The sequence below is a fragment of the Ursus maritimus genome, unplaced genomic scaffold, assembly GCF_017311325.1.
Source record: "Ursus maritimus isolate PB19 unplaced genomic scaffold, ASM1731132v1 scaffold_26, whole genome shotgun sequence".
In the NCBI taxonomy this organism is placed as follows: Eukaryota; Metazoa; Chordata; class Mammalia; order Carnivora; family Ursidae; genus Ursus; species Ursus maritimus.
This window is the reverse complement of record NW_024425119.1, coordinates 9,310,992-9,383,080: the sequence shown is the minus strand read 5'-3', so window position 1 is coordinate 9,383,080 and position 72,089 is coordinate 9,310,992. Positions and strand designations below refer to the sequence as shown.

Below are 72,089 nucleotides of genomic sequence, written 5' to 3'. Positions count from 1 at the left end.
TAGCCCATGGTTTTGGAATGTTGTGGAAACCAATGAGGTTTCCTTACTTCCAACAGAGGCAAAATTAAAAGTGGTCCTTATGTCCAAAATTTATTAGATGCTTTGCTCCTACCAGCAGCTCTAGATATTATTACAGTCCCTGGGCATTCTAAGTCTTATGACTCTGGGAGCCATAAGGAACCACTTTGCTGATACCACCACAAAAACCATACCTCTTACGGGATTCAAAGACTAGAAAATCACTTTCCCTGGTGATGACCTTAGAGGATTAAGGGAAATACAAAAATTGGTCTTTGAATAGGAAAAACAAAACTAGATGTCTAAAGGATTATGAAGAAAAGAAACTTTGATTCGACCCCAATAAAAAACCGGTCCTGCTAGAAAGGTCTAAAATTTCCATTATTAACTACTACACATGAATTAAATAATTAATCAACTAACATTCATGAATCAATATTGGTGGTGAAATGTTGGCAAGGCTGCAAAAAGTGCTTATCTTGCTTGTTTCGTGTGTCCTAAATTTAACCCAGGGAAACTTATCTGTACTTCTCCTGGACATTTTAATTTACCCAATGTACTATTCAAGGTTTGGCAAATGGATTTCACACAATTGCTCCTGTCTTAGGGATATAAGTATGTTCCAGTAATGGTTTGCATGTTTTCACATTGAACTGAAGTTTTCCCATGTAGGCAAGTTACTGCCCCTTCTGTAGCTAACATCTTATTAGAAAAGATTATTCCCACTTGAGGATCACCCTGCCCCCCTCCAAACTTCATAGTGATCATGGAACCCGCTTCAGTGTTCAAATACTTTGATGAGTCTGTACCGTCTGGCTAATTCTGCAACACCGCCATTGTGCTTACCATCCTCAGTCTTCAGGATCGTCCAAATATACAAACGCAATTATTAAAACTCGGTTAGCTAAATTAGTTGAAACTCTCCAAATACCCTGGCCAAAAGTTTGCCATTGGTTCTTCTATATCTACTTCCTTCTGGATGCATAAACTTTTGCATTTTTTAAAAGAGTTTATTTATTTACGTGAGAAAGAGAGCTAGAGAGAGAAAGCATGAGAGGGAGAAGGGGCAAAGGGAGAGAATATCCAAGCAGGCTCTACTGAGCACAGAGCCAGACGCAGGGCTCGATCTCACGACGCAGGAGATCAGGACCTGAGCAGAAACCAAGTGTGGGAAGCTTGACCGACTGAGCCACCCAAACTTTTGCTTTTTGAAATAATTACAGAATAGCTAATGCGCTTAGACCTCCCCCATACTTATTTTTACCCACAAACCAATAAAGGGGGATATACTTCAGTTTTGCAAAGGCCTGATCAACTACTTAGTAAATAAGCATGCTCTGACAGAACAGTCTTCCCACAGCGCATTCCCAGGACATGAAGACAAACTCACATCTTACGCCTGGAAACTTTGTCTGTTGGAAAGACGTCTCCAAAAACACTCTCCAGGCTCACTGGCAAGGCCTGTCCCAGGTGTTACTAACTGGTCTCTGTGCAGCCAGACTTCAAGGAATAGAGTCCTGGATTCATGAGTCGCATCTCAAGAAAGCCCCAAAACCTGAATGGACTTGTACCCAACTGGTGACCAGAAACTGAAGATCTCTGGGCACTGAAGCAGACAGCATCTAAAATAGACAACTCACCCAAGATATACAGACTAGGCCTGCGTAACTTTACCTTTTTTAAAAATTACCCTATGTTTAGTTGAATCATGTCATTCAGGCCTTCAATTCATCTTTCTCTAGTTTTTCTATCTTCTTTACTTAAGCTTTAACACATCGTTTTATCCCCACCTTACAGAAACTCTCTGATTCTGCCACCTTATTGCTTACTGGCTTTGTGCCACAGCCGACAATGCTCATGGTGAACCTGAATTGTGGCCTGGCTGCTGTCTTTAGAAGGCTAGTGAAACCTATCTAGCAAAGATAAAGGATTTTCCTGTGGTACCTTTGAATCCATACACATCGTTTTCTGAGATTTTCTAGAAGACTGGTGCCAAATATCATGGTTTTCCATTGGGAATGCCTTACTCATAAAGGGTCACTCAGGTCTGGACTTGTATCCAAAATCTTTGTTTTGAAAACCCATGATGAAAATGGAAAAACTCTAGGATTTCTCCCACTACATAGTTGAAACTATATTATTTTATATGACCTAAAGAACATGAGAGAACCTTAATTTGACTCGCTTTTTCCCTGGATATCTTTTTCCCTAGATATCCAGACCACCACCAAAATCTGACTTATACTAGATCAGCTCACTTGTTACTTCAGTCTACAGAAAATTTAAGATGTTCTCATAACCATTCCTATAACGCTAGTAAACCAGATTTCATGTGTTCCACATAAATGATTATATTTCTGATCATGATACCCCTCTTTCATTTCAGGAAAAAGAATCTGGGCAAAGAAACCTACTATGCTTTATCCTTACAATACATTGCGTATTTCTTTTTTTTTTAAGATTTTATTTATCATTTACTTGAGAGAGAGTGATCAAGAGAGAAAGAGAATGAGCGAGAAGAGACAGCGAGCACAAGAAAGGGAAGGGGCAGAGGGAGAGGGAGAAGCAGGCTTCCCATCAAGGAGGGAGCCCAAAGGAGGCCTTGATCCCATGACTCTGAAATCATGACCTGAACCAAAGGCAGACACTTGACCAACTGAGCCACTCAGGTGCCCTGGGTATTTCTTTTCATGTGAAAAAAAAAAAAAGAAGTGTATATTCTATGCTTTCCCTTAATTGGAAGGGACACTGTGGGATTATTGCCCTCACCCCTGATGCCAAAATTAAGAAACACAATATAATATAATATAATATAATATAATATAATATAATATAATATAATATAATATAATATAATATAATATAATATATGGAAATATAATATAATATAATATAATATAATATAATATAATATATATTATAATAATATAATATATACTATTATAATATAATATAATAAATATAATAATATAATATAATATAATATAATATAATAATATAATATAATATAATATAATATAATTTTGAGTGGCTGTGTACGAATAACTCTATAGTAAATAGAAAGGTTTCGGGACATGTTTTCTCCAGAGACGTTTCAGCTTGGATTGCAGTAGCAGACCTTGAAAAAGCAGTCTGCAATCTTTCGGAGTCATGTCTACCACTTTCAGTGCTTCTGTCTGAGCTTTTGAACACCCACAAGCCCAAATAGATAGCCTTCCAGGAATCGTGCTACAAAACTACAGAGCCCTAAACCTGCGTACTGCTTAGCAGGGGGGCACCTGTGCCCTACTTGGAAAAGAATGTTGTTTTTATGTCAGTAATTTGAGAAAAATAACACAGGAACTAAAAATAACGAAAGACAAGATCAAGCTGCTGCAGAAGTTAGCCAGACTCCTGGAACTTGGGACAGTCTTGATCTATTAAACATAAGCAATGGGGGAAATTGTCTGAGAAGTATGTTTTAATCAATAGTGACCATTGGGCTTTTGGTCATCGGATGAATTGTTTAATTAAACTTCTATTGTTCTGTGTTAGTAAGCAAATGTCTTCTTCCCAAATGTAGGTACAACATAAAATAATTTTCCTTTCAAAGGCTTTTCCTGAAACTCAAGTGACCATGGAAACTAAACCATCCCTCTTAGAAGGATATAACCGAGATTCTTCATTTTCGACCCTCTTGTTCAAATCAGGCCAGTGCCATTCCATACCATGTCCCTCCTTTGTGGGACAAGACACATGAGGATGGTCCCCCAGCTTCATGAAAAAAGACACCTGCGGATGACCCTTCTCAGCTCCATGAAACATACAGTATAATCTAGAAAGAACTACACCTTTGACAAAAATTAACAACACCTGAATGACAGAATTGACCAGCATTGTTTTCTTGAAAGATCTTGATCAAAGGGGAAAAGGTGGAAAAAAGGGGGGTAGGTGAAAGAATTCCAATCTAAAATGGAAAATCTCAGGCAAAGTCAACAGGGGAAAAGGGAGGAAAAACGTAAGGACTGAGAAAGAGACTTATTACCCATAAATGCCTGATTGACAGAAAACTGATAATGTTGGAATTTTTTTAAATGATATTGAATTGGTCAGGGGTTCCCTCACATGAACCTTGGGGAAAGTTTTGTCTATAGTTTACAGAGACATGAAGAATGACCAGGTCAGGTTGATCTCACAAAAAGCTGAACTGAGCTTTATATGTACGATTAGACTGGTTTTGTCAGCTCAGGGAATTTTCAAAGCTGGTCTCTGTGTTTGATTTTAACAGTCTCTAAGTGACCTCTCCCCTCTTCACTTTCCCTCCCCATAAATACAGCATGTCCCAAACCCTCAACACACCCACCTAGAGCTTGCTAGAGTTTATATGCCCCTAATTGCAATTCCTTTGCTGTTCCCAAATCAAGTCATCTTTTTTGGACAATTTTGAGCTTGCCCCAGTTTAGCTCTTTATGCTCTTGACAACTTTTTCCTCCTTTTTACTACTTTATCTTTTTCTCATATATGACTTTTTTTCTTTAGCATACATTTATTTTTATCTTTTTCAGTTTTCATTTTTAACTTATTATTTTTTTCAAGATTGATTGATTGACTGATTGATTTGAGAGAGAAAGAGAAAACTCCCTGCAGAGGGAGAGGGAGAAAAACTCCCAAGCAGACTCCCTGCGGGGCTCGATCTCAGGACCCTGAGACCACAACCTGAGCTGAAACCCAGAGGCAGACACTCAACCAACGGTGCCACCCAGGAGCCCCAACTTGCTCACTATTTTAATAATTTATTACACTATTTTATTTTTTTTTAAAGATTGTTTATTTATTTGATAGAGAGAGACAGCCAGCGAGAGAGGGAATACAAGCAGGGGGAGTGGGAGAGGAAGAAGCAGGCTCTTAGTGGAGGAGCCTGATATGGGGCTCGAACCCAGAACGCTGGGATCACGCCCTGAGCCAAAGGCAGATGCTTAACCACTGCGCTACCCAGGCGCCCCTATTACACTATTTAAACCATGTCTTTTATTTACTTCACCTTTTCATGGAATTACTTATGTTTTGCATTAGAAAGCATTATTCCAAAGGTATAACTGTTGTAGTTTCTGGACTTTTCTCTCAGTCTTGAGGAAGTTCTAATTTCCTTGAGAGCTGCTATGTTATCTCACTTGTAGCTTCCTCTTTCTCAATCTCAATGCTAAAAATTTGAAATGAGTAATTCTAAAGATATATAGCCCAAAATCTCCACCACCATCCCACAATACTTGCACAGCAGTAGACACTCCATAGATAGTCTAATTCTTCCAAGAGAACAAATGAAATATAAAATACATAATATCTAACATACATAATATCTGACTAAATACATAATAACTAACTCAGTGATGATTAAGTCCTGAAGAGGTATTACTGAATAATAGGAGAGAGAGATTGCAATTTACAAAGGAATCTTAAATATACAATTACCTGTAATTCTCTGTAATTACCAGTTACATGAAATCTTAAATATAAACTCCAGATCTATTTGTTTATAGTAATCAGCTTGCCTCCAATAGCCTCTCGAGGATTATTCTCCCCTGATTCTTGTAATAAATTTGTCAATTGATTTGCCAACAGATAATTAAGAGAAATTTCCATTATTTCTGTTACTCCATATTTTTAGCAAATAGAATACCTTCTTTCTGCTTCTGATTTGATGGAAATAATAATAATAATAATAATGATAATGGTGGATTGATTACTTGGGCAAGATATTCAATGAATCGCATAAGAAACTCTTCTGGAATTTATTTCAAACTTAAAACTTTGCGACATTGTATTGTCTCAAAATCCTGAGTCCAGGAGTGCCTGGGTGGCTCAGTAGATTACACGTCTGCCTGCAGCTCCAGGCCATGATCCAGGTCCTGTGATGGAGCCCTGTGTCAGGCTCCCTGCTCAGTAGGGATTCTGCTTCTCCGTCTCCTTCTGCCCCTTCCGGCCGCTCATGCTCCCTCTCTCTCTCCCTTTCTCTCTCTCAAATAAATAAGTAAAATCTTTAAAACAAAAATCTTGAGTCCAATAAATCCCCACAAGAATCTGTGAAAAATTGGGGCTCTTGGGTGTTTCACTAGGTGGTTCAGTAGGTGGTTCACTAGGTTCAATCTGACTCTTTTTTTTTTTTTTAAGATTTTATTTGTTTATTTGACAGAGAGAGAGAGACAGCCAGCTAGAGAGGGAACACAAGCAGGGGAAGTGGGAGAGAAAGAAGCAGGCTCCCAGTGGAGGAGCCTGATGCGGGGCTTGATCCCAGAACTCCGGGATCACGCCCTGAGCCAAAGGCAAACGCTTAACAACTGAGCCATCCAGGCGCCCCCAATCTGACTCTTGATTTCGGTTCAGTCATGATCTCAGGGTCGTGAGATTGAGCCCGCGTGGAGCTGTGTGCTAACTGTGGAGCCTGCTTAAGATTTTCTCTCTCCCTCTCTTTCTGCCCCTTACCCACCTCTTCCCCTCTCTCTCTCTCTCTCTCTAAAATAAAAAGAATCTGTGAAAAATCTGAAAATCCTGTACCCTACTTGGGAGCCCCTGAGGAAACCTGGTGTGTGTAGAAAATGGAGGGTGGAGAGGGGACGATCTTCCATCCAGCTGTCCCTGCCCTGTCTCCTGACATGAAGAACTTCAGCAGCCTTGCCTTTCTCGAGTCTTAGATCAAAAGTTAGGCAGCAATTACTCTGTCCCTGGATTTTGCTTGCCCGAAGGAGGGGCACTTGCCCTGACATAATTGCCCCACTGTTGAATCCAGGCCAGTAGTCAGAGGAGGCACATAGGGCCATGCCTAACTCCTTTTTCTCCCAACATCTCTTCCTCTTTCCTCTAGCTTGGAGCTCTTTTATGAGATCTGGGGAACTAAAGGACCCCTCTTAGATTTTCAACATAGAGCATCATTCCTTCAAAACAATAAACATTTTTTTCTGAGTAGTTCCTTAAAAATGTATGCTTCTTGTCTTCTTAGAAAATTGCAGAATAGCAGGGCGCCTGGATGGCTCAGTCATTAAGCGTCTGCCTTCGGCTCAGGGCATGACCCCAGGGTCCTGGGATCAAGCCCACATCAGGCTCCCTGCTCTGCTGGAACCTGCTTCTTCCTCTCCCACTCCCCCTGCTTGTGTTCCCTCTCTCGCTGGCTGTCTCTCTCTCTCTGTCAAATAAATAAATAAAATCTTAAAAAAAAAAAAAGAAAATTGCAGAATAGCGTCTCTCAGACTCACATTTTCATTTGACAAAAATCAGGGCTCAGAGATAGTTATGTCACACCTAATTATTGCTATACACTGTCATTTTATCACAAAATCAATCATGACAGCATACACCCAGTTACCACTGGAACTGACCTTAGACTTCTGACTCTCCGGTCATTCACTTGGTATGGCATAAACTACATGGACTCAAATGGAGTTTTATCTTTATTTTAATAACACCTCAAAAATATAATTATGTAGAAATATTCTACCATCAGAAACAATAATAAACTAGAAGATTATGAAAGAGAATGGCATTTCTATCTTTCTTACATTTAGCTAATATCTTAACCATTTAAAACATGTTTCCATGTACTAGCTGTGTATTTTTACCCATGTCATTAACAAAAAGGAAAGAAAGTCTTATGTTCTGATGATAAAAGTTATGTAACTGAATCTTGTAGATGACTTCTTGCAGAAAGACTAACTTGACAATCCATCAGGTAAATCTTAACCCATTCTCCTTGAAATGTTTGGTCAATGTTAAATATATACAATCCAATTTATTCCTTTATAATTTTTATATACTTTATGAGTGAGAAAAGGCATCATGTTTCATGGGCACATGATTCTTCATTCATTTACTCAACAATGATTGAATGTTTACTGGATATAAGTTCTCATTCATAAGGAACAGTGACCAACAAAACAAAATCAATTTTTATTCTAGTGAGAGGTGCCAGACAATAACCAATAAATACAATAAGTAAGACATGATATAATATGGCAGAAAATGGTGGGCATTATGCTGACCACAACACTTAAAATTGTAGTCTACCTCCCTATCTTGCACTCCTACGGATCTCCCTTGCTCCTCTAGTAACTGCAAGCCTTAAATAATTGTTTGTTGAATAAATGAATGAAGAATAATGTGCCCATGAGACATGACACTTCCTTCTCATTGAGAAGACGACAGATGAGCAAAGGTATAAGATGAGGAAGTTAGCTATGTCAACTACCAAGAAAAGAGAAATACAGCAGAAGGGAACAAAAAACACAAAGTCTTTAAGATAGGAAGGTTTCTAGATCCTGGAGGAAAGCAAGTTCAGTATGGCTAAACCTGGAGGAGCAGCAGGTTGGGGCTGTGGAGACAGGAGATCACAGGAATGTGGGGGAGGGTTGTACAGGCATGGAAAATGTCATTCTCCTGAACAAAATTTCCAATGAAGGCTCAGAGGAAGAAAACTGAGCTGCATAAAACATTATTTTGCTAGTGGGGCAGTTTTTAATGATGTCCATGAAGAAAATATGACTGCAGTCTAAATAAGGAATCACAGCTCAGTTGACAAAGCCACTGCCCTGATCTCTGAATCGGCATGGTGATATTAAACACGAGTCTTTTTAATAAGACCCCCCCCGGAAAAAACCCACATTCCTTCTATTCTTTTTATCATTTGTCTTGCTTCTCAAAATCTGTGCCTAGACTGGGTGTTATATGTGAGTGATGAATCACTAAATTCTACTCCTGAAACCAGTATTACACTATATGTTAACCAACTTGAATTAAAAAAAGAAAAATCTGTGCCTGGAAATCCTTGATGGATGAAAATGTGTCCTTTAAGCTCCAACTTTTCCAGCCTGCTCTCTACTAGACCAAGCATTCACAGGAAGAAAAAATATATACTGAAAATCAGCAAGTTATTACACAGGATAAATTATTGCAGCCAGGATTCTTGCTTCTTTATTCATTAAAAACATTGCTATGAATGGCCCATGTGTATTAGTATGAGTTTCAATTTTATTTCACACTTATGCTTCTAACTCTACGCCCCACACACATACACTAGCGTGGCAAGGACCTTCATTCTCACCCACTCACAGTTGCTCAATACTCTGTAAACACATCTTTCTTTGGAAATAACATTGGTTTAGAAATATGTCCAAAGGTAATGATGTCTTTCGTAGAGCTTTTTTTAATAGCTTAAGAATTTTTAAAAAATTATTTGTTGTATAATTAACACATCAACGTTATCAATGATACAAAGTCAACTCTTTTCATGTTTACTTACTCTCCTCTAATCCTTCTTTGTGTAAATATTTAATGCTATTATTAGAGCCATAACTTAGCTTTTGTTCTTTTTTTCATTTAGCAGTAAATAACAGTAATAATTTACATATGTTAATTAATGTAATCCAATTATGCAGGAATTATTATTATTATTAAGCCAATTTTACAGGTGGGGAAGCAGAAGCACTGAGAGGTTGTGTGATTTGCCCAAAATGGCACAATAAGTAAGGAGCCTGGGATTTTATCCGAGGCAGTTTGCCACTTGAGTCTATTCTGTTAACCTCTGTGTTGTCCAAACTTAAGTCCAGTTAAAATATTCCCAGGGGCCCCCGGGTGGCTCAGTCAGTTAAGTGTCCGACTCTTGATTTCCACTCGGGTCATGATCTCAGGGTCATGAGACTGAGCCCTGCATGGGGCTCTGTGCTCAGCGCGAAGTCTGCTTGTTTCCCTTCCTCTACTCCTCCCCCTGCTCGCTCTCTCTCTCAAATAAATAAATACATAAGATTTTTTTTTTTTAGATTTTATTTATTTATTCGAGAGAGAGAGAGCATGAGCAGGGGGGAGGAGCAGAGGGAGAGGGAGAAGCAGACTCCCCGCTGAGCAGGTAGGCTGCTGCAGGGCTCCACCCCAGGACCCCAGGATCATGACCTGAGCCAAAGGCAGATGCTTAACTGACTGAGCCCCAGGCGCCCCAAATAAAATCTTAAAAAAAAAATATATTCCCACACTGTATTTCAGATTTCTTCTTTTCCAAATACTTTTCTTGGTTCTATGAACATTATTATAGCCAGGAAATGATATCAAATTATTTTATTACTTCATTCCACAAATATTTATTGAGTGTCTATTAAACTGATGACTGGACTTTCATTACTATATTTTCATTCGTGTGAGTTTAGTGGCTACCTACTATTAAAAATTGGAATGCTGTGACATTGATCTCTGATTTTGACATTTGGCTAAAATCTGCCATTCAGGTTCAGTTGTGGCCTCAACCTATTTCGACATCATTTCTGGATCCCTGAAATTGTGTATAATCAATAATCCTATGATCTTTGTAGGTAATAATTATATAAAATCACTATCATAATGTTGTTAATACAATCAAGGCATAATTTGTGGATCTATTTTAATATATGAATATTCACTTATACTTGTATGTATCTTAGATTTATCTTGGAGTGGAAAACTTCTTGTCAGTCTATTCCAAAAAAACAGTTCAAAAAAATTGATATTTGCGGGACACCTGGGTGGCTCAGTTGGTTAAGCATCTGCCTTCGGCTCAGGTCATGATCTCAGGGTCCTGGGATCGAGTCTCGAATCGGGCCTCTTGCTCAGTGGAGAGCCAGATTCTCCCTCTGCCTGCAGCTCCCTCTGCTTGTGCTCTCTCTTCCTCTCTCTCTCTCTCTCAAATAAATAAATAAATAAAAGCTTTAAAAAAGTTGATATTTGCAAAAACTCCCTTACGACATCAAACCCATTATTGGCCTTATTCATCCATCTGTCCTAAACATTTTCCAGGAATAAAAAAAATATGACATTATAAATGGGTGATTTGGGCTCATTTTTAAATTTTCTGTACTCATACATATTGTAGGGGTGAGTGGCAGAAATAATGACAACTTTCATTTAAAGCCCCTCCTCTTTTCTCCAGCCCTTGCCAATGTCTATTGCCCCTGAGAGTTCCGCAAGAATGAAGCAGAGAGCGTGGAAAGACATACTGAAGCCGAATTGTCCTCCTGGGGGTGTGTGGGTGGCTCGGTCCTTAAGCGCCTGCCTTCGGCTCAGGGCGAGATGCCGGAATCCTGGAATCCAGCCCCGCATCAGGCTTCTCTGCTGGGAGCCTGCTTCTTCCTCTCCCACTCCCCCTGCTTGTGTTCCTTCTCTCGCTGGCAAGACTCTACCTTACCTTGGAATTTAGAAGTCAAACAATTATCATAGGGATGTATATTTATGGGTTTATTAAAATAAAAAATGAAGCATTACTAGTCCTATCAGATATGTTTCATCTCATCAATTATTTTGACAATGAGAACTGGCTTTGCAAAATTAGGTTAATGGTGAACATTTTCTAGAAGCTAAAGATATGTCATGGTTTAGAAAGTAAGTTAAAGAAGTTTATGAGGATTTTTTTATACAAAACTGTAATTGAGTTAATAACATTTTAATTTCCCAAAATTTCTTAAGTATCTTAGTTGTCTCTAAGTAAGAAAGTAACAATCAGTAACCATTTATAGTGCTGATAAGTCTTTTTTGTGTACTTCCTAGAAACTGAGAATGAGATTGAATCTAATGACTGAGCTCCAAACTCTTTTGCAATTGACCTAGTTTCCAGTGCTTTGCTTTCAACAAACTCAAGGAGGCTATTTTTTTTTCAGCTGAGAATTATAATTATATAACTACAATTATATTTAATGATGATTATAATGTGACCTTTGGCTTATAACTGAGATGCCTAAATACTTAAATGATATTGTTCTAATAGAAGCTTTCTCGTTTTGCTCTCTTTATGTGAACAAGATTTCTTGGTGCTTACACCTATATGATAGGAAACAACAAGAATATTCTAGAATAGAAATAGAATAGAATAGAAAAAATAGGAGGTAAATAGATAGTGGAAACTTGCCTCAATAGAGCAATAAGTAATATTCATTCAAGGATACAAAATCTGACTGTGGAAACCAGTTGGATGAAATGTACAATTTATTTCATTAAGAAATTATTTTCAAACTAAATTTTATCTCTTGTGTTTCCTATTTATTCAGATTATAGTAGATGTGTATGGTCTTGATAAGTAATATACCGACAACACTTGTAATGATAATTCAATCCAGAAAAACTGCATTACTACTCTGAGCCTTATAGGTACAAAACCTTTTTTTAATGATTTGATTATCTTTAGTTACAGAAATGAATGATAAGGTGTTCATTAAAATCTATTGAAGAATAAAATACCAGGATAAAACGACGTGGGGAATTAGAATGGAAATACAAGATCCAGAAGAAGCAAGAATCATGTAAAATTTCCAACTAGCAACAAAAGGATCCAACAATGGATGATGGTACACAATAAATGACGAACGGTATGCACATTGCATTGGATGTGTTTAAAAAGTGATATTACAGTTTCATTTTTAAAATAGTAGTATTTATAATACACTTTTTTATCATCTTGCACATGATGAAAAAATTTAAGCTAAGGAAGTGTGAGGAGTTACATGTTTAATAAAATTCTTTTAGGGAATATAAGAAAAAGGATGGAAGACCAAAGAATATAAAGTCTTAGTTGAGAATGCTGGAAAAAGTATCATTTATGCCATATCATATATATTTTAAATGAACCTAATAAAATTTGCAATTAAAAATCAAAATGATAAGTTTTGATCACACTCAATTTATTCTTCTGTTCCCAAAGTTCAAGCTACAGTGCTGATTTTTGCTTCATCCACATATGGATTTTTATTTTTAGTCATTAGGCATTTGGCCAAAATATAGGTTTGTTGCACATCTAATAAGTTTAATTATGCCTGGGAAAAGTAATATAGGACCTCTTATAAGTCATGTATTACTTATTATAAGTTAATTTATCCCACATTAAGCGGGTGGAGAGTAAGTGCATTGCTTAGGGCAGTGCAGGAGTGGAGAGAGAGCACTGGGAGCTCAGTAGAGGAGAAAAGAACGTAAAGATTCTAGTGAGGGAAGGACCCAAAATCAAACACAAGCGTTTTATATTCATTCAGCAAACATTTGCCAACTGCTAAGGACCACGACAATGCTTTATTATAGCTTATTCTGTTTGACTTGGCTCTACGTCACCCACAGTTTATTATCCTCCTTGGAATTTAGATATCTTACGTACCTATAGTTTCACAGTTCACAAGGGTGGCTCCGTACATTATCGTCACTTCTCACTCTCTCAGATCATTTACAAAAATGTAGTCAAAAGGGCGCCTGGGTGGCTCAGCCAGTTAAGCGTGGGACTCTTCATTTCACTCAGGTCATGATCTCAGGGTCCTGAGATTGAGTCCCGCCTCCAGCTCCGCGCTGGGTGTGGAGCCTGCTTCAAATTCTCTTTCTCCCTCTGCCCCTCCCCTCACTCGTGCTCTCTCTCTTTCACTCTCAAATAAACAGATCTAAAAAAAAAATGTGTGTCAAAAACAAAAATCTACTTCATTTATGGAGATGCTTGTTTCTCCTCACATGCTATTTTAGAGTTTAAACCGGTTCTCTATTTAAAATATACACACTTCATATTCTGGGGTCCTAGTTAAATTAATGTAACAGCGTGGATCTTTCTTATTTCACAATTCCATGAAAATAGATTCTAACACCCCAATCTCCCTCGGAAAGCAAATAGGATGATGAATCACTATTGATAACATTTTAAAAAAGATTTTATTTATTTATTTGACAGAGAGAGTGAGAGAGAGCGCACAGGCAGGCGGAGTGGCCAGCAAAGGGAGAGGGAGAAGCAGACTCCCCGCTGAGCAGGGAGCCCAATGTGGGACTCAATCCCAGGACCCCAAGATCATGACCTGAGCCAAAGGCAGACGCTTAACCAACTGAGCCACCCAGGCGCCCTGATAAAATATTTTTATATTGCTCAAAGTAGAATTAAATAAGAACGTTCATCAAATAAAAGTCGTTTCCTTAGGGAACAATTAATTGGCTTTTATTCTAGATGTTCAATGAACTAAGAAATAATAAGTATGTATTACCTGGGTAGTATCCAAATGAATTATCTTTTTCTTTATGAACAAACAAACAAAGAGAGCTATAAGATGCAAACATTAAGCTGTTAAACAAGGGAGAGATTGTCTTCAGATTTATTTTGCTTCAAATCCTTAATTTCACTCTTTGTTTCATTAAAGAACCATGTAGGATGAAGCTGAGGGGAATAGGTGATGTTCCCTAGACTACCAAGAACCGATTTGGGATATGTATTTATATTAATAGCTCATTAAAAAACGAAAATGAAAGTCAAGAATATTAATTGACTTCATCAAGTCATATAATTTATTTTGTTTCTTCTTAAAAATACTTAAGGTACTGATTAATAATCAGAACCAGCGTAACCTAAAAGTGCTATTTTTCAAAGGCTTAGAAAATTTGAGAAAGTGTATCAAAGAATACTGATGGTCATAGACATAAGCTGGGATTGATTTTTTTATACTGAAAGTAGTTAATATGTTACAAAAATAAATGTTTAGCAGTTTACTTTCACTGCCCATCAGATAAAATAAAAACCAGTGATTCTGGAACAAGAACAGAGTTCAAGGAATCAAGGGCTCAAATTCCTATTATTTCCTCTTTCTCTCCACACCATGAGGGGAAATCAACTGCCCAATCCAGTCCTGATTCTGTTTTTCCTGCTTCTTCCCAGAGATGCTTCTACTACTCCAAAACCGTAAGCAACATTTCCAGAAAATTCGATTGTCTTTCTCTTTCTTTTTGTGTTATCTGCTTCTTGATATGTGTCTCTTACTTATTTTCTGATTTCCTGTGACATTATCTGCTATTGAAGGGGTTTGGAAAGGTCAGTAAATTGTTATGGCTCATGTGGAAAGAGGCATAATCCAATTCTAGCAAACACAAAGACATAAGGCAGTAACATTTATGAAACATTCGCCAAATAAGAATACAGAATTACACAACATTCATTAAATAATAATATAGAATTTCTGCCAAAAAAAAAAAAAGGATACATTCCTTATTGTCTCATGAAAAGGGCTGCAGTGTCTCGTCCACTGAAATGACTCAGTGGCCGTATTTTCCCCAGTGAGGGATCACCAGGATGGATGCATGACTTTCAGACAAGCCAGGCTTTGTGTGTCAGATCACTCAATTCTTCAGCAAACCTGTAGAGGCTGGCATTAGATCTTGAGAATATACAGATTAACAAAACGTGGGTCCTGCCCTCAATACCTCACAGTATAGAAAATAGGAGGAGATCGTGCACAGAGAAAGGAATCCAGTGCAAAACCAGAAATGAACGTTGCAGGATTCTTTTCTTTTCTTTTTTTTTAATTTTTCCCATGGCTTTTATTTGTGATTCATTAGAGAAAGTTGTTACACTTGGTATTGTAACTTTAGTAACATGAATACAGTTTCTAACTGGATTGTAGGAAATAGGCAGTTTTGCAGTTTCAGTTAATGTATCACTTCCATGTATCATAAAACATACTAGGGGGCCAAGATGTTCCTTTTGAATGAGATTTTTATAATCCACAATGCTGGGGAGATCTTAAAGTTATCTTAAAGGAGATCTTAAAGGTATCTTAAAGGAGATCTTAAAGGTATCTTAAAGGAGATCTTAAAGGTAAAAAGATCTTAAAGATCTTTTATAATCCACAACGTTGGGGAGATCGTAAAGCCTTTAAAATCTTTTTTTTTTAATCTCTTAAGAATTTTTATTTTGTTATGTTAGTGAGTGTTGCAGGATTCTGTGAGAATGCCCACAGAGATAACCTATCTCTTCCTGGAACCTTTAAGGGATCCAAGAGAAGGGGCATCACCTATGTCTGCAGAGAGAAAGTTGTTTTGTGATAAGTCTTATGAAATAAATGGAATGTATCCAGATAGACAAAGACACTTCAGAAAGAGAGAAAGGCCTGGGCAACCAGAGCATTGCAAAGTGCAGCACATTTGAGTGATTGTAAATGATGGACCAAGAGCAACAGGAAGGGGGTATTTTCTTCTGGGTGGACATGGTAATATATTTGGTGATTAGCCTTGCATGGCTTGTCTTGTCTTCCAGCATCGGAGAGTGAAAGAGAGGAAAGAACTGAAATTGCTTCTGAAATAATACTGCAAAGCAATTCAATTCCTCCTTATCTATTAATTGTTATCTCTTTAGTGTCCTGAAATAAGGAAATTCATGTCATCCACATGAAACCCAAGACCACATGTACACAGGTTCTTAACACTGTCAGTGATAATCAATTGCTTAATCATATTTCGTTGTTGCTAAAAAACATTTTTCAACTTTATAGACATATAATTGACAAAATTACAAAATATACCATTTGATGGTTCCGTGTGTGTGTGTGTGTGTGTGTGTGTGTGTGTGTGTATACATATACATAATGGAGGGATTCCTCCCATTTGGGCGAATTAACATATCCATCTCTTGCATATTTACTCCTCTACTTCTTCTTTTTCTCCTTCTTATCCTCCTCCTCCTCCTTCTTCTTTTTCTTCTTCCTCCTCTTCTTCTTCTTTTCTTCTTCTTCTTCTTCTTCCTCTTCTTCTTCTTCTTCTTCTTCTTCTTCTTCTTCTTCTTCTTCTTCTTCTTCTTCTTCTTTTCTTCTTCTTCTTCTTCTTCTTCTTCTTCTTCTTCTTCTTCTTCTTCTTCTTCTTCTTCTTCTTCTTCTTCTTCCTCTTCTTCTTCTTCTTCTTCTTCTTCTTCTTCTTCTCCTTCTCCTTCTCCTTCTTCTTCTTCTCCTTCTTCTTTTTGTGAGAACATTTAAATTCTACTTCCAGCAAATTTCATTTATACAATGCAGAATTATCAACTACAATCACCATGTCATACATTATATCCCCAGACTTCATTCATCTTACTATAACTGAAAGTTTGTACACTTTTACCAACCTCTCCCGATTTCCTTCAACACCCCTCCACCCCAGCCCCTGGCAGCCACTTTTCTATTCTCTGTTTCTATGAATTTGACTTTTTTAAAAAGAGTCTACATATAAGTGACAGCATTCAATATTATCTTTCTCTAGCATATTTCACTTATGATGACCTCAAAGCCCATCCATGTTTTGCAAATGATAAGATTTCCTTTTGTTAAGGCTGAACAATATCTCATTATATATAATCTCAATTTGTTGATCCCTTTCTAAATTTGAGAATAATTTCCTTTTTTAAAAAGACCTTATTTATTTGAGAGAGAGAGGGAGAGAGAGAGAGAGAGAGTTTGAGCGATGGAGAGGGGGGAGAGAGAAAGGGAGAAGCAGACTCTCCGCTGAGCAGGGAGCCCAATGTGGGGCTCAATTCCAAGACCCTGGGATCATGACTTGAGCCAAAGGCAGACACTTAACTGACTAAGCCACCCAGGCAACCCTGAAAATAATTTCTATTCAAAATACATAATGACTCATGGATTGCTTATCCATAGCTTATGAATAGCTTTTCAAATATTGTGATTGGAAATTTCTGAGTTTCGAAGATCTTTTTGGATTGGCTTTTGAAGAATACATTCCTCTACCCTATTACTGAAATCTGGCTCTGTTCTATGATTGGTGATTACAGAAAAAATGATCTAGAAAACAGCCACGATAATGCTGTCTTTTTAACTTTTCCATGATTGATCCAGACCTCTTCTCCACAGGCAGTATCTGGTGTTGGTCCCATCCCAGCTGTACGCTGGGGTTCCTGAGAAGGCTTGTGTCATGCTTAATCACCTGAATGAGACGGTGACACTGAACATTATTCTGGAGTATGGAATGCAGGCCAGAACCCTCCTTGCAGACCTGGTGACAGAGAAGAACTCCTTCTACTGCAGCCCGTTCACTGTCAGTATGACTCCTCGGGATAGGGGAGCTCGATAGAGGAAGAGCATATTAGCTGATGCCTTGTGTCCTGACCCCTGACAATAAAAAAGCATAATGAAAAAACTGAGAAGTACAAAGTGACTTTCAAATTAGATTCTAAAAATGAAAGTTCTACTGAATATGCTTTCATAATATTTACAAACAATTCCAGCGCAATATGCAAAATGTAGTAGTAGTTATAGGAAAGATTTCATTTGCTCTTAAACTTGTAAGGGAAATAAAGTTCATGCCATTACCCATAAAAACACTGAAACTCATAAATTTGAGTGACTTATTTAAGATCTCACAAGTGGTTGTTGGTTAATGTCTTGTCCTTGTAACCTTTTATTATGTAAGGAATTAAATAATTAATCATACTGGCTAACTACCAATGATAACACATAATGTTGATGTTGACCATCGGAAAATAACATTCGATAATTATTTTAATACCATCATATTACTGTGGAAATGAGAGTATATTATTGCCTTCACCCTCATGACTGTTTGAAGAACTAGTTCCTTTTATTGCAGTGACATCTTCCCTTTAAATCAACGAAGCATTACCATGGTGATACATTAAGCATAAGAATCTATAAATCCAGGGACCTAATTCTTGACTTGTTCCTAACTTGTTCTCTGGGACTAACCAAGAGAAATAAGAAAGTCATAAAGACTGAGAAATTCAGAAGTGGGTCTGCACAGATCTTTCAGCTCTTTTCTGCTTTACAGCTTCCAGAGTTACCATCTTCCTCAGGGTTGATTACTGTGGAGGTGAAGGGGCCAACCCAGCAGTTCATAAAGAGGAAGACAGTGCACATCATGAAAGTAGACAGCCTTGTCTTTGTCCAAACAGACAAACCCATCTACAAACCAGGACAAACAGGTATCAGGAAACAAATCAGCAAGGGCAACTTTAAGGGGTGGATGTGTGGTTCTCTATTATTTTATTCTCCAATCATGAAAATCCAGGCATGCTGTTATCTGTGTTATTTACCCCCGATTCCCATTGGAGGATTTCATGGGCAAAATCTCTCTGTTTCAGTGAGATTCCGCGTTGTCTCTGTGGATGTCAATTTCCACCCTTTGAATGAAACGGTAAGTCTCATTACGGTGGATGAGTTTGGGGGAAAGAGGCAAAAACGTCGAGACCATTCTTTTGGAGAACCTGAAACCAATACGATCTCATAAGAACCACTGCTGGAGAACAGTTAAAATTTCCTTTTAAAGATCCCAGTAATTTTTATCGAACAAAAGAAAATAAGTGCACTTGATTTCTCCCTTAGAGAAATAGAAACTTTCTCAAAGATAAATTCCATCTGCAAAATAGACTTCTTATTTGGACCTTTTTACCTTAGCATAGGTTTCCTCAATTGTACAGTATTTCATAAAAGTAAAGTCATGACTTCTCAAGAGATATATGTCCCAAACTAATCATATAAAGTGACGAGAACCAAACTGGGGCACATTTCCTTGTTTGGACAAGAAATATACAGACTCACTCCCTCTGATCCAGATAGTCTATCAATGCTGATGTCATGGTTTTCTTTTTCTAACCTCTATCCCATATTCATACTATTTTTTTTTCTTTCCAGTTCCCAGTGGTTTATATTGAGGTAGGTAATATCTTATGCATCTCAGTTGGAGTGAGGACTTGCTACAAGTTATGTTCCATTGCCCCTTGCCCCCTCCTCCCTCCCCGCTAGCACTTCACCAAAACTAAACAGTTTTCCGTCTATCTTCAATCCTTTGGAGAGTGGGTAAGACGTAAATGAAGGAACAAAATCCCCTTAAATGATACAAGTTCATGACTCTTCCAATATTTCTGACCAAAATGGATATGCATAATTTCAAAAAGAGGTATTGCAGTCTGCAATATCTCATAGCTGGTAAGCTTGCTGCCCTTTCTTCAGTGTGGAATTCCTAGAAAACTTTGCTCAGTACCTTTGGTGTCAATTTACCATCCATCTCTTATCCAACTCCCAGTGTGCCCTCCCTAAAAAGCTGTCCCTCTACTCAAATTATATATTTCAATTCTTTCTATGAACTCATAATGTTTTTACCTATAGAATCCCAAGAGGAACCGAATTTTCCAATGGCAAAATCTCAGATTGCAAGGGGGACTCAGCCAGCTCTCCTTCCCACTCTCGGTGGAGCCCACTCTGGGTACTTATAAGGTCAAGCTGCAGAAGGAGTCAGGGGAAAAAACAGAGCACCCTTTTGAAGTGAATGAATATGGTAAGAATTCTGCCTGTGTCCAACACATTTATGACATTAGAGTATTTAAGAGTTTAAGAGTTTTTACACATAGGTACAAGCAAAAATCTAGCATATAGTATTTGGAAATTAGCTAGTTTTTTTTTTTACCTATTCATTAAGCTTTTTTCATGCACTATCTCATGTAATCCTCTTATCAACCATCTGAGGCGGATACTGTATTGTCTCCATTTTACAAATGAGTACATCAATACTAGAACAGTTAGTAATTTACCAAAATCACAGAGCCAGTGAGAGGTAAGAGAGATTTTAATAGGTCCATTACCCTATTCGAACAGAAATTGTTAACCAATACAACAAACATCTGCAAGCCATCTGTGGATCTGTATCTTGTAACTGAAGGTACCTCCTGGCTGTCTATGACCTACACTTATACTACTCTAATCAAAGTGGTCAGACATTGAAGCCATCTTATTAGCGATCAGTCATGTGGATTTTCTCATGTGAATTGAGCATATCATGCCATGAATGAAGAGACTTATCACAAACACATGATTCCTTGGGGCGCCTGGGTGTCTCAGCCGTTAAGCATCTGCCTTCGGCTCAGGTCATGATCCTAGGGTCCTGGAATCAAGCCCCGCATCAGGCTCCCTGCTCGGCGGGAAGCCAGCATCTCCCTCTCACACTCCCCCTGTTTGTGTTTCATCTCTCACTGCCTCTCTTTGTGAAATAAATAAATAAAATCTTAAAAACACACACACACAAACACACACACACACACAAAACCATGTGATTCCTCAAATTCACCTGAACTGCCATGAGGATTATAGAACAGGGATGTATTATAGGAACAGCTAGCCTTACGCAGCTGTGAGAGAGGATGGGAAGGTAAGGGTCCAGCAGGAGGAGCTGGTGGATCACAGGAAATTACTAACCAGTTCTCCTGAAGCATTGGTGGAGATGAATAACTTAGCACCTTCAAGGGTATCTTCAGATGCCAAAGTGGACCACAAAGGGAAACTGATAGAAGAATCTATGGAAGACTGTATGCATCTCTACCTCTTATCTACCACTTCAGTATTTCTGTAATCAAGTGTCCGGTGGTGGGTCTGGGGCCTCTACTAGTCAGCAGGACAAACAGTTGGGAAGAACTGGACACAGAGGGAAAGAATAAGGACAGATTGGAATTTTCTCACCTCTCTGTACCTGTCACCACATCTAACCAGGATGATTTTCAGAGACTAATGACGCTGCTTTCCTTCCGTCTTTAAGTCTTGATGAGATTCAAAGGGATTCTAGGAAATATAGGGCCAACATAACCAAGTTAACATGGTACAAACTACCCATGGCCATAAACACATCTCTGTGGTCAGTAGGGGTCCTGCTGCTTCTTATTGTAATTGAAATATTTTCATGTGATCCTATGTTATAAGGTTCTGTAATAGAATTGTTACTAATACTTGCAAGATATCCTTCACCTCTTTCTTCCTTCTGTTGACAACAGTTTTGCCCAAATTTGAGGTCCAAGTGAAAATGCCCAAGACTATTGGTTTTCTAGATGAAGAATTTACAGTATCCGTCTGTGGCCTGTGAGTTACATTTTTCATCACATTTCTGTCTCCCTAACTCTATGTGCATTGCAAGTAATCATTACCAAAGTATTTTAATTAGAGAATGACTTTCTCTCCAATACACCTGAGCTCCAGCTAAGAAGCAAGGGTGGCAGCATAGGACACTTTTACTTCTACCAATAAAAGCATTTATTGAGCACTTAAAATGTGCCAGATAATGTTTTAAGTGCCTTGTGAAATGGGGATGATTATCCTTAGTGTGCGAATGAGGAAACTATAACACGTGGGGGATAGAAAACTTGTTCAAGTTTCTACGTATAGTAATGAGAGACTAGAATTTAAGTCTAACAGTCTGGCTCCAGACCCTGAACTCTTTGCCACTATCCTATATTGCCTCTGCAATTAAAAAAAAATCCAGCTTCATAAAACATTGTACATGCCAGACACTGTGCCAAACTGAACACAGGACGTCCAGCTCAAGGTCATGTTCATGTTCATAACCTCTGTGTTATTCTGTATCTTATTACCCCCATTTTTTTATTGCTCCCAGTTTCTTAAACTATGGAAAATTAGGGGGAAAAACAAGCAGACCTTCTTAAGTAGATATATAGATATATAATGTAGAATTCAAAAGTCATGTCATAGTTATTTCTCCCCTGATTGCCTTTTAGTTCAGTAGAACATTCTCCACGTGCACTGACGTGACTGACATGAGGAGAGACACTCTACCTCTTGCTTTTGAAAACAGTATGAGGATCATATTTTCATCTTTCTTACCAGTTTTGATGCTTTACATTTTTCCTTCAGAAGGGAGAGCCCTTTGAGTCGCATTTAGAAATAACATTCAACAACGTGAGATTTAGTAAATAATTTATTGCTTTATCAGCACTTCTAGAAATTAAGAGGGAATAAACTTTAGAAAGGGGAGGCCAAAGCCAAACCTTTCTTACCTCACAGTTTGGGCTAAAGCAAGAGGTCTCAAACTTAGGTGAATATCAGAATCTGTGGAGATGATTAGTTAAAATGTAGATTCCTTGGCCCCATGTCTAAAGATTCCAATCATAAATCTAAGGAAAGATTCAGGACTCTGAATCTCAATCCATATCTCAGGTAGTTTCCGTGTAGTAGGTCCATAAAGCATACTCTGAGAAACAGCAGACTACATTTGACCTCCCATCATGTCTTACTTCACTCAGCCTGCTGTGACAACATACCACAGAGTGGGTAGTTTACAAACAATGGAAAGGTATTGCTCGTGGTTCCAGAGGCTGAGAAATCCAAGATCAAGGTGCCAGCACCGTCACGTTCTGGTGAAGGTTCTCTCTGGTTCAGAGCTGGTGCCTTCTTGCCATGTCCTCACATGGTGGAAGGGGCAAAGGATCTCTTTGGAACCTCTTTTATAAAGGCACCAATCACATTCAGGAAGGCTCCATCCTCATTATCTAAGCACCTCCCAAAACCTTACCCCCTAATACTATCATCCTTGGGGGTTAAGATTTCCACATATAAATTCTGGGGGGATGCAAACATTCAGACCATACCATAGCATATCCTTGTATGAGATTTGGCAGAATCAGACTAAGTCATTATGATACTGTCCATTTATACATATCTATTCTGTGTAGCTAGTGATTTTGAATATTTAAATTCCCATTTGAGTTCTTATTTTCCTCTTAAGATACATATGACTAAGGGAGAACTTAGAAATACACTGTCTATGCATCCTTAAATTTTTCCCTAAAACAACTTGGGAGGTATTGTAAAACTAGAATTATAACCTAGATAATCTGAAGGCAAGGAAAGAAGGAAATAAGAGAGTCTTATAGTAAAACCTCAATTGAAAGGGAGGAAAGATCTGAGAAAAACTACGTTGTTAACTTTTTGTTTAGAAGTGTTTCAAAAAGATTCAGTATTTTCTCTTAGAGTCGCAGGCGTAGGTCCACTTAGATAATTAAGACATAGTTTCAGAGTAAGTGCTTCTGAAGTACAAATCTGGAAGGAAATACAACTGCTATATGAACAAGATGGATTTATGAATGGCTCAAATCATGTGAAAAAATATCTGAGTTGTTTATATCAAATATCCTTTTGTATAATTGCTTTATTGTTATAGATACACATATGGAAAGCCTGTCTCTGGTCTGGTGACAATTAATGTATGCAGAAAATACTCACGATACCATTCTGCCTGCCATGGAAGACATTCCCAAAGTATCTGTGAAGAATTCAGTCAACAGGTATATGGAAACCATTCTCCCCAGGACACTAACACCAGGTCTTGTTTTCTCACGGGTAATAATGCAATAAAGAATATCGTACAAAAGAATGCAATGTTGTATAGAGAAAAGAGCACAACAGAGAGTAGTGTGGAGTAGGGAAATATTATAAGACTGCCTGGCAATGTTAGGAGCCCCCTTGAGAGTTGGGTTCATGAATTTATAGTGGTATTTATTTAGCTAGTTTTGTAATTGCCTTCTGATGGTGATCAGCATGCCAGGTATAAAGGCATAAAATAATGTGGAAGTATCCAAAGTTGGCTTTTCTCAAAAAGAATGTGGCAGATGTTAAGAATTTAGTTAGTGGGAGAGGGCGAATGTCTGGCTCAGGTGGTAGAGCAATTCAGGGTTGTGAGGAGAATCAAGTGACTTGTTATGGAATCTAAAGCTCATGTGGAATAATATGAAACCAGCATAAAAAGATAACATAAAGGCCCAGGGAGTGACAGTGAGTGGGCACTAAAAGGTATGGTAAAGAAAGTTATCAAAGCTTCAGAGAGGGGCTCAGTCAGTTGAGCATCCAACTCTAGGTTTCAGCTCGGGGCATGATCTTGGGGTGGTGGAATCGAACCCCACTTTGGGCTCCATGCTGGGTGTGAAGCCTGCATAAGATTCTCTTTCTCCGGCTCCCTCTGCCCCTCCCTCACTTCTCCTCCCCCATGCATGCATGCACACACTCTTTCTCTAAAAAAAAAAAAAAAAAAAAGCCGCAGAGTGCAAATGAATGAAAGGCAAGGGTGTTGAAAATGATGATGGATGTCAGGATAAACATCAATAAGAAAGATAAACATGAGAGAACTTAGGTTGCCAAAACTTTAATATATAGGGGACACAGGAATTCATTTTTATTTTCAAGTGAGTACATTAAAATATGATTAAGTAAATTATAAGGAAATTCAAACAAATTAAATATGATTAAATTTTATTATGCAATAAACATTTTCAGGTAAATAAGTAAAAAAAAATGAAAACAAATCTTTCTTAAGGTGTTGGTCCCAATATTTAGTTTGGAATTACTGTAATGATTCGTCTATTCAATGAATATATGTTTTTATTAATATCCTAGGCATGGAGAAATACAGTTAAGAAAATATAATCCTTAGTCAGTGTGTAGACGAAGGTGGTCACAGAGGAGATGTTACATCTGAGCTGAATTTACAAGAACAGTAACTGTTGGCCAAGATAAGAATGGAAGAAAAAATGTTGTCCCTTGGGGAACAATGGATGCAGAGGAAGTAGAGTGGCACATGTGGAAACTAGGAAGTTTAATTTGGCAGAAACAGGATAGGCTTTCAGAAGAGAAGGAGGAAGGCAGAGGTTAGCAATGAGTAACTCAACAATTAATGAAGACATTTGATATCATTTTTGGCTTGGGAAGAAATTTTGGCTTGGGAAAGAATCAGCACCTAAAAGATGGTCAGAACATTTGTAAAATTTCCTTGGGCCAACAAAAAACTTTCACAGGTTGATAACTGACTTTTTTGACAGCAAACCAGAGGACCCAGGAACTCTGTTTCTTTCTCTTCAGGCAGACAGTGAAGGCTGTTTCACACAACTTGTGAGGACAAAAGCATTCCAGCTGAGACAGAAGGGGTATGACATGACTATACACGTGGAAGCCAAAGTCAAAGAGAACGGAACAGGTTCACATTATTTTCAAATATTTATTAATTCATTAAGTCACCAATATGTTAAGCACTTATCAAACATCCATTCCATGTGAAACACATTGTAGTTTCTGGGGACTATGAAAATAACATGGTCCCTGCTTTCAAGGATCTAGAAATCTAAAGAGAAATTACATATATGTGTGTATATGTGTATGTGTGTGTGTGTATGTTTATATTTACAACCATAAGAAAATTTCCACGAGAAATGTAAAAACTAAAGTCCAAATGAGTATGAAGAGAGAGAATTCTTTTTTTTTTTCTTTAAAGATTTTATTATTTATTTGACAGAGATAGAGACAGCCAGCGAGAGAGGGAACACAAGCAGGGGGAGTGGGAGAGGAAGAAGCAGGCTCATGGCGGAGGAGCCTGATGTGGGGCTCGATCCCATAACGCCGGGATCACGCCCTGAGCTGAAGGCAGATGCTTAACCGCTGTGCCACCCAGGCGCCCCGAGAGAATTAATTCTTATGTAGAGAAAAAGAAAGTTTATAAAGTAGTATGTGAGCTGGTTTGTATAGAATGGCTAATATCTTGAAAGCTAGTGATGGACTGGGAACACATGATTCACATAAAACAAATGTGTTTGGTCTCCGAAGAATCTGAAAATGTAAGTTGGGGCTAAGGTGTGTAAAAAAGGAAATCGCATGTTAAAAAGGTTAGACTTTATTATGAAAAGCCTTGGATATCAGCAGATAGATTTAAGGAGAATGTTCTAAATAATTGATATTTTGAAAATATAATTCCGGCAGACATGAAGAGGACAGGCTGGATGAAACAATTTTAAGAGGTTACAATGTGATACATCAGATTATTATTCAAAATTGCTCCAAAGATTACAAATCTGGGACCTGGGAAATGGAAATGCCATTAACCAAGATAAGGAGTAGATGAGAAAGAACTATGGTGTTGAGAATGTGTCAAAGATAATTAATTGTAATCTGGAATATCAAGATAGACGTTGACTCATTCAGCTTTAAAAATAATTTTAAAAGAAAACCAGAGCAAAGTCAGGACCAGAAATGTAAATCTGGAACGATTCCCATTGTAATTATCTATATCCTCCTAAGAGTAAGTGCAATTATCCTGAAAGTGAACTCACTTAGCATTGCTAGATAGGGGCTAGAGACAGACAAGGAGAGGCCCAAGGACAGAAACAACTACATTTAGGACATAGTGTCAAATAAACAAGCATAATAAAATTAGAAGTCACAGGGATGGGGGAAAACAATAAAGGTTTAGATGATGAAGCCAAAACACAGATTACACTTCACTGAATGGAAAGGCACCAGGTGTTGCTGTACTGGAAAGGCCATACAGTGAAAGGAAGGGTCTTGCCGGGGAAGTAGTTTGTGATAGACATTTAAGCACATTTTGAGGCCAACGTGAAGAGTCATGTTGTATGCAAAAAGGCGCGGGGAGTGGGGAGGCATCTGAGAGAGACAGAAACAAAAATGGAGCAAGATCACAGAGGAGATGGGAAGAACTTAAGAACACAAGTGGAACCAGTAAGATACTTGTGAAACCACAGGAATTGGGGAATTAAGTACAATAATTTCTGTACGAAGGTGAAGCTAATGTCAGGTTGCTGGTATTTTCTCTGTGAAAAATTCTGGAAAGGATAAGGAATAGAATAGGGATAGTACTTCATCATGATGGAGTGAAGCTGGGGTGGAGGCGGGAGGTGAGTTGAATATAAAGAACTATTCAACTTCTTTTATTTCTTTTTCAGAGTTGGAATTAACCGGGCATGGATCATGTGAAATCACAAATACCTTAAGCAAACTGAAATTTATAAAAGCGGATACACATTATAGGCATGGGCTCCCTTTTTTTGGTCAGGTAAAATATTTTTTCAATAGAATCATAATTTGGGGGCTGTGGTCTTAAAGAAAATGATTTTTTATACCACAACAGTACAATTGATTATAAAAATATTTATTTAGAATGAGGAAAGAAATTACAGCAAATGACAAACTTAAGAGGCAAATACCATCACATTCAGAAAAATAAAGCACACTTCTATTAGTTCACTTCCTAACACACCTCAATCACACTTTTTTCCTGAGTAGTGTGGCTGCATTCCCTTTTGATTGCCTCTTTATAAACAATGATTTTGTAATATAATTTTTTAAAGATACTCTTTCAGCTTCAAAGCTCAATATTGGTAGTAATATTGGTAAGTTTACAGACTGATATCCAACTTAGTAAACTATCAATTTTCTGTCGTATAAGAGGTATAAGGTTTCTAGGCATTTTAAATTTCCTTTTTTAGTAACTAATCTTTGAATTGACAGTTGATAGATAATTGACAGTTGATAGGCAATTGGCAGATGATAGGAAATTTCCTTATTGACTGTGAAACAGCTTTTAAAGAGCAGAGAACTAAGAGTGTCCACGATAGCCAAACTGTGGAAGGAGCGGAGATACCCTTCAACAGTTGAGTGGATAAAGAAGATGTGGTCCATATATACAGTGGAATATTACTCAGCCATCAGAAAGCATGAATACCCACCACTTGCATCGACATGGATGGAACTGAAGGGATTATGCTAAGTCAATTAAGTCAAAGAAAGAAAGACAACTATTATACGGTTTCACTCATATGTGGAACATAAGGAATAGCATGGAGGACCACAGGGNAAGAGAAAGAAAAGTGAATGGAAAGAAATCAGAGAGGGAGACAAACCATGAGAGACTCTCGACTCTGGGAACCAAACTCAGAATTACAGAAGGGAGGGGAGTGGGGGGATGGAGTAACTGGGTGATGGGTATTAAGGAGGGTACTTATGGTGAAGAGCTCTGGGTGTTATACACAACTGATGAATCATTGAATGCTACATCAAAAACTAATGATGTACTATATGCTGGCTAATTAAACATAATAATAAAAAACACAATAAATTAAAAAAAAAGTGTGACTGACTGAGGTAGAAGATTAACTAACTGGATTGGCTGGATAGTTATAGGTAATCCAGAATAGATCTTGAGGGCCTTTTAGGATATGTTCAGAATTTTGGACCAAGAAGTTACTGAAGGTTTTAAGAAGAATAACATGATCACTTTAGCTCAGGCTGTAGAGAGAGTTGTTTGAAGCAAGCAGGAAGCAGCAGGACGGTGAACTGTGTACGATTAAATAAAAAGCTATTGGAAACCAGATGGGGAAAAAAAATTGTGTTTTGTCAGCTGAGAAAAGAGGTAGAGCTAAAATAAAAACAAAGCACTTCTTTGGGGCCTAAGCATTGCAATTCAGGATTTGGGCAGCAGTTCAAATACTGCTCCCTGTCCCCAAGAACAAATATTAAAGGTTTTTAAAGACAGAGGTGAATTCTTGTACGTGTTATTCATGAGAATTTTGGTTGATGTTGGTGGCAGAGAGCTAGTCGTGACTGAATATAATTGGTTGCTAACCCTGTCACTGAGTAAAATCTGTAGCAGGTTCAGGTGTTTGGGCTGAATTTGGCCCAGTTCAAAAGTTCATGGGTCCTCCACTGAGGACGTGCATAAGGCCCATCTCCTTAATGGCCTCCCAGCGCCATTGTAAACCCCTTGATAAGGGATCTCATTTTATTTCACTTTGAACAAGTTTAACTGGAATGGGAGAAGTAAATAAAATAGTGTTTAACAGAGTAAGAGATAGCACTCGGCCATGGGTTAGAGTTAGTCAGAGAAAGAGAGAAAATGATTTTTAAAAAGGCCCTTGATATTGCTGCATAATCTATGGGATTGAATAGAAGCACTGTGTACAGAGATAGAGAACACCAGGGATGAAAAAAATTGGGAAGGGTAATATTATGAATCCGTTTTTTGGATATTCTCAATTGTTTTGTGTTCACAGAATATCTAAATAAAAATGTCAAAAAGAAAAATAGCTTAGAGCCCAGAAAACAAATCTTATTTTCCATACTGATTCTAAGATCTTCAGTAAATGACAGCAGCCACAAGGTCAAGAGGTGAATGCAACAGAGAGTGGAAGATGTCATGGCGACGTAACACCAGCTATCACTTCCACACTTCTAGGTTCTTCTAGTTGATGAGAAGGATCAGCCGATCCCCAATAAAACCGTAGTCGTCAGTGTGGATGTAACTGCATACCATTCCAGCCTTACCACCAATGAGCATGGTTTGGTGAACATTTCCATTGATACCACCAACTTCACGTCTTCTCTCTTTACAGTTATGGTAAGTGGGAAGGGGTATCGAGGACTGCAAAGAGATTACTAAGACCACATAATTTAAGGATATACGGGAAGCATGTAAATTCTAGGGAGAAAAGAAATGGCAATAAAGAGTAAAATAGAAATTAAGCAATTTGGAGACCTAAATTATAAGAAAACATTATTTGCCAGAAAACTTTTACTTTAGATAGACTCAATTTACAGCATGATCTAGTTTCAGGAAACACTTATTATATCATCTTGATATTCCCTTGTAAAATTCAATATTTTTACAATTCTATTACAGATTAGATTTTTGTTTGGTTTCTTTGGCGTGCCGCCATTTTTTGTTTTCTGTAAAAAATTTAAATATCTTTACACAATTTATAGGCATAAGGGTATTCAGAAAAAGTAATTGATCTTGACTGTGAGTGAATATTATCTACTAAATCAGTATAGCACAGCCTTAAATAAACTTACGGAAAAGTCACTCACAGATTATGCTTTATTTGGGAAAGCAGACTGTGATGGAACCAAATAGGCATGGTTCACATAAAATCTTCCGTAAACAACTCTTCAGAGTGACCAATATATAAATAATGTACATTAACAAATAGCCTTTTTAAGACCTTTATTCTTTCCACTAGGTCACTTACAAACAGAATAACCTCTGTTTTGATAACTGGTGGCTTGAAGAATTTCATATGAGGGCACAGCACACTGTAAAGCATATTTTCTCCCCGAGTAAGAGTTATGTTCACCTTGAACTCGTTGCTGGTACCATGGCCTGTGGACAAATCCAGGATATCCGGGCACACTACATCCTGAATGGACAGATTCTGAAGGATGAAAAAGAATTAACCTTCTATTATTTGGTAAGAATGGAAACCACTGTAGCTCTTCTTAATTGTGTAAACCCCCAAAAGATTGAGTTCCTATCTAAGTAATGCCTTTTGTAAGATATTAGCGTAAACCCTTTTTCTCTTGAAGAAAAGTTTCTTCCTAATAAAATTATTAATGCTTTTATTTCTTATTTATGCTCTGGTCTCTACTGAAACGTTTTAGTTTTTATGAGTTCCAATGGAAAATTATTGAATGAGAGGAAAAATCAAGAACTTAATCAACAGGAAATAAAAATTATAAACATTGGGGCACCTGGGTGGCTCAGTTGGTGGTTAAGCGTCCAAGTCTTGATTGGTCTCAGCTCAGGTCTTAACCTCGGGGTTGTGAGTTCAAGCCTCATGTTGGACTCCTTGTTAACATGGAACCTACTTAAAAAAAAATTATAAACAATCGTCTGGAAAATATTCAATTTTGACATTAATTGGAGAACTGAAAATTTACACATATAAAGCTTCTAAATAGTCTCAAAGTTCATGACTAGTGTGATTGCAGGGGAAAAGGACATTAACAGGCATATTATAAATTGGTATGATGGCTCTGAGACCAAAAAACCTATTTGTGTCCTGAGACTAAAAACATGATCCAAAACTGATAGTTACTCAAGTAAGTCATTTTAAGAAGAAAAATGTATGTGTAGGAAATTTTATAGGAACATTAACCATAAATAATATTTTTAAACTTCTATGAAAAAGTTAAAAAAAAATTGACAGTAAGTTAGAATCTTAGTTTTATTGCTTCCTCGTTATGTGACCATGGACAATTTATACAATCTCATTTGTAAAAACAAATGTCAGTTATCTTCCCTGAATACTAGGGATTGGATTTATACCTATTTCATAGGAATATTGTGCACATTAAATAAAATCTGAAAACCAAATTTTCTAGTTCAATGCCTGACACATAAAGAATATCAATACATTTAGTTTTTTAACAATAGAGAATACCGACATATTTTATACCTGCCCTTACTGTGTGTTGCCTTGTGTATGTTTAAAATATTTGTTGAAAGAACATGTAAACTTGAAGTATTAATATTCACGATAAATAGCAAACATTAAGTAAAATACTAAAACATTGCAAAACTTATATATCTGTTATTTAAGGTATATAACTCTACATATAGGAAAATACTGAGAGAGAACTTAAGTATTCGAAACTTCTGGGTTGCAGTAGAGTGATTATTAATGTATTTAAATATGTTTACGTAAGTTTAATATGTGCCCTTTAAAATGATAATTGGTATATTTCCTTCTTCAGATCAAAGCAAGAGGAAGCATCTCCCAATCGGGAATCCATGTGTTGTCCATTGAACAAGGAGACAGTAAGTACTTCCAGGATTTCCTGTTTTTTTCTCTCATATACTCAAATTCTGAACATTGTAGCAAGATAGAGTTATTTTTACATCTTACATTTTACATGTACATTTTATAGAGATGATGGTCACCAACCTTCTTCCATCAACCAAAGATGAGGAAGTTAATATAAAAAGATGGCATACTAGGTTCATTTTACTCCAGTTAGTATTTTTCTTCATTTTATAACATTTCCATATTTTAAATTTTATTCCTAAAGTAAAATATATTCATTTTATAATTAAATATTTTAAAATGCATAAAATAGTGATGCCTGGGTGGCTCGGTTGGCTAAAATGCATAAAATAATTTGAAAGTGCAGAAAATCACCAGAGAAAAATCTTACTGCCTAGTTCTTTGTATTCATTTCCTATTGCTGCTGTAAGAGATTGCCACCCGCTTCCTGGCTTAAAACCATGCAAATTTATCAGCTTACAGTTCTGTAGGTCAGACGTCTCCCTGGGCTAATATCAAGGTGTCAGCAGGACTGTCTGCCTTCTGGAGCTTTCGGGAATTATCTGTTTCCTTGCCTAAGGACCTCCTGCATTCCTCAGTTTCTGTCTTCGATGCCAGAAGTACATCATCTTCAAACTCTCTCTTGCATTTCTGCCCCTTCTTTAAAGATCACCGTGATTACATTGGGCTCACTTGGACAACCCAGGATAATCTTCCCATCTCAAGGTCTTTGACTTAATCATGTTTGCAAAGTCCTTTTTGCTATATAACATAACACATACACAAGTTTTTGAGATTATGCTGTCTTTGGGGGGACATTAGTCTACATACCACAAACTGCCCTCTGGCCCCAAAGATTCACATCCATTCCATATACAAAATGCATTCACCCCATTCCAACAATCCTAAAAGCTTCAATCCTTTATAGCGTTAACACAAGCCCAAAATCTCATGTAAGTCTCATCAGTTCATAAGGCCCAAATATCATCATCTGAATTATCTAAATTAGATACTGATGGGGCCTTGGATGTAATCCATACTTCCATGACAGAGAGTTATTAGTCCTAAGAAATTTTGAAATCGGCTGGGCAAACATTAGGTTTCAAGATACTGTTTTATCTGCATCCTACAAGTATTTGCTTGTGACATTTTCATTTATGTTCAGTTCAAACATTTTCAAATTTCCCTTTTAATGTCTTTTTTGGACTATGGATGATTCATAAAATAAATATGTTATTTAGTTTCTAAATGTTGAGATACTTTTCAGAAATTTTTCTTATTGATTTCTAATTTAATGCCATTATGATCATTTCTTTTAAATTTACTGAGACATGGGGTGCCTGCGTGGCTCAGTCAGTTGAGTGTCCGACTCTTGACTTCAGCTCAGGTCATGATCTCAGGGTCGTGAGATCAAGCCCCAAGTCAGCTCTGCACTAGTGCAAAGTCTGTTTGAGATTCTCTCTCTCCTCCCCCCTCCACTGCCATCCCCCTGCTCATATGCACTCTGAATAAATAAATAAATACAATCTTTAAAAATTTTTTAAAAATAAATTTACTGAAACAGTTTTATGGCCCCAAATATGATCTGCCTTGGTAAATGTTAGCATTTCTATTCTTATGCTCTTAAGTGAAGTGTTTTCTAAATGTCATTTAAGTCAAGTTGGTTCACAGCATTTCTGTATCTTAGATCATATTTTCCTTCTGGATTTTCTTGAATCATCAACATCTCTTGATGAAAGATAACTTTTCCAAAAAAGGGTTTGTTACAAAAAGATGAACACGTTTGGTCTATTTATTTATTACATGTCCCCAGTCTAAATCTCATAAGTAGTTTCGCTTTTTTCTATTCATTTGAATAATTATAGGCTATCATTTTACTAAGACAAAATCAAAATAATATAATTTTTTGTTGTTGTTGACAGCATATTTAGAGAGATCAAAAAGCTCGTTTACCCAAAATGGGCCAGAATATCCAGGAAAAAATGAAGAATACATGTTACAAAGATTAAAATGTGTTTGTCTTTTATCTTTGAAACTCCATTTCTTCTACTAGTTCTTGGCACACAGTGGGTACACAATAAATACTTTTAAACTAATTCATAAATAAAGGATAGGATATCTCTTTGTTTACAATTTGGATAGCTAAACTTTATTTAAAGTTTATGTATTTTAACTACCCTTGAAGAGAACTAAATTTGAAGATAATAGATTTTCCTGTCTTCATATCTGTCTATAATAAGACTTTTGGATAAAAATATTAATAAAATATGGTCCATGCTTTCAAGATGTTCTCAAGATGTTACACATTTTATGTGTTCTTTGTGTGGTTTCAGTATTATCATTTCAAATTATTTTATTGAAGTATAATTAACACAATGTTATATTAGTTTCAAGTGTACAATATATTGATTTAACAATTCTATACATTACTCCGTGCTCACTGTGATAAATATAGTCACCATCTATCACCATACAACGTTATGACAATATTATTGACTGCATTCCCTATGCTGTAGGACTCAGCCATAAAAGAAAAGAATGAGATTGTTCCATTTGTGACAACATGGATGGACTTAGAGGGTATTTAGCTAAATGACGTAAGTCAGAAGTTTCAAATTTTTTTTGACCCTGAGGTTTCCATGTATTTTCACCACAAGCTGTCCTCAAATTATCTATAGATAGAGGATGGCTATAATTTTTAAAGCATCTAATGCTACAAGCAACTTAGGACATTTATGAGAAAATTAAGTGGGTATATCCTATAAGCATTATGTAGGCACAAAGAAACCACTAAGATAAATACAGGGAATTCTCTGATAAAAATCAGACTCACCTTGTTTTGTATGTGATTATTTGTACCCGTGTCTCTGCGGTATTGAAAATGGCCTGAAGGCAGAGACTGTGCTGCTTTCTTTGAATTATCCTCGTACATACAGAGATAATTAAAGATGTCTAGAAGTTCTTCTCTCTTGACTTTTTTCTTTTTCTTTCTTTTTTTTTTTTAAGATTTTATTTATTTATTTGACAGAGAGACAGCCAGCGAGAGAGGGAACACAAGCAGGGGGAGTGGGAGAGGAAAGAGCAGGCTCCCAGCCGAGCAGGGAGACTGATGTGGGGCTCGATCCCAGGACCCTGGGATGACGCCCTGAGCCAAAGGCAGACGCTCAACGACTGAGCCTCCCAGGCGCCCCCTCTTGACTTTTTTCTTAAGAAATCTTTTTTTAAATTTTAAAAGAAAAATGAGCATTAAGTGTCTTTCTCTACTTAAGCAAAGGAAATGAACAACTTATCCTACATCTTTAAGGAAGCCTGTCGTTGGTTCAGCACGTCGAAGTACGCGCACCATGGTATAAATGCAAGTCTTCTCTTACTTTGGTGTGCTCCAGATGTGAGTAACTTTTAAGTTGAGAACTCTTCCGAATTGATTATCTTGGACTTTCTTTATTCTCCAGTGAAAGGCGTATTTTCCTTCTCCTTCCGAGTGGACTCAGACATTGCTCCTGCAGCCCAGTTGCTGGTTTATGCCATTTTACCCAATGGAGAAATTGTTGCCGATACTGAGAAACTCGAGATTGAAAACTGCTTTGCCAATAAGGTGGGTCTTTTGTGAAAGCAGTTCTCTTATTCATCTTCCCTTTTGAAGGATGAAAAAGAGGAAATTGTGTCCATTTAACAAACTGCCCCATAGGTCTCCTAAAACATCCTCCAAAGGACTCTGCAGGCAGACAGTAATGCCATACCCCGCCTGAGAGGGCTAGCGAAGAAGTCCAAAGCAGGTGGCCATAAACACAATGTTTTAAAAGTTTCTTGTTTTATCTTAAAATTCATGTGGAATCCACAATCTGCTCTCTTATAAAGCTTTAATAGTTTCAATTTTGAAGTGTTTTCTTCCCCAAATTTTCAATTAAAAATGATGCTTCCCAAGGATGTGTCAGTTTTACCCCATTGTACCCCCTGACACACATCCATGTACTATTGCAGAAACCAATAAAATTCTGATAATACAGAACAGAGGTGTATGTATGTGCCCCATGTCGAGAAACATAGCCTGGGCCCTCTAATAATGACCACAGCAGAAAAATCTAACATACTTGCAAATGGGATCTTCTATTTCCAAAGAATACATAGTTGTAATAAGAAGCTTACTGAGATATAAATAAGCTTTTTTTTTAAAGATTTTATTTATTTATTTGACAGGGATAGAGACAGCCAGCGAGAGAGGGAACACAAGCAGGGGGAGTGGGAGAGGAAGAAGCAGGCTCATAGCAGAGGAGCCTGATGTGGGGCTCGATCCCATAACGCCGGGATCACGCCCTGAGCCGAAGGCAGACGCTTAACCGCTGTGCCACCCAGGCGCCCTGATATATAAATAAGCTTTATCCCAAGAGAATTTCGTGCTGTAATCATAACATGGAGAATCAGAGGACATTCACCAACTTCACATATCTTTTTAAAAATACACATAGAAAGACTCTTTAAATGAGTTTTTGGGAGATTAAAAGTATGCATTTATAGCAAGTGAACATTTGTGCAATGAAAACTATATTAGATTATCTTTTTCTAAATATATAATGGTCCACATAAATAAATAATGACCCAAGAAAAAGACACAATGGATGCTGATGTAATTTTTAATTCCATCTTCCTAAAGAATGCTATTAAACCTGGACAGGTGTCCAAGAGCATAATTTCTGTTCTCTTTGAATGTTCTGTGTGTTCCTTGTGAATCTAGGAGAGGCTTCTGTCTCGAACTTCCATGCCCTTCCTGCTAATCGTGGGTAGTTAGTTGTTTGTTAAACCTTGGAATGGCCATGTTATGCTACCGCTTTCGGCACAGTTTGCTCATTCCAGCAGTGGTTTCTCTCTGGTAGAAGCATGCAACAAGTCCTGAGTAACACCAGAAAACTTCCCATAGAAGCAAAAGCCCGTGGACATTATTCTCAACCTCTTCGTGTTAAATATCTTGTAACTTACTCATCAGAAGTAGAGATAAGCTGAGGTGCCTGGGTGGCTCAGTCTGTTAAGAGTCTGACTCTTGGTTTCAACTCAGGTCGTTTTCTCAGGGTCATGGGTGCATGTTCTCTCTCTCTCTCTCTCTCTCTCTCTCTCTCTCCCTCTCTCTCTCTCAAAAAAAACTATGAAAAAAGAAAAGTATTTAGAAGAAAGTTGACTATTTTTATTTACCACTAAAAGTTAATAAAGAGAGTTATTAAAGTTACAGATTGAGGACCCTAGACAGTAGACAACCTGACAGGTTGATGAATTGCGTGAAGAGCGGGCTGAGAATGTGAGGGAAGATCCAGGTCCGTTGGAGATGTGTGTTCCCACAAACCAATGATATACTAGAAGTATTTTCTTCAATTTTCATAGGGATAGGGAAAAACCATTTTCTATTCAAAATTCATATCCTTCCTTCTTACTTTAAAAATAACAGATTTAAGGGCACCTGGGTGGCTCAGTCGTTAAGCGTCTGCCTTTGGCTCAGGGCGTGATCCCGGTGTTCCCGGATCGAGTCCCACATCGGGCTCCTCCGCTGGGAGCCTGCTTCTTCTTCTCCTACTCCCCCTGCTTGTGTCCCCCCTCTCACTGGCTGTCTCTCACACTATCAATTAAAAAAAAAAATCTAAAAATAAAAAAATAAAAATATCAGATTTAGTATACATGTTATATATGATGTAAGAGTTTAAATTGCCTGTCATTCTTGACTGGATATGATTATTTATTAAGGATAACTGATCAATATGGTTAAGCGAAGACTCTCAAAGTATGTCTTAAAATTCTCTTTTGTTCTCATATCAATAAAATATTTTACATTTTCTAACATAGCCACTTCTTGATTAATAGTATTTTCAATTGATTATAATCCCAAATAATTCATGTGTTCATTTGAAATAGACACCCAATGGGGCGCCTGGGTGGCTCAGTCATTAAGCATGTGCCTTCGGCTCAGGGCGTGATCCCAGAGTCCTGGGGTCGAGCCCCACTTCAGGCTCCCTGTTGGGAGCCTGCTTCTTCCTCTCCCACTCCCCCCTGCCTGTGTTCCCTCTCTCACTGGCTGTCTCTCTGTCAAATAAATAAATAAAATCTTTAAAAAAAAAAAAGAAAAGAAATAGGCACCCAAAAACATATTTTAATAAACTTAAATTTTCTAAAAATAAAAACAAGCATGTTTAAAACAGAATTCTCCATACGCAGTGTTTTCATAATATATTGAACATCTAGAGATGAATATTGCTTCATTGTTTTAAAGGTTTATTTATGTATTTTGAGACAGGGAAAGAGAGTGAGTGAGCACAAGTGAAGGGAGGGGCAGAGGGAGAGAATCTTCAAGCAGACTCCCTGCTGAGCACAGGGCTCAATCTCATGACCCATGGGTCATGACCTGAGCTGAAACCAAGAATCAGATGCTTAACTGACTGAGCCACCCAGGTACCCCTAGAGATGAATACTATTTCATTTTGAGGATAAATCAATTAATATTTTTCATATGGGTGTCATGATACATGAATCCAACTGTTAAATTAATCCACAGATCATAAACCAGGATTATCATAGTTAAATTCAGCAATCCAGGTCAAATATTATTTACCTAAACATACTGACATTTCATTCCAAGCCAACTCAACTTGTGGTTCAGGAACCTAGAAGGTTACCTGATGCTACTACAGTATCTAAATTCTAAATGATTTTTTTTCTATTTTGAATAGAAAATAAAACTCAGATTCTACTCAAGAAATGCTTACATGAACATAGGGAACTGATAGATTCACTTATCAGTGAGTTTCTACTGGACAAAGCAGAATCAAATCTATGAAAAAAATAGGCACAATTTTCCATTATTTTGTAGCTCTTGCTCTTTATTCACAGTTCTTTGAATTTTCTCAACCAGTTAACTCTCAGGATGTATATCAGATGTTCAATTTTTTTAATGACCCAATAAATCCCCGATCCCGAGAAACAGTACTGCAACCTTTTAGAAAGTCAGATGACTAAGACTGCCACCTGGAGGAGACTTCCCCTGGCTAGTCTCAGAGGCAGAGCATGATTTTTCACAGCACAATACAAACTACACGCATTCACCATAAAAACACTCACAGAGAGATAGGTCAACTACAGCAAGGTATGTATCTATTAGCATGTGTGTTCTTATTCCATTCAGGATTCTGCTTCAATGTGACCAAAACCAATTTACATTTCACCAGTTACAGAAGGAGCAGGAAACCTAAGTTAACTGGAACCACATTTCCAATTTATTCCAGAGATAGTTAACCGGTAGTCCCGAGGAGTGTGCCCATCTTAAGCCTGGTCCAAAACGGATGAAGAGAAGCCTAGTGTAGAAAGAACTAGTCCTAGCCTGGGGTAGAAGAGAGTGTTGAGGTTGCCATACTTAGAAAATTTGCTACCATAATCATATCCTCTTTACAGGTAACTTTGAGCTTCTCCTCAGCCCAGAGCCTGCCAGCCTCACACAACAACCTGGAGGTCACAGCCACTCCTCACTCCCTCTGTGCCCTCCGTGCGGTAGACCAGAGCGTTCTGCTGATGAAGCCTGAAGCTGAGCTCTCCCCTCAGTCGGTGAGTCCCCTTTCAGTCTCACATGTCAGAAAATGCACACATGAGAAGACCAGTTTGAGAAACTGGAGGCTGTAATGGAGAGGACACGTTTTTCCGAGTGTCAGACATAGTGTATTAAGTTATGTAGGAGATGAAATTAAATTCAGTTCCACAAAAGACATTGCACAAAGTGCTTCGCACGTCTCACCTCGCTTCATTCTCTGTTATGATACATTCTCAGTGAGGGAGCAACATGGCTCCCCACCGCGTGCCCCGCCTAGCACAGTACCTCAAGTGTAAAAGGTGCTCGACACATTGTCAATGAATGAATCCATGAAGAATAATTCTTTACGGTGGGTATTATTACCTTAATTTTAAGAATGAAGAAAATGTAGCTAGAATAGATAAAGCCATACAGAAAGAGAAGGCCAAAAATACATCTTAAGGGTGGAACTGGAATCAGATTTCTCATCCGATGCCACCTTTAACGCACCACGTTTCAAGATAGTTTGTGAAGTGCCCGATTTTTAAGGTTTCCTTAAAATCTAGGCACTTACTCACTGGTTTGAAGTATGGACAAAGAAGGGTTTCCATTCAAACTTGTCTTTTAGAGACGCCTCTTGTAACGAAGCACTTTCCAAAGGCCCGGTAGTTTACTTTTGTCGTGCCTTTATTTATTTAACAAATGTTCACTGCATCTTGACTAGAGGCTGGAGCCTGCTCTGGGAACGGGAGTTCTATTGGTGAATAATCAGATGTGGATTTTTGAACACCTTCTACTTACAGTCCTATGAGGTATTAAATAAGTCACAGAAACATATAAACATGTAATAGTTTCAAATTTTGTTAAGTATAATGAAAGGGCCAAAAACAATGTTGACATGAAAAAGAAATTGGACATTTTTAAAAATAGCTATTAGGAGTGTCTTCTTAGATGGTCAGGGAAAGGAGGGGTAAGGCCAGGCATGACAAAGAATGAGAGTGGCATGGCTGAAGGTCTTGAGTCAGATTAAGACTGGAGTGCTCTAAAAGGAAAAGGTAATGACCTAATAGGTAATGGGGAGGGAAAAGGATGGTAGAGGCTGTAAGTAAAATGGAAAGTAAGGAAGATAGTGATGAGCTCTGTTAGCCTAGAGCGGAATTTGGAGTTGACACTAAATGCTACGGTAAATCTCAAGAGTTGTTTTCAGCTTTTGTTTTTTAAAGATTTTATGTATTTGAGAGAGCAAGCAGGAGCAGGGGCTTGGGAGAGCAGAGAGAGAGGGAGAAGCAGACTCCCTGCTGATCAGAGAGCCGGGTGCACGACTTGATCCCAGGACACTGAGATCATGACCTGAGCCCAGAGCAGATGCTTAACCACTGAGCCACCCAGGTGCCCCACATCTGAGTTTTAAACAGCAGAGTGACAATTCAGATTTCTCTGTTAAGGAGATGCTGTTGGCTGCTGAGAGGATGAGAGCAAGAATGAAAGAATGGAAACAGTAGGTTATTGTGGTAGCATAGATCAGAGGTGAGTGCAGCCAGATTAGGAGGTCCTCACGGAGGCCAGTGTTTGCTTAACGGCCTGGGTACTATGTGACTGAGCCGGTGGCCCAACACTAGGCTCTGGGCAAAAACTGAACTGCAGTTGGCTTATTTTCTAGGTTGCCTGTGCACCTAGTTTTTTCTCAAGCCAAAGTTGGTCCTAAAATAGTAGACTAAAACAAACAAACAAAAAACTTGCTAAGAGTTAAAAATGACTTAATCATTACATAAAGCGGGAAAAGGAATGAATCAAGAATTTATAGTGATTATTTTTCAGTGATGGGATTATGAGTGGCTTTTGTTCTCTCATCACACTTCTCTGCACTGTTCACATTTTCTGCTTCCTTTCTTTTTTTAAGATTTATTTACTTCTTTGAGAGAGAGTGCACATGCAAGTAGGGGAGGCGAACAGAGGGAGAGGGAGAATCTCAAGCAGACTCCGTGTTGACCATGGAGCCCCATGTGGGACCACAGTCTTTTCAATCCCAGATTGAACACTATCACACCTGAAATAAAATTAGAAAACTAAACAAGAGTTTTCCCTTTTTTCTCTCCATTTTGCAGGTCTATAATTTGCTACCAGTAAAGAGTGTCCTTAGCGTTGGGTACGGAGGTCCCCTGAACGAAGATAGTGAGCAGTGTGTCAATGCAGACGACATAATTCACGATGGAATCGTTTACACACCAAAGCGGTTCCTGGATGATGATGATATTTACAGTATTTTTGAGGTAATTCATCTTCCTGAAAATATAACCCAAGCCGAGTGTTAAGTATTTGTTAAAATGGAGAACAAGTGGACTTCTAAGCTCTCAAATCTGATCTCGCGCCCCTTAAAGCAAAGCTAAGATTAACAGAGAAATACTGAACCCTCAGAGGCATGGAGAGCTTAGTATACATACAAATATTCAATCACCAATTTATCTGGCACTTTAAAGAGCAAGGGGTATACTTTTAGGGCCCACAACCTTAACCAAATTAATCCCAGAGTTTTTTACTACTGTCATATCCCCCCTCAGCCTCTGTCAGAGATTCTAGTGTGTGAGAATAACCAAACATTTTCCATGACACCCTTGGAAGGGTGACTACCTTATTGGCAGCCATTATAACCGGCTTTGCACAATAAATGCATATTGAATGAATGCAAGACTGAATACACAAAGTATAATACTTTCATCATCTTTAGTGCCACAAAATTTCAGGAAAACTTGAAAGTAGCCTTTCAGGAAGAAGTGATTTATAAAACTTGGGTAGTCATGCTAGCTTTATGGATATGTTAGATTAAAATGTTTTATTTTTGAGATTAACTGTAACTAGGCAGTGTTATGCGAGGAGAGTTGATCCAGTTTGTGAGATAAAGTCTTATCACCACCAAAAGGACTAACAACTCGCTTTATACTTTGAGGAAAACATGTCATTCCTCTGCAGCATAGCAGACAGCAATTTAAATCTCCCTCCTGCGAAGCCTCCAGAATCATCCATCAGTTGGTTGGTGGTAGGGATAGGAAGAGGACTTTTTGGGTTCATTAGCTCATTGTTTAATCTTTAAACATGTATTTCTGACGTCTTTCTCCCTATTCCATGTCACTGCCACCACGGACAGCTGTGCCTCGGTGTCCCACAATTTCCTGGTACGCTGAGATAAGACAGCAAGTAGTATTTACCCGTGACTAGTATTGAAGAAAAAGACAGTTGGGACCAGGTGGGCTGTAGGAATCAGGCTGTACTGAAGGTATCCATATGTCTGCTTTGGATGCAGAGACTTAAGATACTTAAAGGAAAATGAGAAAGAGAGGAGATAAGAATAAATTATGAAAGAGCTGAGCTGAGTATAAAGATTCAGCGAAAGGCATATTTTCCAATAAAACATAAACAAAGCCAAGTTTACAAAGACTGTGAAGAAAAATCTCCAATATGCAACCCTATAATTTAGAATGAAAGGAAAAAAATTACTCTGTGCAATAAAGCCATGAAGTACACCCCCCCCACACACACATTATATTTTTGGGAGGGAGAAAAGAAAGGGAAGATAAACATCCAAGTGTAAAATATTTAGTTTCTTGGATGCAGAAGATAATTAAAGGGGCATCAGCTTATAGCACACAAAATTCAGAAATAGGAAGCAGAAGGCAGGAGTGTAATCCCAATTTCTCTTCACTGACTGGATGAACTGGACTTTCTGTGACTCTGTTTTCCTATTTATAAAATAGCTCCGCTCCCTATTGTGTGGATTTTCACGAGGATCCTGTAAGCTCTGTGCATAATAATAAAGTGTGATAAGGTGAGGAAGAAAAAAGTCTTCCTCTACCCTCCTTCAGGGTCTTCTGGCTGAACTAAGAATTACATTTACATGAGACAGATTAACTGAAGGAAAAATATAGTTTCATTATGTGCTCACGAAGGCCCAACAATGAAACTGAGACCTAAAGAAATGAACTAACCCCCGGTTTTATACTTTTTAGACAAAGACACAATAAATTTGTGAGAAATCGACAGGATAAGGAAAACAGATATTTGGGAGCTTTAGGATTCTCAGTGGAATTTGGACTGAGGTCATAGATTAGAAAACAAAAATAACGGGGTTTGTTTCTACAGCTTTCTTGGCTTTAGAGTTTCTATCTCTGGTGATAAGGATTTTTTTTTTCCATTCTTAGTGCAGGAAGGGTACCTCTCATGTGAGAGTTGTGTTCCTGCAGTGAGGGGGACAGAGGAGGGACTGAGTGTCCTTGCACCAGCTGTCTCCCAAATAACTTCAACTCAAAATAATCGATATGCCATGTGGGACATTTTGGGGCAGCCTGCCCTCGGCCCCTAGAGTCTAAACATAAGACACTACTCCACTCTCAAGATTGGATTGCCAGTATGTTTTCATAATTCATTTTCGTCCAGTCTGCAGGATTAAATATTTTTACCAACTCAAAAATCCACAAGCCGCATTTTTGTCAGCTGCTTCCGCCGTATCCAGGAATGCCTATGGCCTATTCAGGAGGTAACGGTGAGATTTCTTTGCCTGCTAGCATAATAGGAAAAAAAATGTTTTTCTGAATATAAATGTTGTGAGTCTGGAGCAACTTCTTGGTAAGTTTTCTCTGAATAACATCTCCCCCCTCTAAAAAAAAAATGGGATTTTTAAAGCAATTATTGTTTCTTTTTTGTACTCTCTCACTCTCTCTCTTTCTCTCTGTATCTGAAATCAAAATTGACTGTCTTTTTGTCCTAGCCTTCAATAATCTTGCTATTTCAAGTTCTCCTTATCCAGGGTGGTTTCAGCACCTGCACTGGTCAGGATAAGACAGCCTATACCGCAGTAAGAAACAAACCCCCACATCTCAGTGACTAAGCATATGACAGTTTTATTTTTTGCTCACACAAAACTGCTTTTGAGTCCAGTAGCTGTCTGGAGTGCTCGTTATCAGTCAGTGAGTTGGGGGTACCCATTCTGCTGTCACCTTGTGACTCCATCTCCAGTGTGACATTTAAGGTCATTACCATGGGAAAGGGGCGGGTTTGCACATGACCTTTTCTGGCCAGCTGCAGAAGTGGCGTCTGCCCTTACTGCAGGGGAGACTGAAAAATGTGAAAGATCTAAGGACTTTTATTGTCTGCGTCATATTCTTTTATAAAAATCTAAGTGATTTTGATCTGTTGGACAAAATAGAATAATCCAAATTTCAGCAGCTATACTACTAGTCTCCTTGTGTGTCTCAAGTATACCTGGAAATGAGGGAAAGTTGAAAAGATTCTGAGTATTCTTTTCGATTGCTGTCAAACCTAGAGAAATTTCTTTTTTGTTTTAAGAATTTTATTTATGAAAAGTATTTATTTATTTTTATTATGTTATGTTAGTCACCACACGGTACATCCTTAGTTTTTGATGTAGTGTTCCATGATTCATTGTTTGCGTATAACACCCAGTGCTCCATGCAATATCCATCCTCCTTACTACCCATCACCGGGCTAACCCATCTCCTCACCTCCCCCCACTTTGAAACCCTCAGTTTGTAGTGCACAGTCTCTCATGGTTCATCTCCCCCTCTGATTTCCCTCCCTTCGTTTTTCCCTTCCTTCTCCTAGTATCTGCCGTGCTATTCCTTATGTTCCACATATAAGTGAAACCATATGATAATTGTCTTTCTCTGCTTGATTTATTTCACTTAGCATAATCCCCTCCAGTTCCTAGAGAAATTTCTCACCGCATATTTGAATATCTACTAATCCTACTTCCTAATAAGAAATGTGCTGGCATAAAATGTTTCTTAAAAATAAACACATACAGGGGCGCCTGGGTGGCACAGCGGTTAAGCGTCTACCTTCGGCTCAGGGCGTGATCCCGGCGATCTGGGATCGAGCCCCACATCAGGCTCCTCCACTAGGAGCCTGCTTCTTCCTCTCCCACTCCCCCTGCTTGTGTTCCCTCTCTCGCTGGCTGTCTCTATCTCTGTCGAATAAATAAATACAATCTTTAAAAAAAATAAAATAAAAAAAAAAAATAAATAAATAAACACATACAGTATACTTTAATACAGTAGAAATTATTTACCTAGGAAGACAAAGAATAAAGTTCTAGTCAACAACAGAGGAGTAACTAAGAATATTCCCTCAACAGAAAGAAAATTCTGTGTACAAAAAAAAAAAAAAGAAAAGAAAAGAAAGAAAGAAAGAAAGAAAGAAAAAGAAAATTCTGTGTACAGAAAAAAGAGCACTGTGCTAAGAGCAAAGAGACATGTTCTCATCATATTCCTACGTAGTAGGACATATGGAACTTTGAAAATTCACAGACTCATTTTAACTTTCAAAGGCTCAATTTCTTCCAATCTAAAATCAGAGTGACAACATCAGAGTTACCGAGCATATGTGTGAGCATAAATGAAGAAAATAGAATTATGATTCCATGAATAGTATGTTTTTTAAAAAAATAATTGAAAAGTACTATTACATTATTTTCATATCCCTCTTAATACCAAGCATGTATTTTCTTTCCAATCCTGAGAGAAAACATGTTCATAGAATGATCCAGAAAACCTGAAAACAGAGTACCATCATTACATTCCTTTTTTAAAAAAGATTTCTTTATTTGCGAGAGAGAGAGAGAGAGAGAGAGAGAGAGATCGATCCCATGTGAGCAGGGGGAGGGGCAGAGGGAGAGGGAGAAGCAGACTCACCGCTGAGCGTGGAGCCCAACAAAGCTCGCTCATGACCCTGAGAGCACAACCTGAGCAGAATGATAACCAAGAGTTGGATGCTTACGGATTGCGCCACCCAGGGCCCCATGGTTGCATTCTTGCCCCACGTACTCTGTAAGGCTCTACGCAAACTTTGCATTTGTATCTGTCACCCATCCATCCTTTCCTTTTCATTTCCACCTTAGTCTTGTGCCTCATTATTTCGTAAGGAAATGACTTTAAAAGCACCGTAACGTACCTTTCTTGTCTCCAGTCCTTCTCCGCTTCAATCTGTCCTGGATACTGTGAAAGGCATTATCACCCTTAAACATTGCTTTTATCATGTCACTTATTTCTCATAGACAGTCACTATTTCCAGAATTTGTAGAATTACTGCCCTTAAGGTTTTAAAAAAGTATGTCCCGTGATATTATTTCATATATATGTAAAATATATATATACATATTTATCACATTTCTACTTATATATTTATACCTGTGATCTCTATCTTCTGATCTCTAGAGCATCACTTTTTTTTTAAAATCAAGCTAACTCCTACCTTAACAGACATCCTACTCCATTTTCCTGTGGAGCATCCCTTCTGACCTCTGCGTGCGTATTCAGAGAGCCATTTCCATCAAATACTTCCTCCTTTCTCCTCTGTTTCTCATCCTTCAATGATCATCTAAAAGTCTACTTTGGTGAAGTCTTCTTTGGCCAATCGAAAGCTCATTTTCTGTCTTTTATTGAGTCTCTGCTGTCTGTAATACATACTTTACTGTATCCCAGAGTTTCTGTCCATATCTCAATCACTGTAAAATAAAAAAGCATTTCTGAAATCCTCTTGCTGTAGCTACTATTCATTCTTGTTTGATTCTCACTGCAAATGGAGAACATGTGATCATCCTTTAGTGTAAAAACAGTATTTGGTGTATTAAATTACTCTTTATTCTTCCCTTTACCTGTTGAATAATCAGCTTCTAGAGAGTTCCATTGCTTTCATGTCTAGAGAAAAATACATTTACCTCCAGATTCTTTGAAGAAGCAATAGAATTAGCTTTCCTAGAGGACAAATAGATAAATGAATGAAGTTACAAGCTGGTAGATCAAGTGTTCCAATAATAAACATTCCCTGAGCAAACGACCTTATTCTACTCGAGAAACTAGGCAACTTTAAGAAATTCAAGATAAAAATGAGGTTTACATTGGGCCCTTCATACCGTCCTGCCACAGTCCCTTCTCTCACACGTGGTGTTGGAGGACCAGTTTATCCAATGCTCCAGAGCGAGAGCTCTCCAGTCGTGGAAGTGAAAGAGACGATCCGGAAGTACTTCCCTGAGACCTGGATCTGGGACTTGGTGCCACTTGAGTAAGTCGTATGTTGCCCAGAATTTCGTTTAGGAAAAGATGTGACTCACCCTCTATGATTCTGGTGTTCCTGAGCCTTGTGGTTCTGCTCCACTTCTTTTTGGTAAACATGTAGGTTCCTAGTTCATTGATCGCATAGCTCAACAATGCAATGTTTTGTTTTGTTTTTTTCTAATTTGGTCCTGAGATATCTAAAATCATGCCAAGTGGGAAACTACCCTTGCCCCTAAAAGGAAAGGAAAACCTTTCAGAGGCGTTGCTAGGAGTGCCGAACCTAGTATCAGGTTTCGTGTTGACCGTACTGGGTTACTAGGTTAGCATGCTTCACAATCAGCTAATGTCCATGCTAAAAAAAGGATTGACTCACAAGGCTTCCTCTTGTTCCCTTCTCTAGTTTATCAGGTAGAAGTGAGTTGGCAGTGAAGGTCCCTGACACCATCACAGAGTGGAAGGCCAGCGCGCTCTGCTTGTCTGGAACGACAGGGCTGGGCCTCTCCCCCGTCATCTCTCTTCAAGCGTTCCAGCCCTTCTTCCTGGAACTCACTCTCCCCTACTCTGTGGTGCGAGGAGAAGCCTTTACGCTCAAAGCCACCGTATTCAACTATTTGTCCCATTGCATTCGGGTAAGGGCACCTCCCTGGGAATGAGCAAAATTGGAAGGGAGACGAGCAATTACCATTTAATACCCAGGTCTCCTAGGTAATCTCCCAGCAAATCATAGGTGAAGAACGATGTAGCCTAATTTGGGAATGGAATAGTTGCTAAGGGCAAAGCTCCCTGACCGGTCCAAGGTGGTAAGGTCATATTCATTTGGGGCTTTATATTTGCTCTGTATTCCCAAATTCAGACATCATTTCTCCCTGATTATTTTTTCACTCTGACTAAAGCAAACATGTCTTTGTTGTGTTGGCACAAGCCTAAACCCTGGGAATATCTTCAATTCTTGTCGGTTTTTCAGTTCCCTATTGGCAACATCTAAACTACAAAGCATTGGACGGGATTTACCTCGTTTGAACAATTTCTCAAAGCCTCTCAATTAGTTCCCATTGTCCCTTGAAACTCCTTGCTCCTGTCATTGTCCCTCTACCTGTGTTCTTTCTCAAACTTGTGCATGGGTATGGGGGACAGGTCAGCGTGCAGCTGGAAGTCTTTCCTGACAAGTCAGCCTACCTAGTGAAAAAGAATGAAGAAACTCCCTGTGTCTGTGGAAATAGGCAGAAAACTATGTCCTGGGCTGTAACCCCAAAGTCACTGGGTAAGTGGTAAATTTGTTGACAAATCCTACTTCCTATGTTGCAACAATTTGCTTTCCCCTCTGATCTAGATACATCTTTTTTTCCTCCTCCTTCAACAATGATGCATTGAAAGAAAGCCAATAGATACCTATTGGACACAATATACGCAATATAGGAGAAACTTGAAAAGACAAACCATGCAATATAGAATCACTATTTAACTCCTTAAGAATCTTATTCCCCAGGAAAGATAAATTTCACAGCTACTGTGGAAGCCCTGCGGTCTCAGGAATTGTGTGGCAACGAGGTGCCAAAAGTCCCAGCATTTGGACAGAAGGATACCGTAATCAAGCCCTTATTAGTTGAGGTATGCGTCTAAACTTTCTCTGAGTCTCAGAGGCCTTACTATTTTATATAGCATTATCCAATATGCCTGTGACAGTGACATTTCACTCCCCAAAATATACATGTATCTACAACTCAGTTTCTTACTAACGCTTTCTCCTCTACTTTAAAGTGGTTGATTTTTTTCCTATACACTCAGTATGACCTTCGTTTTTCACTTTTTTCAATATAAAGCCTGAAGGAATAGAAAAGGAAGAAGCTTTCAACACACTCCTCTGTGCATCAGGTAAGTGTCAAAAATAGACAAAATTTGCATCTTAAGCCACTTGCCAAAGTGTATAGTTTTAGAATGTTCTTCGGGGTATGTTTTCCTCTGAAAAAAAAAAAATTAGAGTACTCTCCCATGTGCAAATCTAAGGATATTTGATTCGGAACAATCTTTTCCTGATGAAGGCTTAAAGAAGTTAAAAGACTTACCTAAAAGCTCCTGGCTAATAATGAGAATTAAAGTGGATGACCATAGAACAGGATTCTTTCCAGTACTCCTGTGTTTTTCAAACTTGCTCCTAAACAATTTTCGAAGTATTAAAATATCTATGTGGCAATAGTACTATTTATTATTCAATTAATAGTTTAAAGGTACTCCAGTGTAATTTACTTGTGTAAGTTATTTGAAGAAGAACTTCAGGTCACTAACATATATAGGAAAACAATATTTTACTAATACCATTAATATAATCATATAAAAATTACCATTAAAATATTCAACTCTGCACCATCTAGAATCATCTTGAGGATGATGCTCAGGGTGCAGATCTCTCCACTCTAGAAGCATCCCTTGATAATCTTATGTAGTCACAGAACTCGAGTAACAACTTTGTGCTGGAAACTGCAAAATGTACAACTTGGGTCCACGCCGCTTTCCTAACTGAATCTCGCATAATCAGTTGCCCACTAATCATCTCCACTTACAGGCCTGTCGGCTAATAGGCATCTCAAAACTAGCATGTTCAAAACTGCTTTTCTGCTGGTCCCCACAAACCCACTCGTCCTACAATTTTCTCCATCTCAGATGATGGAAATTCCATTTTTTTATCTGCTTGAAATAAAAACTTTGAAGTCATCCTTTATTATGTTCGTTCTCTTATAATCCACACCCAATCTACTTTCAAATCTAGTTGGCTCCACCTTCACATTATATCCAGAATCTTCCCACTTCTCACCATGCCCAGTTCTACTCTAGTCTTTTCTCTCTTGGATCATCTCAGTAACCTCCTAACTGGTCTCCAGGTCATCTTTCCTTGATCTCCTACAGAAAGAGGGATCATTTAAAGCACATTTCAGATCATGTGCCTCTTCTGTTCAAACCTTCCAAGAGTTTCCCATGTCCCTGAAAGTTAAAGCCTATGTCTCCAATGTCCCTTCCAAACCCTCGCTACCACCATGACTTCATATTCTAATACTCTCTCCCTCACTCACCCTCCTCTGGCCACACTGGACTCCTAGTCTGGTCTTGCAACAAAGCCAGCATGCTCTAATCTCTAGAGTCTTTTCACTTTTCGTTCCTTCTTCCTGGAAGTCTCTTCCCCCAGAAATCTATAAATCTTACTCCTTGACATATGTAAATTCTCCAGTCACCTATGATTTTGTTTTATCAAAGAGGGGAAACTGCTGCCCACATCCTCCACTTCCTGATTTGCTCTGTCTTACTAGCTCACCCATATAAACACTCTGCTTTACTTTTCTCTATAGAACTTACTAGCATCTATCATACTAAATATTTATTGTTATCTTAATACTCCCATTAACATGAAAACTCTGGGAAGTCAGGAAATTGCTTTGAAAATTTTTTTATCGTTGTACTTAAAACAGAACCTGGCATTTAGCATGCACTTAACACATATTTATGACATGAATGCTATTTTCAAAAACCACTAATAATAAATATTAACATAAACAATGAAGAGAAAGAAATAAGCATAGCATAAGGTATATGCTTATAAGGAAATCTGTAAAAAATTAGCACAAACATATATTAATACGAACTTCACTACGAGATGAATCATGACTTTAGGAGAAACTCAGATTGCATCGAAGAAATTATAGAATGATCAAGAGACATGACACATTGGAATTTGATCAAAATGAGGAAAAAAATTTAAAAATAGAATATTTCTCCAATTTTTTCCTTCCCTTATATATATTTGTCTTCTTTCATTAGACACTGGTGTATCTGAAAAGTTGCCATTAAAAGTTCCTGCAGATGTGGTTGAAGGATCTGCCAGGGCGACATACTCGGTTTTGGGTGAGTCCGCCAGCCCAGGCCAGCAGCTGTCCGTCTCGTTGCTCTCATGCATGCAGCCTTGCCATCCATGGTTAATGAAGACTTTGACTGTAGGCATTGGATTGAGAGAAAGAGCGCTAAGCTAAGAATCGCGTTGCATATTAGTCAGAAAGGGGGTTGAATAGATGTTGTGCTACTTATTATACTTTGACATACTCGAAAGAGTAAGAAGGGTCACCTCTCTGTGCCCTCATGTTCAGAGACTGACTAGGTGGTGATGCTTCCTAATAGATTTGCAAACAGTTGGTTTTTACCAGACATGCGGTTCATCAGAAAAGATGTGCCCAGCCATTGTTTTCCCATCCTGGAATCATCGACTTCCTTCTTCCACTTTTCTCTATCCTTTCTACTTCTTGTTTCTTTTCACCTTTTATGCTTTCTTGTCCTTCCCTCTATACGTGATTTGACCTCTCGTTAGCTAGTAATCTATTTTCTTATCCCAACAGAAACCTGCTCTGAGTTCCTCTGATTTTTTAAAAAGATTGTTTATTCATTTATTTATTTCAGAGAGAAAGAAAGAGAGAGAGAGCGCCCGCCCTAGCGAGTGGAGGGAGGAGCAGAGGCCAAGGGAGAGAATCCTCCAGCAGACTCCCGCTGAGCACAGGGCCCAACACAGGGCTCAATCGCACCACCCTTATAAGATAGATCATGACCTAAGCAGAAACCAAGAGCTGGATACTTAACTGACTGAGCCACCTAGGAACCCCTCCTCTGATTTTTTTAATGTCTTTCATTCCCCAGGCGACATATTAAGCTCTGCAATGCAAAATCTTCAGAATCTTCTCCAGGTGCCGTATGGTTGTGGAGAGCAAAATATGGTCCTTTTTGTCCCTAACATCTATGTTCTGAACTATCTGAATGAGACACGACAGCTGACAGAGACGATCAAGGCCAAAGCCATCAGCTACCTCATCAGTGGTGAGTGATAACCCCAAAAGGAGAAATCTTAATTGATTCCCTAAATATCTCTCTCAGTGAACTCAAATCAGCATCCCTTTGGTTAAGATTTAATAATCACTGTGGCTATGACAACCGATAAAATGTCCCACTCTACTACCAAGGAAATTCGATGGCATTATCAAGACTTGGAGACAACTTAATAAAATAGTAGTCTTCCTATGATTCCTAACCAAGTTTTGAGGAAAAAACTGATTAATTCTCCAGCGTCTCTGCTATTTCATAAATCTACAAAAACTTCCTCTTCAGGGTACCAAAGGCAGTTGAATTATAAGCACAGCGATGGTTCATACAGCGCTTTTGGGGATCATCACGGCAGAAGTCAGGGAAACACTTGGTAAGAGAATTATTTCCATATGCTTGCTATAGCTCCATTCTATTCTGGAATTCTGCAAATACTTATTCTCTGATACCTCGAGTTCCTTCATGGAAATGTGTTATCCTTTAAAAATCCATATGTCTGTCATCACTACTGTGATTTCATGTATGAACACATGCCCGCTGTGATAGCACAGTAAAGAGGAGTAAAATAAAGATCCCCCCAAATGGAAATATAAGGCAAAAAGTGTTATAATGTGAAATGGTAGTAGGAGAAGCTTCTATACTGTGCATTAAAGGAAAGGAAGACGGAAAGGACAGAAAGAGACTGTGCTGTTATTCAAATCATTCCGGAAATGGCAGTGTGGGCGATGTGGAAAGGTTTGGAGGCTCCAGCAAATATTTTGTGAGAGAAAAATAAAGTGGAAAGCATCAATTCAGGGGAAACCAATAAAGTTGAGATTTTATTTTATTTTTTTTTAATATTTATTTTGTTATATTAGTCACCATACAGTACATCCCCAGTTCTTGATGCAATGTTCCATGATTCATTACTTGCATATAACACGCAGTGCACCATGCAATACGTGCCCTCCTTAATACCCATCACTGGGCTATCCCAATCCCCCACTCCCCTCCCCTCTGAAGCCCTCAGTTTGTTTCCCAGAGTCCATAGTCTTTCATGCTTCATTCCCCCTTCTGTTTACCCCCCTTCATTCTTCCCTTCCTTCTCCTACCGATCTTCCTAATTCTTATATTCCATAAATGAGTGAAACCATATGATAATTGTCTTTCTCTGCTTGACTTATTTCACTTAGCATAATCTCCTCCAGTCCCGTCCATGTTGCTGCAAATGTTGTGTAATCATTCTTTCTGATGGCTGAGTAATATTCCATTGCATATATGGACCACATCTTCTTAATCCAGTCATCTGTTGAAGGGCATCTTGGCTCCTTCCACTATAAGTTGAGATTTTAAAAAGGAATTCAGATATTTGCTGAACAAACAAAAGAATATTTAGCGTGCAAGTGTTATTTCCCCACCAATTCTCCCCAACAATTGCCTCCACTGGATGGTAAAGACCAGTGTCTGAACGCAGTTGCCCAAAGTGAACTTTAAATGTGAGATGGTCCTCATGTCTGTCACTCCTGTTTTGAGACAGGCTCACTGCATTTGTGCTCAAGTCCTTTGCTCAAGCCCAGTCACACATTTTTGTGGAGACATCACACATCACGAACGCCCTCACCTGGCTCTCACGGAGACAGATGGAAAATGGTTGTTTCCAACGCTCCGGATCACTGCTGAACAATGCTATTAAGGTGGTGCCGTTCATCTTATTCTGGTCCCTGGAAATAGTGACACGTAGGAGCAAAGACACTCCTGTTGGTTCCTCACGTCTTGGTGACGTAGCTTTGAGGAAGGATGGTACTCTCTAACGCCTTCTGAAATCTGACAACAAATTAGTAGTTTTTTACTGAATTATAAAATAGTGTACAAAAAAAACACACCCCAAAATATTGCTAAAAGTGGGGGTAAATGATTTGGGACAGATTCAAAAATTTGAGGGTGGAGGGGAAGGGGGAAAATCAATAATATTGCACAAGAAAAGATGTTTTCTAGTGAAGAGTGTGCAGGGGGAAAAGTAGAATGAGTCAACTCTGGCTCATGAGTGCTGGAGTGTTTGAGCATCTCTACCTCTGATCTTTACAGGGTGGGGTAGATGATGAACTGACGCTGTCTGCTTACATCACCATCGCTCTGCTGGAGATGCCACTGCCTGTCACTGTATGTACCTGCTCAGTCCCTGTACCTCCCTCACAAATACAAGGAATACAAGCCATGACACTATGACTCTCTGAGGAGAATGAGCTGTGGCTTTCATGTTACTTAGTTTTGGTATATTTCACTAGCCCATAAAAGACCAGATCCCTTTGGAAGCTGCAGAGGAAATTATTCTCCAGTCAGAACCATGATGTTACATGACACGTTGTGCCTTTTAATCTGGGGTTAGCCTGTGGACAATTCATGAGCCTGTTTCTGCTATCTAAAGATCTCTTTTCATCTGCCTCACAGCACCCTGTTGTCCGCAATGCTCTATTCTGCCTGGAAAGTGCCTGGGGATCCATCTCAGAGGCCCAAGGAAGTCTTGTCTATACCAAAGCATTATTGGCCTATGCTTTTGCCCTAGCAGGAAACCAGCCCAAGCGAAGTGAGCTTCTTGAATCTCTAGACAAAGATGCTGTGAAAGAAGGTAAGGGCTGCTACTGCAAAATCTACCTCCAAAGTCACCAATGATTGACAGGCACCTGTGTGGCTCATTTGGTTCAGTGTCTGCCTTTGGCTCAGGTTATGATCCCAGGGTCCTAGGATCGAGTCCCACATCAGGCTCCCTGCTCAGCGGGGAGTCTGCTTCTCCTTCTACCCGTCCCCCCTGCTCGTGATCTCTCTCTCGCACTCTTTCTCTCTCTCAGTGAAATAAATAAAATCTCTAAAAATTAAGTAAGTAAGTAAGATCATTCTTTAAGTTTAAGATCACATTCTTTTCCATTTCAAAGAGGACTCAATCCACTGGCAGCGTCCTGGGAAAGTGGAAGAAGTTACGACATTCTATTATCAACCCCGGGCTCCTTCTGTTGAAGTGGAGATGACTTCATACTTGCTCCTTGCCTATCTTACTGCTTGGCCTGCCCCATCTTCAGAAGACCTGTCTGTGGCTTCACGTATTGTGAAATGGATCACCAAGCAACAAAACCCCAATGGGGGCTTCTCCTCCACTCAGGTCTGTGGAGAGCCTTTAGGAAGAAAAATAAATATGTTAATACATGCGTAGACACAACCATATTCTAGTAGTTGAATAATCGGATAATATTTCTAATTCATACTTTCTCCATTCCTCCATTACCAGAGAGGTTCCAGCCTCATTATTTTTTATATTCATCATTGTTCTGTCCTCTGTACAGTCTCTCATATCTTCTCTCCTTAGTCGACCTCCAAATATAAAATAGATCAATCTTCCTAAAGCAATATTTCAAAAAATTACTTCACTGATAAAGTAAATCTTTTTTTTCATCCAAAGACTAAAATTATCTAATAATGTTATTCAAAATTTTTACTCTCCCCCAGTAAACACAAATACTCCCATATAATTAGGCTAATCCCTTCACTTTTTCTGGAATGGCCTCTCTCCTTCTTCTATGTCTCCACATAATATTTCCCACCCTGGTAGTCCCTGATGCCTCTCTTTCTGTCTATATAAACCTTTCTCGTGATTCATACATAATTTTATTTCTTCTTCATAGTATCTTCCTCAAGTAAGTCTTCTTACTTACCTTCTCATTAGGAAGTCTTCTCTTACCAACCCAGCTCTGTTTTCTTCTCCTTTCTCTGAATGTTTACAACAAATATTACTACTATAAATTCCTGAATTATATTGAATTATATATATTATATATATATTGAATAACCTCTGCTTTATGTCAATGTTTGGGTCTAATTTCCATATGTGTAGTGTAAACTACTTGAATGGAGAAACTTTTTCACGTCCCCCAAGTACACAGAATAGTTTATGGTTAATAATGGGTCTATGTTTGTCATGAAATAACTCTGAGAGAGAGTAGTATTGACATGATTTACATCCAGTATGATTTTGTTACCTTCACTCCTGTGATTTCTGCCCCATTTTCTTTCAGGATACGGTGGTAGCTCTCCAAGCCCTGTCCAAATATGGAGCAGCAACTTTCAGTAAAAGGGAGAAAGCGGCTGTAGTCACTGTCAAGTCTTCAGAGACGTTCTCTGAAGAATTCCAAGTCCATGATGCCAATCGCCTGTTGCTGCAGGAGGTCAGGTTGCCAGAGATTCCAGGGGAGTACAGCACGACAGTGTCGGGGTCAGGATGTGTGTACCTCCAGGTGAGACTTCCAGAGTTTAGGGGATGCTGCAAATGAGGAGGAAAAGCCTCAAGAATTGGATTTGAATCTCCAAATGTGTGCTAAGGAGAGACAGACTATTTGAATGCAATGATAAAGGATTTTTTCCCATTTGTTTTAGACTTCCTTGAGATACAATGTTCTGCCCAAGAAAGAAGGGAAAGTTCCCTTCACTCTGAAGGTTGATACTCTCCCCCAGAATTGTGATGGAGTACATGCTCACAGGAAATTCCAGATTCACATCAACATTAGGTAAGCCCTTTGTCAGTAAGACCTTTTATAGAATATGGAGAAACTGATTTTCTTTTGTGGGGGAACTCCATTGTCCCAAGTCACACGATATGAATATGGAATTCTTGCAATATTTACTAACAAGAAAATTTTCTTCACTCTTACTGAAAAACCTTAACATTGAGCATATGATGTTGCCATACCCGCAGAGTGTGTGGTCGTAATGATGGGTTTTCCAAACAAGCATAACAGAAACAAATAGAATAGATGGGGAAGCTGAGCCGTAGTTAAGGATAGGAAACACCAGAAATAAAAGAGAAGGGGGAATTTCTGTCTTGAATGAACTCCAAAGAATTTTGTTTGAGTGCCCTGTCCTTGTGCCTTGACTTTATAGTTACACTGGGGAACGACCAAGCTCCAACATGGTCATTGTTGATGTGAAGATGATATCAGGCTTCATACCTGTGAAATCATCAGTGAGAAAGGTAAGCCCTAAATCCCTTACAGATAGCAAAGTCATGATAAATGCTGACATTTAATGCTTGTCAATTTTATTTCTCTGATTGGGTTTTCAAGAGGTTTATTCCCTCACACTTACTTCTCTAGAGTGTTTCCATCATTTTAGTAGTGGGTATCACTGTTAAGTGTTCTCCAGTGTAAGGCATAAGTCATAGATATGGTTAATAGTGCTCCGGCAGCCCTTGACACATTAGGTATGTGGAGAGGTATTGAATTATCATATATTTTAAAAACGGAAAATATATATACATATGTATGATATAAAATACAAAATATAAAAATATATCTCATAGATATACACATATATATGATATATGTGTTATACTTCCTTTTTTCTTTTTATATATAAAGATAATTCTCTCATATATCATGAAGTTTATGTTAGATATATATTAGATAGATGATAGATGGACAGATAGATACAGAGATGCATAGGTGTAAATAGATGATAGCAATGATAGATAATAGAGAAAGGGTTTAATAAATATTACTATGACTCTCAAAGAAATCACAATTAGCAGTTTGGATGTTTCTGAACAGCCAGTTAGATCATAAGTACCTGAAAAGTGCTCTTAGCCTGGCATTTCCTCATCCCATATGTCTGTCTCATCCTCTTGGTCAACAGCTTCGAGAAAAGCCTCAGATTCAAAGGACTGATGTGAGCACCAACCATGTCCTGATTTACTTTGAAGAGGTAAGATTCTGTGACTCTGCTAGATCTGGGGAAATTCCTGGAGGTCCCAACACACCAGTCCAGATTCTGGATAATGTTTTGCACACACGCACAGGTGAGGGAGGAGAAAATAGCCAAAGAGGAAAGTGAAGCCTGGATTGGTCAACAAGGCTCAGTTTACTACATTTGACTATCCATAGAATCATCTCTTTTGTCCTTCTTCTATCTGCCTTTGAATGTATTACACAAGTCTCAAAATGTTCCATTCTTTCCATAGGTTTTGGTACAGATGGATAGCATAACCATCAGCTTTGATAATTCCATAGGAAGAGAGGATGGTAACTAGAAACTAAGTTAATCTTTGATTCCAATTCAGTTTTCCTGTCTCTCCAGATAACCAATCAAACCCTGAGTTTCTCCTTCTCAGTGGAACAAGACATCCAAGTTGACAATTTGAAACCTGCTACCGTAAAAGCCTATGATTATTACGAGACAGGTGAGTGAGATTCAGACATGCTGAGCTTTGAAAGGAAAAAACTGACTAACCTGGTAAAGGGTCACCTTAATTCAAACAAAATTCCACAATCTTTCACCAGAAGAAAAAGTGAGTTTACAGTCATTGGATAATCATGTTCCCCCTAAACTAGTCTCGAACCATTCTTATAAAGCAATAAGGGGATCAGTTCTTTCTAAATTCTCCCATGAAGTTTTTTGTTCTGGAGTGAAATATTCCAGAAATGTAAGTACAGTAGCAATAACTGAAAAAACCTCAGTACTGATTTGTGATATGAGACCTCAAATTTGATCTATTTTTTAAAATATTTTATTTATTTATTTGAGAGAGACAGAGCATGCACCAGAGAGAGCATGATCTGGGAGGAGGGGCAGAGGGAGAGGGAGAAACAGACTCCCTGCTGAGCAGGGAGTCCAAGGGGGGGCTTATCCCAGGACCTGAGCGGAAGGCAGATGCTTAACTGACTGAGACACCCAGGTGCCCCAGATTGATCCACTGTTGACTCATGCCTTGAGTAGTCTCACAAAATTCGGGAAACTCTGTAATATTTTTCCATTTGCTCATGACTTTGAATTAGAAACTTATCAGCATCATAACATGCTGGTAGTGTTAAAACTTTACTCCTTCCTGGACTGAGAAACAGTTCAGAGAGGAAGTTAAATTCCAATAAGAAGAACACAGCTATGAGGAAGGCCATACAGTATCCTATAGACAGACAATCTTCCATCTGTGAAACCTGCCCTTGAATTCTGTATCCTAGTCCAGTTTTCTCTTACTGCCCCCTCCACCAGTCCTGCATGGTTTAGTACAGAAGTCATTCATTTCCATTGGCTCCATAACTGTCTTTATATTTTCTTTCTTAGCTTATACAGTTTATTTACAATTAATTGCCCATATGCCTATTTCTGAATGTCTTCACTCTTTCTGTCCTACCATTTTGTATTTCAGAGGAATTCACTATTGAAGAGTACAGGGATCCCTGCGGTGCTGGTAATTATAAACAGCGAAGTCTAATGCCAACATAAAGAAAATAAATAAACATTGGTTGTCCGTATAAGGTTGCTTCTTGGGTATATCCTTATCATATTATAAAGCCCATGGTGTATCATTTAGGAATTTAAACTATTTCAAATGTATTATAGAATTTCTCAGTAGAAAAAAAATGCATGTAAATTATAATTACTGGGTCTGGGGTGACTTGTTTGCAGATGAATCTAGGAATTTGTCACATATAAAAACTAAATCATCTAATATTTAGTTTATACTCTATACCCAGTGGTGATATATTTATCGCCTATGACCTTTTTAGGATAGTTCTAAACTTATACTAGTTAAGGTCAGGAAACTTTTCCCTGTGGTTTTTCATATAGCATAGCATGAGAGATGTCATCTACAAGATTTTCTTTTAGGCTGGTTGACAATATTCATTTTTGACAATATAGCACTTGCTGTGAGATCTTCAGTTCTCCATTCTAAAATAGGAAACTAAAAACAAGAACGGCCCTATCATTAAAAATAATTAAAATTTATTAGTTCAAATATTTATGATTGAAATATGAAAAATTATTCCTTTAGTACATGACAGAATTTCCCTAATTTTCCTAACTTTTATTCTACTGCTTAGAATCTGAAGACAGAAATGCTTGAAAATGGAAACTTGTGGACCTCATCAGATGATCTTCTCCAGCAACGAAGGACAAAGACTTACCAGGAGAGAGAAGATAGTAGGAGAAACAGGGGACAGGAATTAGAAATATATAAAGTTTGTATGTTGAATAAATTTATGACGTATACACTTCTACCATTTGTTATTTCTCAATATTGTATTTCCCTTCTGAAATATGTATCTATTCCCTGCAGTATTTTTACAAATACTATAAAAGCTATATGAAAAGCTAAGCTACAAACACTACAGAAAAATCAAAATGGAATTCCAAAAGGTGTTCTAGTAACCCACAGGAAGGTAGGCAAAAGAAAATAATGTTTCCAAATACTGGAAACAACCAAAATGTCTATTAATAGGTGAATGGTTATACTAACTGTGGTACATTCGTGCCCTGGAATACTACTCAGTGATAAAAAGGAACAAACTCCTGATGTACACAACAATTTGAATGAATTATGAGAGCATTATGCTTGGTGAAAATAAAGCCAATTTCAAAAGGTCATACTGTACAATTCCTTTTATATAACCATCTTGAAATGAGAGGATTATAGAAATGGGGGGAAAAAATCAGTGGTTTCCAGGGATGAGGGATGGTAGGGCAAGGGGAGATTGGCATACTATAAAGGGATAGCTTTAGAGAGATATTTGGGGTGATGAAATCCTGTATGTGTTTCTTTACAAGTAAAGTATTTGCATTTCTGTGGCTTAATAAAATGTTTTAAAAACACCTGGGTGACTCAGTCGGTTAAGCGTCTGCCTTTGGCTCAGGTCACGATCCTGGGGTCCTGGGATGGAGCCCCGTATTGGGCACCCTGCTTAGTGGGGAGTCTGCTTCTTCCTCTCCCTCTGCCCCTCCCCCACCCCTATTCATGCTTGCTCTCTCCCCTTCTCTCTCTCAAGTTATTTATCCCCATAATCATACTGGGTACTCTTTAGTACTGCATTGAATATTAATCAATTTATAATGATTATGAATGTCAACATTTTACAATATTTAGCCTTCCCTATTCAGACACAGTTTATCTTCATTTATTCAAATCACATGAAGTGAATTCTAAATTTGATTTACTTTCTGAATTTGGACTGAACTACAAAGTTAAAGATTAACTTCATGAATATATATATAGTACGATAAGTTGAAAGCATAAAACAATGTATACACGGAGACAAAAGATATGTGCAAGAATCAGATTACAAGATAATGAAAGACTACAACAATAGTTTTCACTTGTTGATAGAAATCATTGCAAGATTTGAAGCAAGAGAATATTCCAGATTTGCGTTATAAGAGTGCACCTTCTAGGGGCGCCTGGGTGGCACAGCGGTTAGGCGTCTGCCTTCGGCTCAGGGCATGATCCCGGCGTTCTGGGATCGAGCCCCACATCAGGCTCCTCCACTATGAGCCTGCTTCTTCCTCTCCCACTCCCCCTGCTTGTGTTCCCTCTCTCACTGGCTGTCTCTATCTCTGTCAGATAAATAAATAAAATCTTTAAAAATAATAATAATAAAAATTTCAAAAAAAAAAAAAAGAGTGCACCTTCTAGGCAAAGGAAGAAGGAAGTTTTTGCTGGTCTCCAAATACACAGTCCATTTGTGCGGAGCTCAGCTCTCTTCTTCATGCTTCATCAAATGTTTTAGCACTTATTTCTCTTCCACATTTATACAATTCTACACTTTAAAAGATTATTTTCCTCTTATCAATAATTCAGACCTCTTTGAAAACCAAACCTGTATCTTATCTGCAGCCAGTTCACTCAACGCTGCCGTGAATATTGTAGGCACTCAGTGAAACAAAGGAGTGACTGAATGGGTCTCTGCCCAAGTGAGCATATTCCCATGGGTAGATAGGTAGAGGAGAAATGGAGGGACACAAAGGTGTTGGAATATACCAGTAAGAAAAGTGAGCTAGAAGGGTTGCTGGAGGGGAAGTGGGTGGGGGGATGGAGTAATTGGGTTATAGGCATTAGGAAGGCACTTGAAATAATAAGCACTGGCTGTTATATGCAACTGATGAATCATTAATTTCTACCTCTGCAAACTAAAAAAAGAAGAAGAAGAAGAATATATAGAAGAAAAAAAGAAAGAAAATGAGCTAGAAAGACCGTTTTACTCAAACCTGAGTTGAATTGCTTAATGCTTCACAAATATTTTATGGAAAAGATTTTCATACTTTTCCAAAGTCAAATACATGAGGAGGAAAGGGAATTTTGGTTATTTAATAGCACTTTAAGCAAAACGTGTTTAAAAGTAACTTTTATACGTTCACTGAACTCTAAGAGGAAAATTATTGCCTCCGTCTTGCAAAACTGGCTGTCAGCAATCATCAAAAGGGTAAATACACATTATTTCTGTTGTGGGTTGAATTGTTCCCCCCAAAAAGACATGTTGAAGTCCCAATCCCTGGCACCTGTGAATGTGACCTTATCTGGAAATAGGGTCTTTGCAAATGTACTTGAGACGTGAGTTAAGATGAGATCACCCTGGAGTAGGATGGACCCTTTGTCCAATATTACTGTTGTTTCATAAGAAAAGGTGAAAGTATACAGAGGCAAGCACGCACACAGGGAAGACGACATCAGACACACAGAGAAAAGGTCATGTGATGATGGAAGCAGAGACAGGAACACCAAGGGCTGCTGGCTACAAATGAAGCAAAGAGAAAGGCAGGCAAGAGGTTGCCCTGTAGAGCACTTGGAGGCCCTGTGCACACCTTGATTTTTGACGTCTAGCCTTCAAAACTAGGAGAGAATAAATTTCCATTGTTTTAAGCCACCCAATCATAGGAAACTATTGTACTATCCAATTAAAATAATATATTTTCATTACTGGACCAGTTTACTTAGTTCATTCTTATCTGTCTATTAATCTGAGCAAATGGGGGCCCCTGGGTGGCTAAGTCAGTTAAGCATCTGACTTTGGTTCAGGTCATGATCTCAGGGTCCTGAGATCAAGCCCTGTATCAGGTCCACCATCAGTGTCGATTCTGCTTTTAGTCTCTCTCTCCCTCTGCCCCTCCCCCCATTCGTGCTCTCACTCTCTCTCAAATAAATGAATAATAAAAATCCTTTAAAAAAATAAAATAAATCAGAACAAATAGATGAGCATGTTCCAAATGATTGAGAGGTGGAAGGAGAAACCAAGAAATTTTCTTTTTGTTTCATATATTCCCACACAGTTGAATAATAAAATATCTTGTTCCATAACTTACAACAAACAAAAAATAAAATGAGGTATGGGGTCTAGTTTTTCATATCTAGCCTTCTACCATGTTTATAGCTTATCTCAAAAAAGATGAATCTCTTCTTTCTGTTAAAGTTCTCCAGGAGAATTTTCTTATATATTTCTTCTGTATTCATAGGGAAAATAAAATGATTCATAATAAAAATAAAAAAATCCATGAGCCATTAAGATTGCTGGATTTCAAGGCAAATTTGGGTGAAAATTCTGATTCATAGATTTTAATCTGTGCTGGTATGCTCCCTAAAGGAATATTTGATTAGTACTTAATACAAAGTAGAAGTATTTTTGCAGACCTTTCTTAGTGATTTTAAAAATATAAAGGAGTCACTATTATTTAAAGGGCAATAATGTGCAAAATATCTTTATGCTTTTCACTTAATATTCTCAGGCCCTTCTCTTATAAAATCTAGGAATCAGAATTAATGAGATATATTAAAATAAAGAATACTCAAGCCACTAAATGCAAAAGGTCTGCAAGGACTCAAGTTATTGTAGAACAAAGTTTGGCCTGAGGAAATCTGTGCCAAGATCTAATGTGTACTTAATCTGACAAAATGAAATTTGTCATGTTCAGTAAATGATCTTTGATTACCCAAACTCTGTTAATATATAAGCCACACAAAGACTTTCATCCTCAGTACACTCGGATATCACTTGGCCCAAAAATTCTCCCCCAAAGACACTAAGCAGCTGAATATAAAATTAAATTGCTTCTTGATATCGGGCATACAAAGAGAAAAGATTGAAAATAAAAGAGAATGCTTTTGCTTATTTGTGTAAAATAAAACAGCACCTTTTCTATAAATGTTTTTATAATTTGTACTAGCACTCATAGATGAATATTATTAACTATGATATCTTATTTTAACAAATTATTCATCAAAGTATAATTTTCAAAAAGAAAATATTTGTTCATATATATATAATGTATATTCTCAAGCAAACATAAACACGTGTCAACGATTTTATTTAACCTATTAAGTAGCTAGTAAGATGTCATAACCACTTCAAAGAACATCCAAAGAGCTAGGATATTTACAGGCAATGTAATAAAAACTGTTAAGATAAGAAGGATGGGTTGTGTATAAAACTAAACAATATAAAATATGCCATAAAATTCTTGGGGTTATCTCTTCCACTGGACAGAAATTACTTGCATGTTTTTCTGACAAAAACCCACAAGTAACCTCACTGAGTCTGGAGCCTTTCATCTGTAGTAAATAATGAAATGAACGAAGTATATTCACCTTGATAATCTTTAAGTGGCTCTTGCCCCCAAGTTGTATTGAAAGAAATGTGCTACTCCTCATTTTTGCCTTATTGCTGAGTTTCTGGTCATTTTTCTGATGGTCTCCCCTCTCCAAAGATTATTCTTGATTTTAAAAAAGAGAAGCGGCAGTCTCATTAGGTCTGTTATGAATTGTTTTCATAAGTGCTAGGAGGGTTAATTAGCTCTGTAGGACTCCTTGATTTTGTCTGCAAATCTTGAGCCTTCAGTATCAAACAACTACCAAGGCCACATAACTAACTTCTATCCAGCAGCTTTCATAAGGAATCTCTGTTCTAACTTTTAAGACCCTCTATGACTTACCATTTCGCCTACACTACCCACACAGTTAGATGAATGCCTCTCATCTAAAAGTCCTCCAAATTCCAGGGTCCTTGGCTTGCACGATCTTACTTGTACTTGTGAGACTGAGGCCCTATAAGTCAGGTACCAGGTCAATTTCATGAGAGAACTTTGTAGGCATTGACTCCACTGATATTTCTCAATAGTGAACTTATCAGGTCCGATGATAAATGAGAATTATCTTCAAATATTATTGCCCCAAGTAGGCCTTGATTACACAACCAACCTTTCCAATTATATCCATGTTAAGAGAAAACAACAGATTCTTATTAAACCATGCAATTATTTGCCATGCAAAGTGTAAAGATTCAGTGAAAGTGTGTGTTTGAACTCTAAGGGAATCAGTGGGAATCAGATATCATTTTTTTTTAAGATTTTATTTATTTATTTGACAGAGATAGAGACAGCCAGCGAGAGAGGGAACACAAGCAGGAGGAGTGGAAGAGGAAGAAGCAGGCTCACAGAGGAGGAGCCTGACGTGGGGCTCGATCCCATAAAGCCGAGGGCAGACGCTTAACCGCTATGCCTCCCAGGCACCCCCAGATATCATTTTTAAATGTTTTGTTTTCATCCAAAGAAACAATATCTACTAAATTAGGAGTTAGATATAATGTAAAAAAGAAAAAACTTTTCCTATATTTGTTAAAAACACAATATCTAAAATAATACTTAACCATATTCCAAATAGATAACCACATTTTAATTTCCCTCCTTGGTTTATTCAGTCCTAGTAATTCTTGTTCTGCTTGATCTTAGGTCAAGCATTTTTGCTATATTTGCTTCTAAACTAAAAAGAGTCCTGGATATCTTGACAGATCCATTAGCACAGCCCAAAAGTTGTCTAAGGAGAACAGCTCAGAAACCTGGGTCCAAGAGTCTATTCTTTGAAGTATCAATGTTCATAGTATCTAATACAAGACTTTCCAGAAACATTCAGCAAGAATCGAGAAGTAAACACCAGGAGCACCTGGGTGGCTCAGTTGGTTAAGCTTCCAACTCTTGATTTCAGCTCAGGTCATGATCTCAGGGTTGTGAGACCCAGCCCCACATGGGGCTCGCACTGGACACGGAGCCTGCTTGAAATTNNNTTTCCCTTTCCCTCTTCCCCCACCCCAACTCTAAAAAAAAGAAAAAAATTAGACACCTACTTGATAGTAAAATTAGTTAATTTATATCAATAACCAATAACATATCATCACAGTGAAGGAGGACAAATTTCTCTATAGGCATACTGCACATAGCTATTTCACAATGGTTTGATCAATGTTTTCATGGAAGTGACAATAGGGGGCCCTGGGTGGCCCAGTCAGTTAAGCATCCACTCCTGGTTTTGGCTCAGGTTATGATCTCAGGGTCATGAGATTGAGCCCTGCATCAGGCTCCATGCTCAGCCCTGAGTCTGCTTGAGATTCTATCTCCCTTCTGCCCCTGCCGCTTGTGCTCTCGCAAATAAATAAATAAATCTTAAAAACAAAAGTGAGAATATGCTACGAACAGTGACGACCTTGACAAATCTCCAGTGTCTTCACATAAGAAGTACAATTTCTGAAATATTTATATTGATATTTTGCCTGTGCAAACTTAACCTAGGGAAGGCTGACTATATCTTCCGATTTGATCATTCTTCCCAAGTAGGTCTTACAACACTGATGAGCTAATTAATAAATATAATGAAAAATATCCTGACTTTATAATTTCTTTTAAATTTAGGATTCCATCCAAGGAAAGCAAAAGAAAGTAGCCCAATTGCACCTGGCAACTAGGTTAAAAAGGGAAAATGATACTTTGTTACCTATTACCTAATCAAAGTGAAAATATTTTAAAGTTAACATAAGAGAAAAAAGAGAACATGATTGTAAAGTCAACACAAAGCAGAGAAACATATTCTGGTGCATCACTGAATAGTTGCTATCTGGACACATTACAACAGAAAATAAGTAAAAATCTCAACCACTGTTGAGAGCAAAACCTACTAAATTGAGGGTAAAATATAGCATAGAAAGAAATAAAAAGAACTTCTCTTATAATCTTTAAAAACACAATCTTTATAATCGTACCTATTATATTCCAAGTAAATAACCACAATTTAATTTCTAAGACCAATATATCATTAACAGAGAAAGCCTAATTTTAGTTTTACATTAATATAACATTTTGTAGTAAAAGTTTTATAAGTTTTTTAAAATTAATAAACCCATCAAAATTGAGCCAAGAGTGGGGCACCTGGGTGGCTCAGTCATTAAGCGTCTGCCTTTGGCCCAGAGCGTGATCCTAGGGTCCTGAGATCGAGCCCCACATCAGGCTCCCTGCTCCCCTGGGAGCCAGCTTCTTTCTCTCCCACTCCCCCTGCTTGTGTTCCCTCTCTCGCTGGCTGTCTCTCTCTCTGTCAAATAAATAAATAAAATCTTAAAAAAAATAATTGAGCCAAGAGTAACATCAACAAAACTGGTAAAGAACTCCAAGGTATCAAATATTCATGGATTGAAAGATATATATTAATGTAAAATATTACATAGAGTAATGAAATATATAAATTTTAGTATACTAATAGATTGATAAAATTAAGATGGCAATATCCCCCAAAATGATCAGTGCAATAGATTCAGTGCAACCTCAACCAAAATTACAAGTGCTTTTCTTTCAAAAATGAGCAAGCCGATCCTGAAATTCATTTGGAGATGCAAGGAACCCAAAGTAGCCAAAACGATATTGGAAAAGAACAAAGAAGAAAGGCTCACATTTTCCTATATTAAAACTATTTTCAAAATTGAATCTAGGATCCACAACACATAAAAACCTCTTACAACTCAACCCTAAGAAAGCAAACAATCAAATTAAAATATGGTAAAGGAATTGAATGGAAACGTCTCTAAAGAAAATGTGCAAATAGTCAGCCAACTCATGAAAATATGCTCAATATCGTTAGTTATTAGGAAAATGCAAATCAAAACCACAATGAGACACCTCTTCACACTCAGTAGGATGGGGATAAGAAAACAAACAACAAAACAGAGAATGACAGGTGTTGGCAAGGATGTGGAGAAAAGAGAAGCCTCATTTATGGAATGCAGCAATGTAAAAAGCTGCAGCTGTTTGGGAAATGGCTTGGCAGTTACCCCAAACGCTAAACAGAGATTTCCAGTGTGAGCCAGCAATTTTTTTTTAAGATTTTGTTTATCCATTTGAGGGAGAGAGAGGGAGAGAGAGAGAGCATGAGCAGGGTGGGAGGGGAGGGGCAGACTCCCTGCTGAGCAGGGAGCCCCATGTGGGACTTGATCCAAGACCCTAGGATCATGACCTGAGCTGAAGGCAGACACTTCACCAGCTGAACCACACAGGTGCCCCTGATCCAGCAATGCTATTCCAACTTACACACCAAAGACAATTGAAAACACATATTCACACAAAAACGTCTACACAACTGTTCATGGCAGCATTATTCATAATAGCTGAACAGTGGAAACAACCCAAATGTCTTATCAGCCGAATAATAAATAAAATATGGTATGTCCATACAATGGAATATCTTTCATCCATATAAAAAAGTAAAGTACAGGGGTGCCTGGGTGGCTAGTTGTTTAAGTGTCTGCCTTTGGCTCAAGTCATGATCCTGGGGTCCTGGGATCGAGTCCCACATCAGCCTCCCTACTCTTCTCCCTCTCCTTCTGCCCGCCCTCCCCCACCCCACTCATGCTCGCTCTCTCTTGTGCTGTCTCTCTCTCTCAAATAAATAAATAAAATCTTTAAAAAAAATTAAAGTGCTGATACAGGCAGCAGCAGGGATGAACCCTGAAAATACCGTGCTAAGCGAAAAGAAGCCAGACACAAATAACCACATAAGTTATTAATCCATTTACTTATATGAAATGTCCAACCAGACAAATCCATAGAGACAGAAATAGATTCAAGTTTGTCAGAAACTGAGGAGAAGGGGCGGCTGGATGGCACAGCGGTTAAGCGTCTGCCTTCGGCTCAGGGCGTGATCCCGGCGTTATGGGATCGAGCCCCACATCAGGCTCCTCTGCTATGAGCCTGCTTCTTCCTCTCCCACTCCCCCTGCTTGTGTTCCCTCTCTCGCTGGCTGTCTCTATCTCTGTCAAATAAATAAATAAAATTTTTAAAAAACTGTTTAAAAAAAAAAGAAAGAAACTGAGGAGGAAAAAATTGGGAGCAGGTACAATATTTCTTTTGGGAGTAATGGAATATTTAACAATTAGACAGTGGTAATGATTGCCTAACTTGAATATACTAAAGTCACTTAATTGTACGCTTGAAAATGGACTTTTACATTATTTGAGTTGCATCTAAATAAAAAATTACCCCCAAAATGTGCCAGCTATGGAGAAAGTTGTAATGCTTCTTTCCAGATTCAATGTTACATATGAAGGGAGAAATAATAATTTCCTGCAGACCTCATTCTACATTCATTCAGGTTCTGTCTTTCACCATTCTGTTTCACATTATGAAAGAACCAGTCATTTTAAAACAAAAATACTTTCTTTTTTTCCCTTGGAAAAACAGACACTCAGCCCATTACTTTGCACAATTGTGTTTTTCTGTTCCCACTATAGTCTCACCTTATTCATAATCGTAACTTTTAGCCCTATATACAGAAAAGCAACTGGAAGAGAGATCATTGAGAAGTGTCTCCCGTATCTAGCATTTTAGCAGGCTAATAAAGCTCTCAAGAATAAATGTAATACAATTTTCTGCAGCCACCCAAATCCCTTTTACAACTTTTCAAAGTTTGGAGTTGTAAAAACAAGGAACAGAAAATGTAAGGCAACATCGGAAACCGGGGATGTACTGTATGGTGACTAACATAATATAATAAAAAATCATTAAAAAAATAAAAAAAGAAAATAAAAAAAGAAAATGTAAGGCAAGGAAAATGTGGTTAATCTGAAAAAAGACCAACTACAAATAATTCAAGAAATAAAAAATTGATTCATTGAAATAAAAAAAATCAGGGGCGCCTGGGTGGCTCAGTTGGTTAAGTGTCTTGATTTCAACTCAGTTCTTTTTTGTTTTTTTAAAGATTTTATTTATTTATTCGACAGAGATAGAGACAGCCAGCGAGAGAGGGAACACAAACGGGGAGTGGGAGAGGGAGAAGCAGACTCATAGCGGAGGAGCCTGATGTGGGGCTCGATCCCATAACGCCGGGATCATGCCCTGAGCTGAAGGCAGACGCTTAACGACTGCGCCACTCAGGCACCCCTCAACTCAGTTCTTAATCTCAGGGTTGTGAGTTCAGACCCCACTCTGGGATTTGGGCTGAGCGTGGAGCCTACTTAAAAAAAAAAAAAGAAAGGAAGAAAGAAAGAAATTTCTAATGGTTTGAGAAGTAGATCTGACAGATAAAATGAAAATTAACAAATTTGTAATAAGATCTGAGGAAATTACACTTAATGCAGAAGAGAATAAAAAGATTATACAAAATATCAAAAACAAGCAAAAAAAAAAAGCACAGAATAGAGTCAACACTTATTTCCGATAAAATGAAAAATTAACACAGACTGCTTCTTCCTTCTTCCAGATAACCATGGAGAAACAATATAAGCAAGAGAGAAGCAAAAGATTTAGGAACCAACAAAATATTAGGAAAAAAAGGAGGAAACGAAGGCGATCTGGAGCTGATGAAGAAGTGGCAGGGGAGTTAGTAGTCAAAGAGAAAGGAATTTGGGAAATGGCTGACTTTGTAAATTGAAAGAAAGTTATTTAAGTTCTGCTGTTGATTTTCTTTCAAGCTGGTTTGGGACAATCATTATCCCTGCACCACAGAATCAGCAGCAAAAGCCTAGAGTAAAATCCTATTAACAGAAAAGCTCTGCAAGTATGAAGAATAGATGAAATCCCATGTGGAATAACCAGTTGCCTCTGGCTTTCATTTTTCCATTTTGTCCCCCTTGCAACCCTCCAAGCTCCGGAGGTGATCTCTTTTCACTGCTGTCTCCTACAGATATAAAAATGTAGCAAGTAGGGGCGCCTGGGTGGCACAGCGGTTAAAGCATCTGCCTTCGGCTCAGGGTGTGATCCCGGTGTTATGGGATCGAGCCCCACATCAGGCTCCTCCGCTATGAGCCTGCTTCTCCCTCTCCCACTCCCCCTGCTTGTGTTCCCTCTCTCGCTGGCTGTCTCTATATCTATCAAATAAATAAATAAAATCTTCAAAAAAAAATGTAGCAAGTAAGAGTGATCACCAGTGGTCCTTGGTAAAGTCACTAGCAGGATCACGGACAAGGATCTGATCTTTGGCTCTTCCCCTACATATATTATCGGCCAAAGTATCCCATTAATAATGGGCTCACATGCCAAAATAACTAAACAAATGTTGTCTGTTCAAGTCCTATAAAAGAAACACAGCAAAGTGATCAACATATATTACCTAAAGAAGAGTTATCAGAATAAACATAATATAAACTAATCATAATGTTTTAAAATAAATAATAAAAGGTATACAAAATATAATTAAAAGCTAGAAATCATTACACAAAAAAGTGGGAATATTAGATATGAACACATAACATTTGATAGTTATGAGATTAATATTCTGATGTGTATACTGACGAACAAAACAATGAGCTTGAAGATAAAGTGGAGGAACTTTGCAAAAAAGCAGCAGAAAAGTTGAAATAAGTACATAGAAAATGCAAATGGAAAGCTAAGTAATATGGAAGATTGAAGTAGAAGCATGAACATCTACATCTTAGACTTCCCAGATCAGATGAAAGTAAAAGGAAAAAGGAAAAAAATATAAATAATGGAAATAAATTTCCCAGAATCAAAAAAATTTAAATAACTACATAAAAAAGATGAAAAAAAAATACCACAAACATGGACATACACTAAGCTTTTAAAATTTGTAAGATAAAGAAAAATTCTAAATGATTCCAGAGACAAAGACTAAGTACAAGTTCTCAACAACACTGAATACAAGAATACAACTGAAAAATAGTTTAAGGCA

General features: G+C 38.1%; 1 protein-coding gene across 1 annotated transcript; it reads left to right on the top strand.

Annotated features, from left to right (window-relative positions):
- Positions 1-14,606: 14,606 nt before the first annotated feature.
- On the top strand, positions 14,607-60,967 carry LOC103669182 (pregnancy zone protein-like). The gene is made up of 36 exons (XM_040642140.1): positions 14,607-14,689; positions 17,619-17,802; positions 18,553-18,706; positions 18,866-18,918; positions 19,416-19,436; positions 19,890-20,058; positions 21,542-21,626; positions 23,722-23,845; positions 25,413-25,527; positions 27,284-27,393; positions 29,572-29,733; positions 30,356-30,583; positions 31,869-31,932; positions 35,371-35,513; positions 39,344-39,493; positions 41,561-41,725; positions 43,884-43,983; positions 47,390-47,525; positions 47,919-48,147; positions 48,653-48,779; positions 49,005-49,126; positions 49,339-49,390; positions 51,326-51,409; positions 52,190-52,366; positions 52,655-52,742; positions 53,886-54,042; positions 54,434-54,508; positions 54,797-54,974; positions 55,279-55,502; positions 56,413-56,631; positions 56,771-56,901; positions 57,275-57,365; positions 58,025-58,093; positions 58,466-58,568; positions 59,535-59,576; positions 60,211-60,967. The coding sequence occupies exons 1-36, from the start codon at positions 14,607-14,609 to the stop codon at positions 60,231-60,233; spliced, it is 4,437 nt and encodes a 1,478-aa protein (XP_040498074.1). The 3' UTR covers positions 60,234-60,967.
- The last annotated feature ends 11,122 nt before the right edge of the window (positions 60,968-72,089 follow it).

Excerpts from the sequence above, each read along its gene's own strand:
- LOC103669182 (XM_040642140.1), top strand. The coding sequence starts at position 14,607 with ATGAGGGGAAATCAACTGCCCAATCCAGTCCTGATTCTGTTTTTCCTG. Across the intron at positions 52,743-53,885 it reads AGAAGTCAGGGAAACACTTG|GCTCACTGCATTTGTGCTCA; the intron begins GTAAGAGAATTA and ends GTTTTGAGACAG. Across the intron at positions 56,902-57,274 it reads CAGATTCACATCAACATTAG|TTACACTGGGGAACGACCAA; the intron begins GTAAGCCCTTTG and ends TTGACTTTATAG.